This window comes from Gopherus flavomarginatus, chromosome 25 (assembly GCF_025201925.1).
Source record: "Gopherus flavomarginatus isolate rGopFla2 chromosome 25, rGopFla2.mat.asm, whole genome shotgun sequence".
Classification (NCBI taxonomy): Eukaryota; Metazoa; Chordata; order Testudines; family Testudinidae; genus Gopherus; species Gopherus flavomarginatus.
Window position 1 is genome coordinate 3412935 of NC_066641.1, and position 71656 is coordinate 3484590.

General features: G+C 48.1%; 1 protein-coding gene across 1 annotated transcript; it reads left to right on the top strand.

Annotated features, from left to right (window-relative positions):
- Nucleotides 1-723: 723 nt before the first annotated feature.
- LOC127040775 (protein Wnt-9b-like) lies at nt 724-48891 on the top strand. Its single transcript, XM_050935359.1, has 4 exons — nt 724-1064; nt 39571-39827; nt 46600-46865; nt 48415-48891. The coding sequence occupies exons 1-4, from the start codon at nt 724-726 to the stop codon at nt 48889-48891; spliced, it is 1341 nt and encodes a 446-aa protein (XP_050791316.1).
- The last annotated feature ends 22765 nt before the right edge of the window (nt 48892-71656 follow it).

Consider the following 71656-nt stretch of genomic DNA (forward strand, 5'->3'; position numbering starts at 1 on the left):
ATGTCTACACTACAGACATTACAGAGCCACAGCTCTGGGGCTGTAGTGTAGATACTTGCTAGGAGAGGGTTTTCCCTTCCTGTCCTTAATCCACCCCCTCTGGAGGCAGTATCTAAGTTGATGGAAACGTTCTTCCATGCACAGCAAGGTGGCTACACCAGGGCCTAGGTCAGCTGAAGGGCCTTGCAGGGTGGGAGCTGGTCACCGCCCTGAGCCCCGTAGTTAGGCTGACCTGAGGTGTAGGTGGTGGCCCAGGGACCTGTCACTGGCTCCTTCTGCTCACCCCAGGGTCTCCTCTGGCCTGCTCAGAACCCCCCCTCTTGCCAGGTGAAGGGCAGAGCCTCCCCCTCTGCCAGGCAAGGGAAGCAGGCGGGGGCTGTCGGAGCCTTGCCCCAAGCGGGGCTGCGGGGAGCCCCTCTCCTGGGACCCGCTGACCCTCTAGGAGCAGAGCAAGGGGCCCCTGGGGGCAGGCTGAGGAGCTGCTCCCCCGGCTCGGGGCTGCACTGGGCGCTCAGCTGCTGGGAGCCCCGACGGGCCGGGGCCAGGGAGCGGGACATGTCCCGGCGGCTCCCGGCGGGGCGGGGCGCGGGCGGCAGGTAAACAGCCGCCCCCGGGAACACCCGGCTCCCGCCCCGCCCCGCCCCGCCGGTTTAAAGAGCCGCGGGAGTCCCCGCTGCCGGCCGCGCAGCGCAGCGCCATGAAGAGCAGCGCCCGGCCGGCACCATGCGCTCCCGGACCCTGCTGGCCGCCCTGTGCCTCTGGCTGCTGCCCGGCTCCGCCGCCTACTTCGGGTCAGCGCCGCCCGCGGTCCGGTCCGGTCCCGTCCCGCTCCCTGCGCCCGCGGTGGGGTCCGGCTCCCTGGGTGGGGCGGTGCGCTCCGCGGGGCTCCGGCGGGGAGGTGGCATCGCCGCGCAGCCTGGGGCTCCGGAGCGCTTGCGGGGAGGCAGCCGGCGGGGCTCTGGGTGCCCCTGCCCCGGGCTTGTCCGCTCCTTGAGCGGAGCCTGGCCGCCTGCGCCTGCTCAGCGCCGAGCACCGGGCAGCCCCGAGTCCCCCGCGCTGAACTGGTCAGTGAGATCCCTGGGCTGGTGTCGGTCGCTGTGGGAAACCACGAAGCGGTGACAGTTCCTTGGCGTGGGGTTAAATCCAGGAACAGGCGTTCAAGGGCTCTGGGGCTCTGCTCTCCCTTTCCTCGGGGATGGGGAGGCTGTTGGCGGGGCGGGAAGGAATTTGTCTCTGTGGGGAAGGCAAAGGCTGTTGCCCGGGTCTCTAGCAGAGGGGAGAGTGAAAGGGAAATTGTTGTATGTTGTGGTTTTTCTTGGGAAGTCCCTTGTTCAGAGCTGGTGTTTAAAAGGGGTGTGAATCATTGTCGCTGTTGAAACCCAAAAGGCAGCAGCTCAGACCTCTGCCCAGATGGACAAAGTGTCCCCAAAGTAGGGTGACCAGACAGCAAGTGTGAAAAATTGGGGATGGGGGGTGGGGAGTAATAGGAGCCTATATAAGAGAGAGACCCAAAAATCAGGACTGTCCCTATAAAATCGGGACATCTGATCACCCTACCCCAAAGCACAGTCAGGTTCTTAACTAAGGCAGTGGAGGGAAAGTGGAGGGAATCTGGATGCCCTTGACCTCTGACTTTGCTGGTGGGTGACATCCACGGAGGTTTGTCTAGTCTGAGTAGGGTGACCATAGCGGGCGGCTGGCTTTGCAGATCTGCGACAGGGAAATGCAAAGGGAATGGCTGCCTCAGCCCAAGTCGCGCTATCCAGGACAATATCAGAGCTGTATGTGTATGTCAGCCCCCGAACTGAGCACCCTGAATCATCACACACCCCCAAATAAAGACTTTTTTATAGGCTGATTTTTAAAGATGCCTATGTTCGTTTTGGAACGTGCTAGAAAAACAGAATTTCTCCAATAGCAAAAAGTGGGTTTTCTTAGAAATTTGCTCTGCTTGCTTCTGGGAAAACCCTTTACAAATGACTTTGTCAATAAGATATTCCTTTCTATGGCCTTGATCTTGCAAAAACCTATGCCTATTACCTCTGACTGAGCAGCCCTACTGACTTCAGTAGGGCTCCTTCCAGTGTATCTAGTTACTTATGCACATAAGTCTTTGCAACATCTTTTATTTGTGGATAGGAGATTCCAGTGTGCACATGTCTATTGTTTTACAGTACGTAGCGCTCTTAGTGCATGTGGTGCATTATAAATGTTTGAGAGATGCAGGAAGATGAATACACTTGAACACTGCGATAACTGTCCATAAAATCCTGAGCCAGATCCTCAGCTGGTGAAGTCAGGCTAGCTCTATTGACGTCAATGGAGCTACTCTGACTTGCATCACCTGAAGATCTGGTTCACTGTCTGGGCTCTGATCCTGCAAACACAGACACGAATAGTCACAATGAAGAGAATACTTGCATGCATAAAGTTACGCGTGGATTGGGGCCTAGGTCACTTTCATTTAACACTTCTTAAAACACTGATTTGGCTACAATTCTTTCTTTAAAGAGTTTAAAGGATTCCTTAAGTCAGATGGATTTAAGTTTCTATTTATGTTTAAAGATGTGATCTACATGATCGTTTCACTTTGCTTATTTATTGTCGTCAAAGGGAATATCCCATATATACTAGCACTTGGAGACCGAAAATACATCTAAGCACATACCTCGTACAGAGCTAGGAAGTGGTAGGTGCTGTTTGGATTTCTCGTTACAGGAAGTATGTATTGCCGATTATACAAAGCAAAATTAAATATTCTCACATTTCCTTAACACAAAACAAATATTGAATATTACTCTAGGTGGCTTCAGTTGTTTAAGCAACATGAATGATCCCTGATCTCTTAACAATGATCCTTTCCTTAGTGGAATGCCTTTCTAACCTGCCTTGTATTTCCCTGAAATGACAAATCAGGGGCTGATATTAGCCAGTCTCTGTTCCATGGGTTTCAGAGTTTCAGGCTGGAATTTTCCTGCTTTGTTACGTTTTGTCCTTGAGGCATAAGCTTTTTTGCAGTGGCATGTGCAGTGCAAGAGTTCTTGCTCCTTAATTTTCAGCATTTAATTGAAAAGAGAACTTTAAAAGGAGTAAACAAAAATAAACTGAAGGCTCAGTAACAACTGCATTGTTTTGGGCAGTTGAAGAAAGCAATAATTCATAAGAATGGAATGATATTTCCAGGTGCTGGTTGGGGAAATGGATTATTAGGGAACTGTAATATTTTAGTGGTATAGGCAGGAAATGTTAAAATGAGATTGTATCTGTCACAGCTGAATCTAATCTGTGAAGTGGCTAATGGGGTTGGGGGGGGTCTTTAACCATCAGTTTCAGCGTTTTGCTGAATAGGGATGGACTTAAGCAGTGTGGTAGCTGGGTGGGAAATTTGTTTGTGCACTTTTGACCTCACACACTGTATGTGCGAGGTCATGCCTCACGGAGGATGCCATTTTAAACAGAAATGCTCTGTGAGGGGGTCATGGGGGGTGGGTGGAGTACTGGCACTTAAAATCAGGACTACATCTTTGCTTAAATGATTTGTTGAAATGGGGGCTTGGAAAAGGATAATGCAGAGGGAGACCCGATGAGCAGCAAATGAGACGTTTGCATAGTGACGCTTCATTGAAAAGGGCCCTTGTAGCTTTGGACTGCATACCTAGAAGCCCCCAGTCTGAAGGCCGTGTTAGGCTGTGTCTACACTACAAACTTACATCGGCATAACTACATCACTCACCACACCTTGAGCGATGCAGTTCTACCGACCTAACCCCGGTGGAGCCAGCGCTACGTCAGCAGGAGGGCTTCTCCCATCAACCTAGCTACCACCTGTCTCCGAGATGGACTCACTACGCTGAAGGGAGAAGCTCGCCTGGCAGTGCAGGAGAGTCCTCACTAAAGCGCTACAGCGGTGCAGCTGGAGCAGTGTATGTGTAGACAAATACTCTGAGGAGCTCTCTAGTGTTGAGATGACGGCACCTCTAATGCCGTTTCTGGTTCTGGCTCTGTCAATATCAGTGATGGACGGTGTTCTTCAGACAAGCACAAAAATGACTAAGACTAGGGAAAGATGACGATTGTCTACAAGTATTAAGGTGGCCAGGTGCTCTTTGGAAATCACGCAGGTTGGGTCTACTTGTGTGGAGCAGTTTGCAGGGCTGGGGCCAGAGAATAAACTGACTTGCATTTAACAAAGGAAAGAGGAGCGCATATGCATATGCAGCGTGGCTAAGCGAACACTCCTAGTGCATGTTGGAATTTCGTGACTCATTAAATACCTGATCTTGCAACCTTAATTATACATTAGTGCTAGTTTTTTGCAGGAAATTTCCTAGAGTTTGTAGGAAAAGAGAATGAGCTGTGAGGCACAGAATATGTGGCCATCAGAAATGGGTGCAGGGCATCTGTGGGAACATGACTTCTGCAGCAGGGAGCACTGTGTTGAAACTCTCCAAAGGAAACTTATGCTGGGAGGTGGCTCCCCTGTGTCTCTAAGGAAGCTGGCTGCTGCTCTGAGCAGCACTGCTGTGAACCTTCCAGCAGTGATGCTCGGAGAGCTCAGCTGACCCCACTTTCCCGAAGCCTGAATGCTACCCCCTGATCACACTGTCTGGCCACTAATTCTTCCAGCAGCACCTGTTTTCCCCCAATATGTGCAGCATGCACTTGACAGCCCTCTCCTTGTCCTCCATCCACACCCCCTTTCCTCTGTGACAGCTGCCCTCCTCAGGCGCTTCTCACCTTCCCCTGCCTCCTTCCTTCAGCCACTGCTCCTTCCCTTCTCTGCTGTGTCCCTGAAACCCCATCTCCCATGACTGCTGCATTGGTGGGATGCTGGTGCTGAGATACATCTCTTCTGGTCCTGGCTGGTGAGGGCACTCAGCCACCCAGCTCCTCCTCTGGCACACACTCAGCAGCACTAGGGTGCAGGAGGCACTGGGAACCTGGGCTCCCTCCAGGGCTAAGAGGGTGGTGGCAGGGAGGCTCTAAAGGGCCCACTGGAGCCAGGACTTGCTCACCAGGCAGTGGTGTGAGGGGACTGTACTGGGCCAGGGGAAGGAGCCTCAGAATAGCTGGGTTGGAGGAGGGGCTCAGAGATGGTGGATGGGTTGATAATTGGATTTGGGGGGGAGGGGGTGTCTTAGTTCCTTTGGAAGGGGAGGGAGTGGGGTGAGAACTGAACTGAGGCCATGTCCCCATGGGGCGGAGGGGAGTGGTTTGGAATTCTGTTGACTTGGGGGCAGGCTATTGAGGCTTGACTTTTGGAGGGAGCAGAATTGCTACAATGAGTGGCCAGAGCAGGGGAGTACAGATTGAACTGATGGGGAGGACGGGGGGCATAGATCAGAGGTGTAATGGTCTGTGCGTGGTCAGAGATTGGGGGGGGGAGGACTGCAAAAGGGGGCTGGGGAAAGTGATGAGTGGATGCTTAGGAAGCAATTTGCGCTCAGGGGCTTTGAGGGGAAGGAGGAGGATCTGGAGGAAGGGAAGGTAATGGGGGAGTGATAATGAGAAGGAGAGCAATGGGGTGGGCATGTTTGTAGATCTCACTCCCTGGAAGTACAAGCAGGTATTTGGGGCTTGTGTGTGCACTGTGTCGGTAATTCAATATAATTTGCCAGTGGCAAATTACTCTGCTGTGGAATTCCAGAGAAACACCGACTGGAATTGCTGCTTTGAAACACTTCACAATCTCCTGAAATGTGGGAATTGCACCTGGCATTCCAGAATGTCCTGCAGCGCGGGCCCCTGGGCCTCTCCCCTCTCACTCTCCATTTCATGTTTTTGGGTGACTGCAGTTTTCTGAAAGCTCCCCCTTTTTGTCTGGCTTGTTCCAGACGTGGGCAAACTCTGAGCCTGAGTAACTCACAAATAGGAGTAGTTGAGAGAGCTGAAAGCATTGGGGTCTACTTGCCATGCATTATTCAGATGCTGGCTACAATCTCTGCTGTGCAAGGAGCAATTGGCTTTTTAGCCTCCATATTCATCTTGACGATCAAAATTTCCAGTGCCTCTTGGCACCCAGTAATTCTGCAGTGAATGGGCCACTGCAAATGCAGACTATGTGCCCGTTTGTTGATCTTGCCCCTCAAGTATGCGTCAGGAACTGCTTCAGCGCTTCTCTGTAACCTCTCCCAAGATTAAAATCCTGACTTTTGCAGGGAGCACTGAGGCACCCTGGAATTTCTCACTCAGCCTCTGGAGACGTTGGACCTTTTGTATGGCAAAGCTCCAGTCGTGTTCCCCTGAAACTAATGGGACTTATTTCAACAGGAGCAGAATTTGGCCCTTCACTTGGTGTGTGCTTGTCTGTCTTGTTGGAAATGTCTGGATGAGTCACATGATGAAGACTGTCCCCTAGCCCAAGCTGGCCTAAGGCTTTGTGGGGTCTTGTTTGCCTTACAGCACACAGGGACTTGGGAATGTTTGCACATTGGAGGAGGTAGGTCTTGGGGTGGGGGTGAGTGAGAAAAGCAGTCCCCTTTCAAGCTTTGCCTTCCTTATAGATTAAGGCCAGAAAGGACTATCAAGATCATCTGCCCTCCTGCACATCTTAGGCCACAAACTCATCCACCCACTCCTGTAATAGACCCTTAACCTCTGGCTGAGTTACTGAAGTCCTCAAATCATGACTTCAAGTTGCACAGAATCCACCATTTACACTTGTTTAAACCTGCAAGTGACCCATGTCCCATGCTGCCAAGGAAGGTGAAACACCCCCAGGGTCTCTGCCAGTCTGACACGGGAAGGAATTTCCCCCAACTCCAAATATGGTGATTAGTTAGATCCTTACCCTTTTGGCAAGACCCACCAGCCAGACACCTGGGAAAGAATGCACTGTGGTGACTCAGAGCCCTCCCCATCTGGTGTCCCATCTCCGGCCATTGAGGATATTTGCTACTAGCACTTGCAAATCAGCTGCATTACATTGTCAGCAGTCTCATCACATCCTCCCCTCCATAAACTTGCCAAACTCACTCTTGAAGCCAGTTAGATTTTTTTGCCCCCATTGCTCCCCTTAGGTCATTCCAGAACTTCACTCCTCTAATGGTTAGTAACCTTCATCTTTTGCCTCCCTAGTATTTATCCCTCTGATGTATTTAGAATATCAGGGTTGGAAGGGACCTCAGAAGATCTAGTCCAACCCCCTGCTCAAAGCAGGACCAACTCCAACTAAATCATTTATGGAGAGCATTCAGCTCCCCTCAGCCTTCTTTTGGTTAGTCTAAACAAGCCAAGTTCTTTGTCTTGTCTCATAAGGTGGGTTTTCCATTCCTCTGCTCATCCTAGCAGCCCTTCTCTGCACCTGTTCCAGTTTGAATTCATCTTTCTTGAACATGGGAGACCAAAACTGTGTTCCAGATGAGGTCTCATCAGTGTCTTGTCTCATGGTACTAATACTTTTTTTTTCTGTCCTGGGAATACCTCGCCTGATGCATCCTAGGATTGCATTCGCCTCTTTTGTGGCCACATCACACTGGCAGCTCATAGTCATCCCTGTGATCAGCCAAAGTACCCAGGTCTTTCTCCTCCTGGGTCACTTCCAACTAAGTCCCTAGCTTGTAGTAAAAATTCTTGTTGGTCCCTAAGTGCATGACTTTGCACTATTACATTTCATCCCATTTCTATTACTCCAGTTTACAAGGTTGTGCAGATTTTGTATGATATCCTGGTCCTCCTCCTTATTGACAATACCTCCCAACTTTGTCATCTGCAAATTTTATTAGCACATTCCCACTTTTTGTGCCAAGGTCACGAATAAAAATGTTGAATAAGATTGGTCCCATGACCAAACCCAAAGAATCCACTAGTAACCTTCCTCCAGCCTGACAGTTCATCTTTCAGTATGACCTGCTGTAGTCTCCCCTTTTAACCAGTTCCTTAGCCACCTTTCAATTCTCAATTAATCCCCATCTTTTCCAATTTAACTCATAATTTCCTATGTGGAACTGTATCAAATGCCTTACTGAAATCCAGGTAGACTAGATCTACTGCATTTCCTCCATCTTAAAAAACAGTTATCTATTCAAAAGAAGTGCACCAGAGCAACCTGATCTATCTACCTTTTGTAAAACTATATTGTATTTTATCCCAATTGCCATTTATCTCTGTCCTTAACTACTTTTGCTTTCAAAATTTGTTCCAAGACCTTGCATACAATTGAGGTCAAACTAATTGTAGTGTGACCTCAATTGTATGTATGCCTGTAGTTTCCTTGATCACTTCTCCCCCACCCTTTCTTAAAACTAGGTACTATATTAGCAATTATCCAGTCATAGGGTATGCCCCCTGAGTTTATGGATTCATTAAAAATCCTTGCTATTGAGCTTGCAATTTCATGTGACCATTGGGAGCATAAGAATGACCGTACTGGATGAAACCCAAGGTCCATCTAGCCCAGTATCCTGTCTTCCGACAGTGCCCAATGCCAGGTGCCCCAGAGCAAACAAAGAGAACAGGGAATCAAGTGATCCATCACCTGTCGCCCATTCCCAGCCTCTGGCAAACAGAGGCTAGGGACACCATCACTGCCCAGCCTTGCTAACAGTCATTGATAGACTGATCCGCCATGTACTTATCTAGTTCTTTCTAGTTTCTTAATATTTTGGAATGGAGATTTTGCCTCTGCCCCACCCCCTGCATTTAGTCCCATGGAGTTGTCTGAGTTTGACTTCCACCTCCAATGTAGTAATTTCTGCTTCCATGTCCTCACTTCCATTAGCCACCCTGCTACTATCCATAAGCTCCTCATTGCCTTTATTAAAAACTGAAGCAAAGTATTTAAGGTGTTGGGCCAGGCCTAGATTATCTTTAATCTCCACCTCATCCTCAGTGCTTAGCCACTCCATGTTTTCTTTCCTTGATTTCTTTTTATGTATATGGCTAAAAAACCTTTTACTGTTGGCTTTAATTCCCTTTGCAAGGCCCAGCTCTGCTTGGCTTTTGGCAGTTCTCACTTTTCTCTGCACTTTCTGACCTCCAAGAGGTAGCTTTCCTTGCTGATCCATCCCATCTTCCATTCCTTGTAGGCTTTCTGCTTTCTCTTCAGCACCTGTGTGAGATGCTTGCTCATCCACCTTGGTCTGCAGACCTTCCCAGTGAGTTTTTTCCTCTTGCTTGGGATACAGGCTTCAGACAGAATCTGCTACTTTGGCTTAATAATTCCAAGCCGCCTCCACATTCAGATTCTTGAGTTCTTTGATCCAGTCCACTTCCCTAACTAATTCCCTTAAGTTTTTAGAGTTTGCCCTTTTTAAAATCAAGGACCCTCACTACAGATCTCCTTTCTTTCTTTTTTTTTTTATCCGTCCATTTAATTTACACTGAATTAGCTCATGGTCACTCTAACCACGGTTGTCCCCTCAGATCAGCTCTTTTATGAGGTCCTCACTACTCACCAATACCAAATCTACAATCACATCACCCTGTGTTGGCTTGGTAAAGAAATCTGTCAGCGATCACACCTTGGAAAATCTGGGCCCTACCATTATTAGTAGCACTTGTCCTCCAATCTATATTAGCAGATTAGTCTCCCATAATCACACAATTCCCAGTAGTATTTATTTAATTAAAAACATTAAAGGTCTCTATCATATCCAAATCAGATCCTGGGGTCTATAGCACACCTCAAGCACTATCCCAGAGGAGCCTCTGGTAGCTTTCTTCCGCAAAGTGATTTTGACCCAAACAGACTCTGGAATGGATAAATCATTGTTGGACTTTTTTTCTTCTATGTTTATATTGACTATCCACAGCCATTTAGGAGAGTCATGGTGGTTGCTACATAGGTAGTACCCAGATTTTCCTGCTGCAAAAGCTTGGGCCTTTGCTAAATAAGAATCTCCATGAGCAGTGAGGGGTCTAAGACATGTGGTTCTGTGCCCGATGGGTGGCATCAGTGGTACACTACCACAATGGCAGTTCTATATAGCCTGCCCATATAGCGTCCGCTTACTGATTCATGTAAAACATCTGGAAGATCATAATCTGATAGGGTCTAACCAGCACAGATTTTGCAAAGGGAAATTGTATTGCTAATCTCAATTTTTTGTGTCAATATAGTAGTGGGTCAACCAGTTCTCCTTTATCCATCTTATTTAGACTTTCAAATGGTCTTCTGAAAAAGTCCTGTATGAGAGGCAGTAGCAGCCGTCATTGTCATGGATCAAAAATTGGCTGAGAGGTGAGAAACAGTACAATTAAATGGGCAATTTTTATAAGTATCAGAACAGAGGGACACTGGAAATAACTGAAAGATGGCAAGTTCCAAACAGATGAAAGGAAATCTCCACGCAATGTGTAATTAGACTGTGGAACTTCCTGCCACAGGAAGTAATTGAGGCCAAGAATGTAGCAAGATTCAAAAAAGATTAGACACTTATATGGGTAACAAGAATATTCAGAGTTACAATAATTAATACTAACAAGTTTTTGGAGAGCTATTAAACTTAATGGTTTTCCATTCCTGAAGCAATGTCTAACTGTAGGGGTTAGGAGGAGACCTTATATGGGCAGACGGGAGTGGATTATCCCATATCTGCCTAATAAAGATTTCTTGTACTTTCCTCTGAAGCATCTGGTGCTTTCCATCGTCAGAGATGGGATACTGGGCTAGATGGGCCATAAGTCTGAGCCAGGCTGACAATTCCTGTTTTCACTGGCTCCTACAAAGATAGGCTGTCGTAGGTACTGAACTCAACTGGCACTAAGTCTGTGTATAAACTGATGCTACTCAAATTTCCTGTTGCAACATTGACACATGAATACCCTTCATGACATGCTCTCCTTCTATAAAATCTGCAAAATCGTACCTTTTGAAAACTGGACCAGTCTTAATCCAGGTCAGGGAAATGGAGCCAGTAGCTTGACTTTGCATGTAGCTGTGCAGAAGTGGCCCCGGGACTCAAACTCCTCTGCATGCAGAAATCGTCATGAGAAAAAGGGGTCCTAGTGAGAGGTGGGGGTTTTCCCCCTAGAAAACTGAAATTTGGAGACTTCTCTAAAGCTCTCTTTAAGCTTTTTTTTTTTTTTTTGTAGCTGGCCAGACCCTAGGACCTAAGGGTTGGTCCCATAAGTTAATACACATTCTTCCATCCTGCTGATGTGAGCAAGGATGGAGATCACTTGGCATCTCACAAAATCAGGCCCTCATTTTAAAAAAAAACAAAACCTCTTGACTAGCTAGAATGTGCCTGGAAAGAAATTAAAGCAAATTGATGCATTTAGTGAAGTGCTCAGACAGAAAAGCAGAGAAACGGAGTTGAGATCTTTTTTTCAAAATTAATAGGTGTGAATTAATGTTCACATCTTTGCTTTTTGCTGTATAATCTGGTTTTAGACGATAAAAAAATGCTAAGCCATTAAAAAAATTTTGCACAGTAATAGAATACTATTTAAATATTTTTGGATGTTTTCTACATTCTCAAATACGTTGCTTTCAGTTACAATACCGATTACAAGTGTGCAGTGCTTACTGCAAATATTTGTAATAAATATAAACTGTAAAAAACAAAATATAGTATTTTTCAATTCACCTCATAAAAGTACCATAGTGCAATCTCTTTATCATGAAAGTTGAACTTACAAATGTAGAATAATGTACAAAAAAACTGCATTCAAAAATAAAACAATGTAAAACTTTAGAGCCTACAAATCCACTCAGTCCTACTTCTTGCTCAGCTAATTGCTAAGACAAGCAAGTTTTACATTTATAGGAGATAGTGCTGCCCTCTCATTTACAATGTCACCTGAAAGTGAGAATAAGCATTCTCATGGCACTGTTGCAGCTGGTGGTGCAAGATATTTATGTGCCAGATGAGCTCAAGATTTGCATGTCCCTTCATGCTTCAACCACTATTCCAGAGGACATGCGTCCATGCTGATGACCAGTTCTCTTTGATAACCCAAAGCAGTGCGGACCAACATATGTTCATTTTCATTACCTGAGTCAGATGCCACCAGCAGAAGGTTAGTTTTTTTTCCTTTGGTGGTTTTGGGTTCTATTTTTGCATTGGAGTATTTCTCTTCTCTTTAAAGACATCTGAACACATGCTCCACACCTCATCCCTCTCAGATTTTGGAGGCACCTCAGTCTTAAACCTTGGGTCGTGTTCTATAGCTATCTTTAGAAATCTCACATTGGTACCTTCTTTGCGTTTTGTTAAATCTGCAGTGAAAGTTTTCTTAAAATGAACAACGTGCTGGGTCATCATCAGAGATTGCTATAATATGAAATATATAGTAGAATGCAAGTAAAACGGAGCAGGGGAGATACAATTCTCCCTCAAGGAGTTCAATCACAAAGTTAATTAACCCCTTTTTTTAAAATGAGCATCATCAGCATGGAAGCATGTCCTCTACAATGGTGGCCAAAGCATGAAGGGGCATATGAATCTTTACCGCATCTGGCACGTAAATATCTTGCGATACCAGCTACAACAGTGCCATGTGAACACTTGTTCTCACTTTCAGGTGACATTGTAAATAAGTAGAGGGCAGCATTATCTCCTGTAAATGTAAAACTTGCTTGCCTTAGCAATTGGCTGAACAAGAAGTAGGACTGAGTGGACTTGTAAAACTTCAGAGCCTACATTGTTTTGTTTTTGAGTGCAGTTCTGTAGCGCCAAAAAATCCACATTTGTAAATTGCACTTTCACAACAGAGATTGCACAACAGAACTTGTATAAGGTGAACTGAAAAATACTATATCATTTTTACATTTCAAACATTTGTAATAAATATACACTTTGATTTCAATTACAACACAGAATACAATATAAATAAAAATGTAGAAAAACCTCCAATATTTAATAAATCTCAATTGCTATTGTTTAACAGTGTGATTAAAATGACAATCACGGTTTAATTTTTTTGAGTTAATTTTGTGTGAGTTAACTGCAATTAATTGACAGCTCTAATTATAAAACTTCATAGCTAACATGACTCCTGCAGTTTGCCTGGATGCAAATATCTGCGTGTTTTATGTTTGTGTATGAGAATGTGGTTTTATTGTAATCTTGATCTTTCATTTTAGTTTTACCTGATGATGGAATAAAACTATATTTACTACAGGTCAGCTCCTGCAAACTGTTATTCCCATAAGTGGCTGTACTGCTTCCATGAGTTATTTTGTTGAGGCAGTGGATAGAGAGTTAGATTAGGAGTCAGGAGACTGTTCCCTGCTCTGCTCTGGACCAACACTGGGCAAGTCACTACTTCTCTGCCTTTGCATCCGCTCTCAACATTACACTGTAAGATGTCTGGAGCAGGGATTCTCTTGCCATGTGTATGCAAGCACAGGGAGATTCCTGTCTCAGCTGGGGCCTTCTGGTACCCCTGTAACAAAACCAATAGCCTGATGTAAATGGGACTACTTGCATGAAAAAGATTTCTCAGAATAAGGTACCAGTATCAAGTGTCTTTTGATTAGCAAACGAACTGTGTAATCTATTTTTTGTGTCTGTCCCCAATCCTACTTGGTGCAGGCAGGCACTTACATGTATTGCTCACAAAAACTCTTATTAAAACATCAAGGCTGTAACCTTTGAATGTTTGACTTCACGAAATGCAAAGACTAAAGATGCCTGCGCAACCATAAATCAGACCCATTGTGCATCTGCATTATGAGATGGCCTTCAATGATGTGATCACGTTTGGGTTGTTTTTGTTTTTTTTTCCTGCAAGATCCCTGCCTCATTCAGGGCACAGAACGGATGGTGCTCACTGAATGGCCAGCTGCTCAACATGAGGCCCCAGGCCTTTCTTGCTGCACACTATTGAAACCCTGAAGACAGAATTCTTAGTTTTTTCATGGACTCTTCTGTGCCACTCACCACCATCAGGTCTGAGTGTTTGTTTCACAACATCCCTGTGAGGTGAGGAGGGGAGGGTAGGATTGTCCCCATTTTACAGATGGGAGAAATGAGAGGCAGTAATTTCTAGGTCATAAGGCTGGAAGGTACAATTGTGTTCATCTGGTCTGACCTCTTATAGAATAGTGTGACCCAGGAACCTCTTAATGCTAACTGACAAGGAGGTGCATAGGGGTTACAGGAATCTCCCATCTTTAGTATTTATGGTCTTGCTGACCAAAAGAGTCCATGTGAGAACTCTAATAAAAGCTTGTCACATTAGTATCCTTGTGAAATGTATGTATCCGTACTATGGCAGGAGTTATGTATATTTAGTGAAAATAGGTTCTGAAAGTCTGTGTGGCAGGACTGGTCATCAGAACAGGTGGAAGACAGGCTTTCTGCCAGAGGAGATGTTTATCCATCTGTCTGTTTACATGCAAACTGAGTATTGGCTCATTTGCCATGGGTCTCCCATCATCTGTCTGAACTGAATGCAAATGAAGGATTGTGGAGACTTCAGGAAGGGAAAAACAGCACAGGGAGAGAACCCTACCTGGAGGTGTGGAGGAAGTCCTCGATATACTATAATTGGAGGCAAGAAAGACCCCCTACCACCATTTGAGTAAGTAAAAGGACAGTGACGTTCCTTCATGGAAAAAGGGGTCTCAGTCACGCTTGGCTGAAAATGCTGGTGTGGACTTAGGGTGAGATCCTTCTTTAGACAGAAGGATAACATTAGTTAAGTTTAGTCCCTAGAAAGCAAATTATGATTTTGTTTTACATGTAACCATTTGTTTCTAAGATCATTACTCACCATCTTTTGAATCTCTGTTCTTTGATCATCTTTCCTATATTCATAGTGACAATAGGAGTCAGTGCTGTGGCATGAAGCATAGTGGTACTGAATCGACCCTTACAAGCTGGTGTGTACTGTCCTCTCGGGACAGCATGCCTGGGAATTCTGGGAGTGTTCAGTGGCTCTGGGGCTGAACACACAGGGAATGCTCCAGAGCAGGGGTGGGCAAATGTTTACCTTAAAAATAAACCTGCTTGCTTAGAAAGGGCTTTGTGGTAACTTCTAACTGGGGGCAGGTTATTGCCTCTGAGGGGAAGGCAAAGCTGCCTGGTTAAGTCATCTGGTTTAGAACCACAGGGTTAGTGGGACCACAAGGGTCATCTAGTCTAACCCCCAGCCAACTTGCTGGATTTGTGTGACTTGCTGGGAAACTCCGTGCAGGCTGGGAATTGTGCAGTCTTGAAAAACCCTAGTCAGGAAGGAGAGCGATACGGCTCTCTGCCAAGACCTTCTGTTTGCCAGAAGCTGGGACTGGGTGAGACAGGATGGATCACTTGATTACCTGTTCTGTTCATTCCCTCTGAAGAATCTGGCATTTGCCACTGTTGGAAGACCAGATCTTGGTCTAGACAGACCCTTGATATGACCCAGTGTGGCTGTTCTTATGTTTTTGATGAAGGTTGAGGAGCACATGTCCTAGAGTGAGTGCCCTTGCTGCTCCACGGTCCATCCATCCCTGTGCATCTGGATCCCTGCATACCCAGACCTCCCCACACCTGAACCCCTGCGCTGCTGAACCTTACCTCTTGTAGTTGGGGGGGCCTCCCACAAACTCCAACTCTCACCATGACAAGCCCCCTACACCCAGATCCCCACCAACATCTGGACCTGGACTCCCAAGCTAAGCACCCCCCATACCCAGACCCCCCCTGTTAAGCCACATCCCACCTCACCAAGTTTCCTCTACTGAGCCCCAAACAACGGGGGAACTACAGGCCAGTCAGCATCACCTCAGTCCCTGGAAAAATCATGGAGCAGGTCCTTAAGGAATCAATTCTGATCCTCTTAGAGGAGAGGAAAGTAATCAGGAACAGTCAGCATGGATTCACCAAGGGCAAGTCATGCCTGACTAACCTAATTGCCTTCTATGAGGAGATAACTGGGTCTGTGGATGAGGGGAAAGCAGTGGATGTGATATATCTTGACTTTAGCAAAGCTTTTGATATGGTCTCCCACAGTATTCTTGCCAGAAAGTTGAAGTATGGGCTGGATGAATGAACTATAAGGTGGCTAGAAAGCTGGCTAGATTGTCGGGCTCAATGGGTAGTGACCAATGGCTCCATGTCTAGTTGGTAGCTGGTATCAAGCAGAGTGCCCAAAGGTCGATCCTGGGGCTGGTTTTGTTCAATATCTTCATTAATGATCTGCGAGGATGGTGTGGACTGCACCCTCAGCAAGTTTGCAGATGACACTAAACTGGGAGGAGTGGTAGATATGCTGGAGGGTAGGAATAGGATACAGAGGGACCTAGACCAATTAGAGGATTGTGCCAAAAGAAACCTGATGAGGTTCAGCGAGGACAAGTGCAGAGTCCTGCACTTAGGATGGAAGAATCCCATTCACTCTTACAGACTAGGGACCGAATGGCTAGGCAGCAGTTTTGCAGAGAAGGACCTAGGGGTTACAGTGGACGAGAAGCTGGATGTGAGTCAACAGTGTGCCCTTGTTGCCAAGAAGGATAACAGCATTTTGGGCTGTATAAGCTGGAGCATTGCCAGCAGATCGAGGGACATGATCTATTCGACACTGATAAGGCCTCATCTGGAGTACTGTGTCCAGTTTTAGGCCCCACACTACAAGAAGGATGTGGAAAGAGCCCAGTGGAGGGCAAGAAAAATGATTAGGGGGCTGGGGCACATGACTTATGAGGAGAGGCTGAGGGAGCTGGGATTATATAGCTGCTTTCTCTTCTGCAGGCTATCAACCCCCCCCCCTCCCTTAATTCTTCAACTACCTGAAGGGGGGAGGGGTTCCAAAGAGGATGGATCTAGACTGTTCTCAGTGGTAGTAGATGACAGAACAAGGAGTAATGGTCTCAAGTTGAAGTGGAGGAGGTTTAGGTTGAATATTAGGGAAAACTTTTTTTTTCACTAAGATGAATGGAAAGGAGCACAAACACTGCCAAATTAAGTGCAAGAGTGCAATAAGAAAAGCCAAAGAGGAATTTGAAGAACAGCTAGCCAAAAACTCCAAAGGTAATAACAATGTTTAAGTACATCAGAAGCAGGAAGCCTGCTAAACAACCAGTGGGGCCCGTTGACGATAGAGATACGAAAGGGGTGCTTAAAGACAATAAGTCATTGCGGAGAAACTAAATGGATTCTTTGCTTTAGTCTTCACAGCTGAGGATGTTAGGGAGATTCCCAAACTTGAGCTGGCTTTTGTAGGTGACAAATCTGAGGAACTGTCACAGATTGAAGTGTCGGTAGAGGAGGTTTTGGAATTAATTGATAATCTCATCATTAACAAGTCACCGGGACCCGATGGCATTCACCCAAGAGTTCTGAAAGAACTCAAATGTGAAGTTGCAGAACTATTAACTAAGGTTTGTAACCTGTCCTTTAAATTGGCTTTGGTACCAAATGACTGGAAGTTAGCTGATGTAACGCCAATATTTAAAAAGGGCTCTAGAGGTGATTCTGGCAATTACAGACCAGTAAGTCTAACGTCGGTACCGGGCAAATTAGTCGAAATAATAGTTAAGAATAAAATAGAAAAACAAACTGAGCAATAGTCAACATGGTTTCTGTAAAGGGAAATTGTCTCTTACTAATCTATAGAGTTCTTTGAAGGGGTCAACAGACATGTGGACAAGGGGGATCTAGTGGACATAGTGTACTTAGATTTCCAGAAAGCCTTTGACAAGGTCCCTCACCAAAGGCTCTTATGTAAATTAAGCTGTCATGGGATAAAAGGGAAGGTCCTTTCATAGATTGAGAACTGTCAAAAGACAGGGAACAAAGGGTAGGAATTAATGGTAAATTCTCAGAATGGAGAGGGGTAACTAGTAGTGTTCCCCAACGGTCAGTCCTAGGACCAATCTTATTCAATTTATTCATAAATGATCTGGAGAAAGGGGTAAACAGTGAGGTGGCAAAGCTTGTAGATGATACTAAACTGCTCAAGATAGTTAAGACCAAAGCAGACTGTGAAGAACTTCAAAAAGATCTCACAAAACTAAGTGATTGGGCAACAAAATGGCAAACTAAATTTAATGTGGATAAATGTAAAGTAATGCACATTGGAAAAAATAACCCCAACTATACATACAATATGATTAGGGGCTAATTTAGCTACAAATCAGGAAAAAGATCTTGGAGTCATTGTGGACAGTTCTCTGAAGATGTCCATGCAGTGTGCAAAGGCGGTCAAAAAAGCAAACAGGATGTTAGGAATCATTAAAAAGGGGATAGAGAATAAGACTGAGAATATATTATTGCCCTTATATAAATCCATGGTACGCCCACATCTCGAATACTGCGTACAGATGTGGTCTCATCTCAAAAAAGATATACTGACATTAGAAAAGGGTCAGAAAAGGGCAACTAAAATGATTAGGGGTTTGGAGAGGGTCCCATGTGAGGAAAGATTAAAGAGGCTTGGAAAAGAGGAGACTAAGGGGGGATATGATAGAGGTATATAAAATCATGAGTGATGTGGAGAAAGTGGGATAAGGAAAAGTTATTTACTTATTCCTGTAATACAAGATTTAGAGGTCACCAAATGAAATTAATAGGCAGCAGGTTTAAAACAAAGAATTTCTTCACGCAGCACACAGTCAACTTGTGGAACTCCTTACCTGAAGCGGATGTGAAGGCTAGGACTATAACAGGGTTTAAAAGAACTGGATACATTCATGGTGATGAAGTCCGTAAATGGCTATTAGCCAGGATGGTAAGGAATGGTGTCTCTAGCCTCTGTTTGTCAGCAGGTGGAGATCACTTGATCATCACCTGTTAGGTTCGCTCCCTCTGGGGCACCTGGCATTGGCCACTGTTGGTAGACAGATACTGGGCTAGATGGACCTTTGATCTGACCCGGTATGCCGTCCTTATGTAGGATGGCAGTGAAGCACTGGAATGGGTGACCTAGGGAGGTGATGGAATCTCCTTCCTTAGAGGTTTTTAAGGTCAGGCTTGACAAAGCCCTGGCTGGGATGGTTTAGTTGGGGATTGGTCCTGCTTTGAGCAGGGGGTTGGACTAGATACCTCCTGAGGTTCCTTCCAACCCTGATATTCTATGAACTTCTTCTGGACCCTCCATTGCCCCACAACAATCCCCTGGGCATCCAGATTGCCCCACATAGAACCCTCTCACCCTACACCTGGATTCCGCCCCTCACACTTGGATCCTGCTGGGCTGAGCCTGCCTGGCTGTGCCTGGCATGGAGGGGCAGGACCCCGGGGTTTTTCTGGGGCAGGTCAAGCCCTTGTGCTGTGTCAGGGTTGGGTGCAGCCTCACCATCAAGTCTCTGTCCTGGGAGGGGCAGAGAAGAACAGCTGGAGGGTGCTGTCCCACCTCTGTGCAGCCAGTGGCCTGTGCTCCCCACTGCCATGCTGGAGTCTCCACATTTATTGACAAACTTTACAGAATTTTAGACATTCTGCACACAATATTTTAATCTTTTGGCGCTGAATGCCCTCAGGAGTGATAATTTCAGGTGGAAGGGGCTCCAGACAAAGCCCGCACCTGCTGAATAAGAACAACCCTTTGCCAACAAAGCCAAACTCCAGGAAGAGGCAACTCAGAAGATAACCGAATAGATGCCTGTCACTGCCCTGTGTGCTGTTTTTCTTTGTGGTAAAACTCACCAAGAAGTTTGTGTTGATCGTACTCTTCCAGTATCTGGATGCCTCTTGCCAATCTGGTGTTGGTGCAGGTACAGTGCAGAGACTGCTGTGATGGCAGCAGGGCTGGCGCTATCATTTAGGCAGCCTAGGCAATTGCCTAGGGTGCCAGGATTATTTGGGGGGAAGCATTTTGCCATGGGGGAGGCAGGTGGCTCCGGTTGCCCTGCCGCAGGAACCACAGACCAACGGACCCGCCGCAGGAATGACTGCGGCAGCTCCCACCGGAGCCGCGGGATCAGGGCAGGGGGCGGTGAAATGGCCATGCGCCTAGGGCGTGAGAAACCCTAGCACTGGTCCTGGATGGCAGGTGATCTCCTGGCAACAGGCCCAACTATACCAGTAGAGATTCTTGATCTATCAGCTGCCTCTGCAACACCACTGATCATGGCACAAAAGGCACATCTTGGACACCTGCTGATTTCCTACAGACCCCTGCAATAGCTGGTGGTGCTGTTTTTAAGTGGTTTCGCTCTTGTCCTCTGGGATCTCTCGAGATACAAGGATTCTGTAGGATTTTGCCTTGTCCTCCATGTTTTATATAAGGCTATTGCTAAAGGCTGATGAGAGAGCATGGATTGTGGCATCTCCAGTACACTAGTGACCTACATATTTCTACCTCTTCTGAACCAGACACCGAGTCTGAGCGACCTTCCCAGTGTCTGACCGAGACTGGAGCATTGGTAAGAATGACCTTGCGGGAGCTCAACACTGGTAAACCAGATGATGGGCTGGGGAATGCAATTGGAAGATGCAGGTAATGAATTAGGTCTGTCCTTGTAACTGAGGATGCAGCTCAATTACTTCTGTGGGCCATTCACATTATCCTCTCAGGAGTCTGGTAAGATTCCCACCTATCGCTGGGTTAGAGGCCTTAGTCAAGGGGAAAGCATGGCTCCGTGATGCAGGCTATTGTACAAACACATAGGAGGAGAGTCTTCTCCCAAGGAGTTCACAACTTAAATAGAGAAAAATGGGCAAAGGAAGGACTGCTGTTCCCATATCACAGCTGAGGCACAGGGTGCGGAAGGGACTTGCCCAAGGTCACAGAGGGAGTCCATGGCAGAGTCAGGACTTAAACCTAACTCTCAGAACGATTTTGGCCGTAAGGCACAGGTCCTCTCTAAGGGCCTTCTCTTTCTGATGGAGGCCAGCGCCAGGAGCCATGCTTTTGTCATGTCAGGGCAAGGTAACCATAAGGTGCCTGTTTTGGGGGTGGACGAGAGGGGAGGTACATTGGAGCATGCAGAAACTGGAGCTGCTCACTTAAGTGGTATGTCCCATACCTCCTCTGCATATTACACAGGTGCTCCAGTCTGCCTGTGGGTTTCTGGCTGGTTATAGGTGGTGGTGTCAGGGTTGGGTGCAGCATCCTCATCAAGTCCGTGTCCTGGGAGGGGCAGATGGGGACAGCTGTGAAGATGGATGCAAAATTTCATTTAGCTTCTCGGCAATGGCCTTATCATCCTTGAGTGCTCCTTTAGCATCTTGATTGAAATGTGAACTGTCAGGCTGGAAGGAGGTTACTAGTGGAGTTCCTCAGGGATCAGTTTTGGGACCAATCCTATTTAATCTTTTTATTACTGACCTTGGCACAAAAAGCGGGAATGTGATAATAAAGTTTGCGGATGACACAAAGCTGGGAGGTATTGCTAACACAGAGAAGGACCGGGATATCCTACAGGAACTGGATGATCTTGTAAACTGGAGTAATAGTAATAGGATGAAATTTAATAGTGAAAAGTGCAAGGTCATGCATTTAGTGATTAATAACAAGAATTTCAGTTATAAATTGAGGACACATCAGTTGGAAGTAACAGAGGAGGAGAAGGACCTCGGAGTATTGGTTGATCACAGGAGGACTATGAGCTGCCAATGTGATATGGCTGTTAAAAAAGCTAATGCAGTTTTAAGATGCAGCAGGCGAGGTATTTCCAGGAAAGATAAGGAGGTGTTAGTACTGTTGTACAAGGCACTGGAGACCTCATCTGGAATACCGTGTGCAGTTCTGGTCTCCCATGTTTAAGAAGGATGAATTCAAACTGGAACAGGTTCAGAGAAGGGCTACTAGGATGATCCGAGGAATGGAAAACCTGTCATATGAAGGAGACTCAAAGAGCTTGGCTTGTTTAGCCTAACCAAAAGAAGGTTGAGGGGGGATATGATTGCTTTTTATAAATATATCAGAGGGATTAATATCAGGGAGGGAGAGGAATTATTTAAGCTTAGTATCAATGTGGACATAAGAACAAATGGATATAAACTGGACACTAGGAAGTTAGACTTGAAATTAGACAAAGGTTTCTAACCATTAGAGGAGTGAAGTTCTGGAACAGCCTTCCAAGGGGAGTAGTGGGGGCAAAAGACATATCTGGCTTCAAGACTAAGCTTGATAAGTTTATGGAGGGGATAGTATGATAGCCTAATTTTGGCAATTAATTTAGCAATTGGTCTTTGATTATCAGCAGGTAAGTATGCCCAGTGGTCTGTGATGGGATGCTAGATGGGATGGGATCTGAGTTACTGCAGAGAATTCTTTCCTGAGTGCTGGCTAGTGAGTCTTGCCCACATGCTCAGGGTTTAGCTGATCACCATATTTGGGGTCAAGAAGGAATCTTCCTCCAGGGCAGATTGGCAGAGGCTCTGGAGGTTTTTCACCTTCTTCTGCAGCATGGGGCACGGGTCACTTGCTGGAGGATTCTCTGCAGCTTGAAGACTTCAAACCACAATTTGAGGACTTCAATAACTCAGACATAGGTTAGGGGTTTGTTATAGAAGTGGATGGGTGAGATTCTGTGGCCTGCATTGTGCAGGAGGTCAGACTAGATGATCATAATGGTCCCTTCTGACCTTAAAGTCTGAGTCTGATTGTCCAGTGGCCCCGCTGGTGGTTTAGCAGGCTTCCTGCTTCTGATGTACATAGCACATTTTTTATTACTTTTTTGAGTCTTTGGCTAGCTGTTCTTCAAACAAAATTTTGGCCTTTCTAATTCTTTTTACACTTCACTTGTCAGTGTTTATGCTCCTTTATACCTTTCTCCCTAGGATTTAACTTCCACTTTTTAAAGAATGCCTTTTTGTCTCACTGCTTCTTTTACTTTGTTTTTTAGCCAGGGTTTCACGTTTTTGGTTTTTTTAAATTTTTTTTTATTTAAAAGAAAAGTAAATGTGGGGTATGCATTTAAGTTGAGCCTCTATTATGGTGTCTTTAAAAAGTTTTCATGCAGCTTGCAGTGATTTCACTTTTTATGCTGTGCCTTTTTAATTTCTGTTTCACTAACATCGTCATTTTTGTGTAGCTCCCCTTTCTGAAATTAAATGCTACCGTGTTTGACTGCTGTGGTGTTTTCTCTGCCACAGGGATGTTAAATGTAATTATATTATGGCCACTATTACCAAGCGGTCCAGCTATAGTCACCTCTTGGACCTGATCCTGTGCTCCACTTAGGACCAAATCAAGATTTGTCTCCTCTTGTGGGTTCCAGGACTAACTGCTCCAAGAAGCAGTCATTTAAGGTGTCAAAAAACTTATCCTTGCATCCCTTCCTGAGGTGACATGTACCCGGACAACACCAGGATAGCTGGAATCTCCTCATTATTACTGAGTGGGGAATGGGTTTTTGTTTTTAATTGTAATCTCCCTAAGCATTTAACAGTCACTATCACCGTTCTGGTCAGGTGGTTGGTAATATATCCCTACAGCTATAAGCTTATTAGAGCATGGAATTACTATCCATAGAGATTCTGTGGTACTGTTTGGCTCATTTAAGATTTTTACTTCATTTGATTCTATGCTTTCTTTCACATATAGTGCCACTCCCCCACCAGCACGACCTGTTCTGTCCTTCCGGTATATTTTGTACCCTGGTATTACTGTGTCCCATTGGTTATCCTCATTCCGCCAAGTTTCTGTATGTCTGTTATATCAATATCCTCATTTAATACGAGGTGCTCTAGTTTATCCATCTTATTATTTAGACTTCTAGTATTGGCATGTAAGCACTTCAAACTTGTCACTTTTTAGCTGTCTGCCGTTACCTGATGTAATTGAATGGGACTCTTTTTTTTTTTTTTTATTTTGACTGTTTCTCATCAGATCCTACCTGTATCTTATCTTCCATCCTCTCCTCCTTACTAGGACATAGGGGAGGATCTATGAACGGAGATTCTCTAAGTGATGTCGCTGTCTGAACCATGTGCTCCTCCATACTTGTTGACTTTCCCCCAGGCCTTAGTTTAAAAACTGCTCTATGACCTTTATTAATTTTAAGTGCCAGCAATCTGGTTCCATTTTGGTTTAGGTGGAGCCCATCCTTCCTCTATAGGCTCCCACTTTCCCAAAAGTTTCCCCAGTTATAAATAAATCTAAACCCCCTCCTCCCTACCCCATCATCTCATCCACACATGGAGACCCTGCAGTTCTGCTGTTAGGAACTGGAAGGATTTTGGAGAATGCTACCATGGAGGTCCTGGACTTCAATCTCTTACCTAGCAGCCTAACTTTGGCCTCCAGGATCTCTCTTCTACCCTTCCCTATGTCCCATGACCACTGGCTCTTCTCCAGCACTACACATAAGTCTATCTAGATGTCTCAAGACATCTGCAACCTTTACACCAGGCCAGCAAGTCACCACGCGGTTCTCCCGGTTATCGCAAACCAAGCTATCTATGTTTCTAATGATCGAATCACCTGTTACTAATACCAGTCTCTTCCTAATAGCTGGAGTTCCCTCCCCAGAGAGATATCCTCAGAGCAAGAGGATACCATGACATCTGGGAGGAGGGTCCCAACTATGGGATCATTTTCCTCTGCTCCAGTTGGATGTTCTCCTTCCCTGAGGCTTTCATCCTCCTCAACAGCACAGAGGCAGGGGTGGGACTGTTCTACTGTGTCCCAGAAAGTCTCATCTATGTACCTCTCTGTCTCCCTCAGCTCCTCCAGTTCAGCCACTCTGGCCTCCAAAGCCCATATACAGTATCTGAGGGCCAGGTGCTCCTTGCAATGAATTCACACATTTGCCACCTGCCCATAGGGCAGGTAATCATACATGCTGCATTGGGTGCAATAACCTGGGTAGCCCCCATTCTGGTGCTGGACTTCTGCCTGCATTATCTGTTTACTCCTGAAGCTCATTCCTTTGTTTTGTTTTTATGGTGATGTGCTTTTGGCTTTAAATTTAAAGAATCGTAAGTGTATCCAGCCCCCACTCACACTGCCTGTATAATACTTCAGTGGTGGTTGGGTCACAGAGAGAATGAGTGATTTGATGCTATAGTCTGGGGATAGAGCTCTTGCCTGGGAGGTGGAGGCCACCTGGCTTCTGGTCCCTGCTCCAATGAACGTGCTCTGGAGTAGGGATTCAAGCTGAGATCCCTTCTCAGGTAAGTGCTTAAACCATTGTCTAAAGGCTATAAGGGGGGCACCCCATCCTCTTCTGTGAATGGTGCCTAAATCTCCTTGCCAGTTCAGCCTGAATAAGCAAAATGCTTGTTGGCAGTGGTGTTGTAGCTGTGTTTGGTCTGGACAGAAGATCTAGACCCCCTCATAGATTTCCACAACTTCTAGAGTTTCATGGATGGGTGGTGGTTGTTGAACACTTACTAGCATCAACTTCCTGGACACCATGATCAGCTTCAAGAATAGAACCTTACAGACAATTATGTACCTGAAACCCACCGATCACTACACTTACCTCTGCAGATCCAGCAAGTACCCAGAAAAAAAAAAAGTTTGTCTACAGTCAAGCACTCAGATATCCTGGAACTTGCTCCAAAGATAAAGTCCAGGACACACATCTTAACGCACTTAAAACCACCTTCACCAAACAAGGACACTCCACCAGAGAAGTAGATCACATCATGGGAAAGGCTACCCAGCTATCCCTGGAGAACCTGCTTCAATACAGGAAAAAGAAACCCAGTGACCACACACCTCCTGTTGTCACTTGCCACACTGCACTGGATCCCATATAGGGTATCATCAAACAATTCACATCCCATATTTGATGGGGACCACATCCTGAAAGAAATCCTTCCCAACCCCCCTCATCTGCTCCTCAGACAACCTGACCCAAGCTCCCCTTATAACAAGAACCACCAACGCAGGGGCACCAGGCCCTGCCAGAACAACATATGCAAAACCTGCAGACATATCTCTACTGCTACAATGACCAACACTCCCCACAATACACACTTCAAGATTCCTAAGTTCTAGATTTGCTTATCACGTATGGTGTATCTCATCTAGTGCACTAAATGCCCCATAACTATGTGGATGAAACCAGACAATCACTATGCTCTCAAATGAAATTACAGAGAAAAATAAAGCAAGAACTTCATTTTACCAGTGGGCAATCACTCCATATATGATCTTTAATATTTGTCCTCCAGGGAAACCTGCGGAACACCTTCAAAATGAGCTCCACGGGGCTTGCCGCGCTCTGGCCGGAGTCGTGGGGTCGTGAGGCTGCCACGCTCCAGCTGGAGCTCCAGCTGGGGTTGTGGGGCTGCAGGGCTTGCTGCACTCCGGCCGGCACTCTGGCTGGGAAAGCAGGGCTGCTGAAGACCCCAGCGGAGCTGACCGCCCCCAGGATGATTTAAAAAAAAAAAATTAAAAAGGCACCTAAGGTGCAGGGCCTGATTCCGGGGAATCGGGCTAAAGCCGTCGCTGTCACCAGGAATGCTTGTATAGCTGTAAAGTGTACCTACCCACAATGCAATACCCCACTGTGCAACTGCCACCATCCAGTGAAGGATGTCTTGAGTAATTTTTTGCAATACCTTATGGGGCCAAAATGAGTTGCTTAGTGGTGACTGGGCACATCAGGTCAAGTTCCCATAGTGCAGTGTTCTTTAGCTGATAATTTCATCTCCATCAGATAATATTTTGGGCCTTCTTTTCAAAATCCCCTGCAAACCCACATGTCCCACCTCACTGTCCACCATCTCTGATAGTGCAGAGCTGTGCAGGCTCCACGCTTCTGTTGTCACGAGTGTTGCAAGTACAGGGTCCATGATTCTGTTGTGTTTGCTACTCCTGGGGGAATTCTGTGCCAAAAAAAAATTCTGCGCACAATGTTTTAAAATTCTGCAAATATTGTTTGTCAAAATAACACTACATAATCACTCCAATTTAAATTATATTGACTTTTTTTTCAAAATACCTGTCAGCAAGTATGTCTATTTGTAACAATACAGGCAAACACAAATTCCCCCAGGAGTGGAGAGTTAGAGCCCCTATGACAACCAAGTTCCTCCTTCTCTGCCCTGCCCTCTCCCTTGCAGGGCCCAGCCATGGGGCCTCCCCCAGCCAATACACCTGCCCCCTCCCCCTGCCTCAGCCAAGTCCAGTGGCTGGGCCTCCCCTTAGCCCAGACACCTGCCCAACTACCCCTCAGAGTCCAAGGCTCCAAAGGGAGAAACAGCCTGATGCTTGATTCCAGGCTTATGCGGTGTTTCCTACATGTTGCCCTCTCTCTCCCTCCCTCTGGCATGCTGGGAACTCCTGCTCCCTCCTCCTCCTCTCCCAGCAGTGTCTTTTATAGTCTCTGCTGGGTCCAGCAGCCCCTGATGGTGGCCAGCAGCATTGCAGCCCATTTCTGTAGAGGAAAGGAAATTCTGCACACAATTTCTGCAAAATTCTGCATTGCCCAGGGGTAATTTGCAGAACCACAAGAGGAGCTGCAGGGAACACGAAGATTCCTTGAAGTCAGTTTGCTGTGGGAACTAGAAAGATATTCAAGCTTGCTGGTGGCATTGACAGAGCAGCTGGAGGTGGTGAAGCGCCCTTTCTGGAGCAGAGAAATAAACACTGACTGGTGGAATCACATCGTAATGCAGGCTCAGGATGAGCAATGTCTGCAGAAGTTTGGATGCACGAGGCCACATTCCTGGATCCGTGGTCTGAAACTCCCCTCACTCTTGTGGTGCAGGAACACCAAAATGAGAGCCATGCTAACAGTTGAGAAGCACGTGGCAACTGCACTATGAAAACTTGCAATGCCAGATAGCTAGTGGTCAGTCAGGAGTCAATTTGGAGTTGGGAAGTCCACCACGGGGGCTGTTGTGATTAATGGCCATGCACACTTGCTTGACCTCCTGCTATGCAGGACTGTGACTCTGGGCAATGCATGGGACATAGTGGATGGTTTTGCAGCAATGGACTTCCTGAACTGAAATGGGACGATACCTGGCATGCACATCCCTATTGTAACAGCCTTTGCAGAGTACATCAATAGGAAGGGCTACTTTTCTATGGTAATACAAGGCCTTACTCTTTTGCAGCCTGGTATGATCCTTGTAGAGATTGGCAGTGTTCTATTTCTACATACACAGCAATGTACCTATTAATACTGGCTGTGCACAGTGTTATGGGTTCTCTGACAAAACGAAGTAACAGGAAATTTGTGCATGTCAGACCCGTTCAGCGTGAGGCAGCATATGTTGCGAACTAACAATGATGAATCTTGACCCAAAAATAGAATTTTATTCAGTAACATGAACCAGGCCATTAAAAAAAACATTTAAAACTTAATTTATTAAGGGAACAGAATTTATGAAGGGGAAAGAACAAACATTTCTATTTCAGGTACGCGTAAGCTGACCTGTGAAAGATGCTGTTGGTGTATGCAAAGCTGTGATTGTTCTTAATGTTGTCCCTCAGGGCAGAGTCATAGAGGTAGTCCAGTGAGCTCTGATGCCATGTGGAATGTTGAAGGGTAAGGTGTGTGTGTGTGTGTGTGTGTCCCTATATTGACATCTCTGTGTGCTGCAGAGAGAGGCAAGTACATGATGATTGAACCTGCAGGTCTACCAGAGTCTACAGCATCTGTCTGAAGCCCCATTATGTCCTGGTGCATCTCCCTGTCCTTTTTTCTTGCTTGGACTCCTGGGTCTTTCTCCTCTCCGCTCTTTCCTTCTCCATGCTGTCTGCCAGGATGATCCTCCAGCTGTGGTCTCATCCCCTGATGCGGCATAGGTTTGCAGGATCTCCTGGAACAGGTCATCCTGCTTCCTCTTTTCTCCTCATATTTAAGTTCAGGCATTCCATGGGTGTGGCAGGGGGAGACCCTGAAGACCACAATGGCAGCAGCCATAGATACAACACAGAGGTACCATTGTCAGCGTAGTCTTGATGGAAATAGAAAATTAGGATTCTGAACTCACTCCTTTTGATCCCCAAAAGTTGTAGGCACTACATTCTGACTTTTCCTTAGGATTAATACAGCACCAGCCATTGTTTTCACCATGAGGAGTCCTTGTGGCACCTTAGACTAACAAATTTATTTGGGCATAAGACTTTGTGGGCTAGAACCCACTTCATCAGATGCATGGGGTGGAAAATATGGTAGAGTGTGTGTGTGTGTGTGTGTGTGTGTGTGTGTGTGTGTATGTATATACTTGCTACTGTATTTTCCACTCCATGCATCTGATAAAGTGGGTTCTAGCCCATGAAAGCTTATGCTCAAATAAATTTGTTAGTCTGTATCAGCAAAAACAATGAGGAGTCCTTTTGGCACCTTAAAGACTAACATGGCTACCACTCTGAAACCTGTCAGCCATGGTGAGTTTGGCCCTCGGGTGGATGGGGGGACGTGTGTGGAGAGGACATGTGGGGGGAGTGGCACTGAATGCTAGCACCATTTCCCACAGACAGTGGTGACTTTAGCTGATACCCCCAGGAGTGAGAACAGGCAGAGAGCACAGCTGCGCCTGGTGTCCTGATGCTGTGCTGGCCCATATGCTGCTAGCCTGCTGAAATAAATAAGCACTGAGTTGTGTGAGAGTGCCCTCCTGCGGCAGAAGAAATAAGGCAATCTGTGATGCTGTGAGATTGAATATGTCCATCTAAATTGTTGATATTGCCACTGTTATACAATTGCAACAAATCTTCTACAGAGCATGTCATGGACATAAACTAGGGAAATGCATCCTAGGGTACGTCCACACTACCTGCCGGATCGGTGGGTAGCAATCAATCTATTGGGGATAGATTTATCGTGTCTAGACGAGACACGATAAATCGATCCCTGAACACATTCCCATCGACTCGAACTCCACCAGAGTGAGGACAGGAGGTAAGTTGATACATAACTTCAGCTATGAGAATAGCGTAGCTGAAGTTGACATATCTTAGATCGATTTTTTTTTTTCTGCCCTCCCTCCCCACCGCCCCACTGTAGACCAGGCCCTAGATGGAACTTCTATAAGGTGGGTGCAAAACTGGTTGGAAAACTGTTCCAAGAGAGTAGCTATCAGTGGTTCACAGTCATGCTGGAAGGGCATAAGTAGTGTCCTGAAGGGATCAGTTCTGGATCTGGTTCTGTTCAATATCTTCAACAATGATTTAGATAATGGCATAGAGAGTACACTTATAAAGTTTGTGGATGATACCAAGCTGGGAGGGGTTGCAAGTGCTTTGGAGGACGGGATTAAAATTCAAAATGATCTGGACAAACTAGAGAAATGGTCTGAAGTAAATGGGATGAAATTCAATAAGGACAAATGCAAAGTACTCCACTTAGGAAGGAACAATCGGTGGCACCCATATAAAATGGGAAATGACTGCAAAGGAAGGAGTACGGCAGAAAAGAATCTGGGGTCATAGTGGACCACAAGCTAAATATGAGTCAACAGTGTAACACTGTTGCAAAAGAAGCAAACATAATTCTGGGATGTATTAGCAGGAGTGTTGTGAGCAAGACATGAGAAGTAATTATTCTGCTCTACTCCATATTGATTAGGCCTCAACTGGAGTATTGGGTGCCACATATCCGGAAGGATGTGGACAAATTGGAGAGAGTCAGAGTGACAAATGATTAAAGGTCTAGAAAACATGACCTCTGAGGGAAAATTTTAAATGGAGTTTCTTTAGTCTGGAAAAGAGAAGACTGAGAGGGGACAGAACAGTTTTCAAGTACATAAAAGGTTGTTACAAGGAGAAGGGAGAAAAATTATTATTGTTAACCTCTGAGGATAAGACAAGAAGCAATGGGCTTAAATTGCAGCAAGGGAGGTTTAGGTTGGACATTGGGAAAAACTTCCTGTCAGGGTGGTTAAGCACTGGAATAAATTGCCTAGAGAGGTTGTGGAATGTCCATCATTGGAGATTTTTAAGAGCAGGTTGGACAAACAAACACCTTTCAGGAATGGTCTAGATAATCCTTAATCCTGCCATGAGTGCAGGGGACTGGCCTAGATGACCCCTCAAGGTCCTTTCCAGTTCCGTGATTCTATTAAAGGTGCAAATGGAAAAGTTATGATTTATTAAGTATGATTATCCAGTTTATATGCCTATATCATCTTTGTATCTGAAGTTTATGAATATTGGCTATGTACTGGCATCATACCTGGGTTATATTCCTGGCTAACGCCCACCAAGTAAAACTTACATTAAGACTCGACAGCTGTGTGTTGATGGACCATCCAGGACGCTTAGTTCTCACAATGGGCCATAGAAGAAACTCATTCTGCCCAGATAGCTCTTCCTGTGAACACCTCAGCAAGAACATGGGTAATGGCTGCCCATGTGAGTCAAACTGTGTAAGAACACGTGCTATGATCATGTGACCTAAGGCTCCATCTTGAGCCAGTAACTTTCTACAGGCTGAACCGTGAGCTTTGTTAGAAACAGTAAATTTCCAGGAACATGGCACAGGATATAAAAGACACCCGAGATCACCATTTTGCCTCTTTCCTGCCCTGAGATCTGGTCTGTGGATTTACAACCAAAAAGAGCATTTTGAACAATGGACTGAGGCGCTTCCAATCTTTTGGAAACAACCACAGAGACTTTACGGTCCAGCAATCTATACCATCACTGCTACAAACCTGAAATAAGGACTTTGCAATTATTTGTATGTATATGATCTATTAACTGTTAACTTTTTTCTTTCTTAAATCTTAAGAAAAACTACATGATTGGAAACAATGTGATTATTGGATAAGATCTGAATTCTATATTGACCTGACTAAGTGATTGATCTCTTGGGATTAGAAGAACTCTGATTTACATTGGCTTTCAGTAACAACTCATCAGAGAGTCCAGGGTCATAGAAGATTAGAGCTGGAAGGGACCTCAGAAGGTCATCTAGTCCAACCCCCTGCTCAAAGCAGGACCAATCCCCAGACAGATTTTTTCCCCCAGTACCCTAAATGGCACCCTCAAGGATTGAACTCACAATCCTGGGTTTAGCAGGCCAATGCTCAAACCACTGAGCTATCCCTCCTCTTCCCCCCTTAGTGGTGAAACAGGCTGGAAAACCTAAGGAGGCTGCTGCATCTTTGGCTGCCTGTTAACTTCTGTCTTACCACACTGGGTAACTTTTGTTGGTGGTTTGGTATAATCTAATGAGAGAATAGCCCCCCCCCCTGCCATTTGGGGTGAGCTTGTCCTATTTTTCAGCAGCTTGTCCTGAATTTGGCATCTTCAGCTGTGATCCACTGAGGCACAGCCCTTCTCAGAAACCTTCAGCAGAGGATTGCAGAGCACCTCCGTGAAAGTTTCATCAAGATCTCCATCGTAGATTCACAGGACATTCTGCTGAACTAACTCTAGTGTGGAATGAAAAGCCGATAGCAACTCCACCTCGTGTTCATTTCACTACCTCTTCTAACACAAGTCTAAAAGAGTAAATCAACAGATGTCCTGCTACTTTGTGAGTTCTAACCCTGTAACATCAAAGCAAACTGCATACTCACCAGAAGCACCTTCCCCTGCATCAGACTTGCTAGGCTCGACTGGCCAAAAACATGGAATCAAAAACATGTCCTGGCTTGCTGCACTACTGGATCCCTGCTTATTTGTCCCCCATACTCCACATCCTCCCTCCTCCTTCTCCTCGCTGTTCGCAGCACGGGGCTGTGACTCTAATTCCTCTGAAGTATTCACAGGGCTTTTGGGGGTGATGGTGGGGTCTCTCCAAAGATGGCTTGCAACTCTTTTGTAAAACCAGTAGGATTGTGGCTCTGCACCCAGGAGCGGTGCCAGGGTTTCTGATGCCCTAGGCAGACGGCCATTTCGCCGCGGCCCCGGCGGACCTACCGCAGTCATGCCAGTGGATGGTCCGCTGATGGAAAGGCTCTGGTGGAGCTGCCACAGTGATGCTGGCGGGTGGTCCGCTGGTCTAAAAGCTCCGGTGGATCTGCCGCAGGCATGAATGCGGTAGGTCCGCCGGAGCCTTTAGACCAGCGCACCGTCCGCCGAAATGACTGCGGCAGCTCCACCGCAGCCTTTCCAGCAGCGGACCGTCCGCCGGCATGACTGCGGTAGGTCCACCGGACCCATGTGCCACACCCTCCCCCGGCAAAATAGCACCTCCCAAAAATTCTGGTGCCCTAGGCCATTGCCTAGGTTGCCTAAATGGTAGTGTTGGCTCTGTCTGCACCCAATTGGTTGTTAGCCTCCCTGGCTTTCTGGTCCACCTACTACAGCTCATTGACTTTCACGTGGCACTGCTGCTCCTCCCTGGGGGAGCCTTTCTCCAGCATCCCCTGAGCAATCTGCTCATAGATGTCCACGTTTCTACAGCTGGGTCTGCACAACCTCTTCTCCCCACAGCCCGGGAGATCCAATACCTCCTGTGTACTCCAGGTAGGAGCATGTCTGCAGCGTGTAGTTGGCATGGTCAGCTGGGCAGTTACACACACAAAAAATGAAGAGATGCTAGGTGTGCTCACCAAGCCAGGCAACCAAGAAAAGGAATTTCAAAAATTCTCAGCTCTAAAGGGGCAGAGCAGTTCCTGTCCACATGACTCCTAGGCAGTGGAGTTCACAACAGTGACCAGAACCATCAGGGTGGGACATGAGGGACATTTCCCAAAGGCTAGTAACAGTCGACATAAGTAATGCCATGTCTATGCTATCACTGTCATTTTAACTACATTGACCATGACACTCTGCCGCATGGGGAGGTGGTGGCGGTATGCCCGTGTAGTGGGGCATTGATACTGGCAGGAGTGAAATTTTAAGTGTAGACACATCCACAGCTCGGTTGATGTAAACTGCCTTGCATTAACCTAACCGTGTAGTGTAAACCAGGCCCTAGATAGCCTTCCACTGCCAGAAGTAGCGTCTACTCTGAAGCATTATAGCAGTTTTGCTGCACCAGTGTAGTGTTTGTAGTGTAGACAAGCCCTCCATTTCTTTCCCCAGACCTGGAGAAAAGTGTGTGTGTCCCTTCCACCAGCAGAAATTGGTCCAGTAAAAGAGATTACCTGACCCACCTTATCTCTAATCAAAATGTGCCTGTTTGATAATGTTGTAAACTTCCTTCTTCCTTTTTTTCCAAATTAAAAAAAGATCATTTTGGCTGCAACAACTTGGCAAAATTAACCCAAATCATCATTTTTAGGCAAAAAGTTTACACTGAGAGATGTCACCAGCTGTGTTAATGGTTTGGTTTAGTTCTCTCTATAAGGCCTGTATTTGCCCTGATAACCCTGGCTGTGAAGTCCATAGGACCATGTTGTAGGATTGTAATAAACTCCTTTCATGTGGCTGGTCCACTGCATAGAAACAGCTGGGGCCTAGCCAGGATCTGGGGAGATCTAGGGTCAGTTTCCTACTCTCACAGGCTTCCTGTGTGACTTTTGAAAAGGAGGGGCTTGGGAACTGTAGACCAGTCAGCCTGACCTTAATACCTGGGAAGCTCCTAGAGCAATGTCTAAAAAGTTCAGTTTACAAATAACTGGTTGAGAGAGTCCTCATGTATTTACTGAGAACAAATCATGCTAAAACACCTTGATTTCTTTCTTTACAAGGTAACTGGTTTGGTGGATGGGGGAATGCGGTAGACATAATATACCTGGACGTTAACAAGGCTTTTGATGCAGTCCCACATGATTCTCATAAGAAAGCTGGAGAAATTCGAGCTTGGTAGAACTATCATTAATGGGATATATAATTGGTTAAACAAACACAGAATAACTATTAATGGAATGATGTCAGATTGGAGGGAGGTCTCAAGTGGGGTTCCACAGGGTTTGGTTCTGGGTCTGGTGTTGTTGAACATCTTTTTATTAATTACCTGGATGTGGAAATAGAGAACATACTGATCAAATTCGCAGATGACACAAAGCTAGGGGGAGTTGCCAACACTTTGGAGAATAGAGCGAAAATTCAAAAGTATCTTGATAAATTGGTGAACTGAGCTATAGATGACGACAAAATGAAATTCAACAAAGATAAATGTAAGGTCCTACATTTAAGGAAGAGAAACCCAATGCACAAAGACAGACTGGGGGATAACTGGCTTGGCAGCAGCACTGCTGAGAAGTATCTGGCAGTTTTGGTGGATCACAACCTCAACATAAGTCAACAATGCGATGCTGTTGCCAAAAAAGTAAATGCATGTTCTGCCTCTGTTAATGCAGGCTAAAATTGTACGTACTATCCCCTCCCAGGACTGCTCTGCTTTGTGCTGGTTAGGCCTCAGCTGAGCACAGCGTCCAATTTTGGTTATAAACGTATAAAAAGGATGTAGAGAAACTGGAAAGGATCCAGAGGTGAATGACAATGATCAGAGGAATGGAATGCAGCCATATGAGCAAAGGCTGAAGGATCTGGGTATGTGTTTTAGTCTGGAAACAAGGAGGTTAGAGGGGACATGATAGCCATCTTCAGATATTAGGCTGCCATAAAAAGATGAAGAAAAGTTGTTCTCTGTTGCCACAGAGGCAGGACAAGAGGTTCAAACTCCAGCACAGCAGATTTAGATTGAATCTCAGGAAAAACTTTCTTCCTGTAAGAACTACAGGACAATGGACCAGGCTGCCTAGGGAGGCCATGGAAGTTCCTTCACTGGAGCTTTTCAGAAGGAGGCTGAAGCCATCTGCTTTGGATGATTTAGACATAACCCCTAGGCGGTGAGTTCCATACCCACATGGTGCTCGGGCACCAGCAATAGTCAGAGCCTAGGGGCCCAGCTCCAGCAATATGTGGGGGTGGGTGCCCCCCCACACCTGTCCCACAGCCCTGACTTGCTGCCCCCGCCCCCCCTTTCCCAGGCCCGGAGCAGAGAGTCACTGACTGTCTCTTCCCTGTGCAGCTCCATGTTGCCTCCCTGCAGCAACTGCTGCCGCAGGATCCTAGGGCCCCCCCCATCTCCACTGCCAAGGCAGACTGACTGAGCCTGCCCTTCCCCCTCAAACCCTTCCCTTTTCTGGCAGGACCCTCCAGCAGTACAGCCCCCCCCCCCACCTGCAGTCACTGCTCCTGCCCGATGCAAGGAGGCAGCCCCATTCCTCACCCCCAGTGAGGCTACAGTGACTGTGTTGCTGGGGGGGCAGGAAAGGGGGGTCCTCCCCTAGAGCTTGCTGCTGTCAGCACGGAAAGGGCTGGGGGGGGTCCTCCTCTCTGGCCCCTGTCCCGGAGCAGCCTGCCTGCATCCCAAACTCATCCCCCAGCCCTGCCCCACCCCAGAGCCCACACCCCCAGTCAGAACTTTCACCTCCCACCACACCCTCAAACCTCTGCCCGAGCCCCTCCAGCACCCCAAACACCTTATCCCCAGTCCCAGCCAGAGCCCTCACCCCCCACACTCCTACTCTCCCCCGAGCCCCTCCCACACTCCAAACCCCCCATTGCCAGCCCCAGACAGAGCTCTCACCCCCTACACCCCTACTCTCCCCTGAGCCCCTCCCACACTTCAAACCCCTCATTTGCAGCCACACCCCCACAGCCCTCACCCCTGCACCCCATCCCGCTCCCATCCCCAAACTCCCTCCCAGAACCTGAACCCTGCCCTGGCCTAGGGCCTGCACCCCAGACCACCTCCCTCACACAAACTCCCTTCCAGAGCCTTGGGCAGGTGGAGGGTGGAGTTTGGACAAGGGCGGGTTCTGGGCACCACCAAAATTTCTACAAACATGCCACCCCTGACGCAACAAATCCTGCATCTTGGCAGGGGTTAGACTAGAAGACCCTTGTGGTCCCTTCTAACCCTGTGGTTTTATGCCCTTGAGCAAGTTGCTTAGCCTCTCTGCCTCCATTTCCCATATGAAAATGGTGAGAACAGCACTGCCTTGCCTCACAGGGGGTTGGGCGAACAAATCCATTAACGCATGGGCTATGTGTACAACTTAAGTCTGTCTGGCTCCATTGCTCAGGGCTGTGGGAAATGTCAGGCCCTGTGTGATGTGGTTAGGTCTACTTAGCCCACATCATAGACGCTGCTAGGTCAGGGGTGGATTTACAGTGGAGAGCCCCTTTCTGTCGCTTTTATGTGTACAGTGGTGTAGCTGATGTACCCAGAGGCTCTGAAGCACACAGGTCCTATGGGAATAGGGGCCGGGTAAGCACCATAGTCAGTCACACCAATGGTCCTTGTAGCCTCTCAGATGCTTCAGAGGAAGATGTAAAAGCTGAACTAATGGATAACGATGCAGTAACATGTCCATGGGGGAAGATTGATCTGAACCCCTGGCTTGTGCCCTAAATCATGAAGGTTTCTGTCCGTCTACTATATCCATCCTAACTATGATCATTCAGGAAGATATTCCTATAGATCTAATCATTTTTTAAAAAGCAGCAAAGAATCCTGTGGCACCTTATAGACTAACAGACGTTTTGGAGCATCTTTGACTTGACGTTGTGGCAATGAGTTCCACAGGTTAACACAGCTCTCTGTGCTTATGCTTGAGCCAGAATTTGATGATGGGGGTGTGGGGTGGATACCCATAGTGCTCACTGTTCTGGAATTTCCAGTTTGTGTCAGTAATCGGAGAGTATATGCAGGCTCTCCTCTGTCAGAAAATGGGTGCACCTGGCCCAATAGTCTGCCTGGCAAAGGCACGGCTTGCTGAAGGACCCCACTGCAGGAAGAAGTACCATGGGTGACCGTGTAAAGATGAGAGCGTTCTCCCCAGGCTGCTGCTGTGAAAAGAGCTTTGGGTTTGATAGACTGGAAACTTACCAGTTTCCCAGCCCAGTTTAATGATTAACTGGTGTCTCCCTCTGGCTGCAGGGGAGAGCTCTGGGCCATGTTGAGAAGGAGTGTTCCATGCTTACTCCTGAAACTCCTCATCCATGAACAGATGCTATCATTCCCCCCGCCTGAGTCCCAGCTGCTGAGGCTGCCGCACGGCTTGCTAGTTTCTGTGGACACACCTCATGGATCACAGATCTGCTGTGCAGCCGCCAAGGGTGAGCCCAGCAGCTGGTCGCTTGGCGGAGGTTGAGTAACCTTGCCAAGGCTTGGTCCGGGGTTGGTGAGATATGGCAGGGTGTGCGCTCTGGAGGCGGAGAGGGACGCTCAGGCTGACGGGCTGTGGATTTTGGAATCTCCAAGGATTAATGTGGGCTGGGGATGCTTGTTGGGACTCTAGTTATTTATAAAGCACTCGCTGCCCTTATTGGCAGACTCTGTGTGAGTCTGGAACTCGTTCCTGAGATCATTAGCAGGGTCCAGACTGCCCATAGCTATTAGTGTCTCTTCTTTCGTGCTGGCCGTATCCTATAGCAGCACTGGAGAGGTTTACGAATGGCCTCGGTCAATGTGATCACTATACCTATGAGTAAATTCAGTCACATGAATTGTGACGTGTAGCAACCTGCCGTATCCTCATGCAGTAACTGGTCTACGAGCATGGAGACAAACAGCGTGTGATTGTGAAAATGCTGGCAATGCCAAACATGGGTACTTGAGCTAGGGTTGCCAACCCTCTAGGATTGTCCTGGAGTATCCAGGAATTAAAGATTAATCTTTAAAGATGTGTGATGAAATCTCCAGGAATACGTCCAACCAAAATTGGCAACTCTAACTTGAGATTCAGGCTTGATGCACAACCTGCTCGGTTAGAAGCCTGCGAGGAAGTTTCCCTGTTGGTGCTCTGCAGTGGGTGATGGTGGGTGTGTTATGGGGGGGAGTATCTTCTGTTTACTTTGCAGCATCAGGCCATTGGCCCATCAGGCTCTGTACCTGGCCTTAGTCAGTTTAGGAGATGGCAGACCAGATCTGATGGGCCAGTGGCTTGAGCTGCAGTGGCCTGTGGAGCTGGGTGAATCATTTATTACCTGAAAAATGAACTTTCAGTGGACTCAGAACAATTTGTGAATGTGACATGTTTGCCAAAAAGTGTTGGTGGAAAATGTCAGGGAAGTGGGCCCCATTCCCAAACTGGAGAAGGAAGTGGGTGCTGCCACCTAACTTACAACCCGTACCCTAGTGCTGGGGCACTCACCCGGGATGGAAAAGACCTAGATTCAATTTGCCTCCTGCCTGATGCGGAGATGGCATCCGAACTTGTTTCCCACATTGCAGGAAAGTGCCCAAGCCCCTGGGCTGTCGGCTGTTCTGGGGCAGGTTCTCTGTCTCTCCTGCTGACGCTGTATAAAATACTTGACTGGCCTCTGGGCCAGAGTGGAGCTGACTCTTTGGTTAGGGCACACGCCTGGGAGTGGGGAGACCCATGTTCATATCCCTGCTCCAATGGCCCTTGCGTTATTTGTCTGCAGTGGAACTGCTTCAACAGGAGTGTGTGAGATGTACACACCAATGTGCTTCTTAGCCCCGTAGATAGGGCACTTTCATGCAACGTGAGAGACCTAAGTCCAAATTCCTCCTCCATGCCAGACATGGAGGGAATTGAACCTAGGTCTTCCCTGGTCTAGGTGAGTGCTTAAACCATTGGGCTCAAGACTGTCACTTCCTCCTCCTGGCTGTTTTGTGACTCTAGTTCTTTGTTTTTATGTGAATACGTGCCCAGAAATTAAATGCAACTGTTGAATTTTTGGTTGAACAAAACGTTTTGTTCAACCCAAATGAAATCTTTGTCAACCATTTTGATTTGCCAGGGTTGCATTCGGTTCCATCCAATCAATTATTTTTAATTATTATTTTTAGTTTTTGGAACTGCCAGCAAACCAAAAAATCCGTTCTTCACCAGCTCTACTGGCCAGTCCTCGAGCTGGTAACTGGGCCATGTTCTAACTAGCACTTTTCTGAAGCTCCCTCCCATCAGCCCTTTGGCCACGGTGTCTCTCTGGACTCATCTCTCTCCCTGCTCTCTCCCCTCTCAGCCTGACTGGGAAGGAAGGTCTGACCCATCTTCCCTCACTGGGCCCCTCTGCGAACCCTGCCCAAGGGAAGGCACACCTGAAGCAGTGTGACTTGCTCAAGCTGTCCCATAAGCAGAAGAGGCTCTGCCAGCGGGAGCCGGGGCTGGCGGAGACCCTGCGGGATGCCATCCGGCTCAGCGTCATGGAGTGCCAGTACCAGTTCCGCAACGAGCGCTGGAACTGCAGCCTGGATGGACGGACTAGCCTGCTGAAGAGAGGTACGCAGCAGCCGCTGGCCTGTGGTACAGTAGGTGGGCCTCACCAGAGCAGGGAACGAGGCTTGATTTTGGAGAACGTGAGTCTTTCCTTGGAGGACTCATGCTCTTTGCTCACAGAACAGGCAGGGACCAGGCCGGTGCTCTGCCCTCGCCACCGGGTTTCAGCCTACTCTCTAGGCCCATTTCATCATTGGCCTCTCTGCTGAGGACAGCTATTGTAATGTAGATTTCTGGCCCCTGGGAGCAGGACTGAGACTAGACTCCTTTCATGCAACTGAACACACCACCTGAGAGGAGCCATCAAGAGTGGCTACTCACCTGGCTGGCTTTGAATCAGTCACCAAAGGGTGAAAGGTCCCTTAAATTCTGAGATCTGGCCCTGAATCTTTACCTTAAGAAAGGGGGGTGGGTGTGGGTGTGCGCATGCACATGTGCGTTGCCTACACAAATGGTGACTTGATCATACACCACAGGTACCTACATGAGAAGATTCCTGACAGCCAAAGGGCAGAACAAAATCCAGCGTCTGAAAGCTAAAGCTGGGAAAATTCAGACTAGCACTAAGGTGCCAGTTGTTACAGGGGGAGGAATTAACCACTGGATTTGTGTACCTGGAGATGTGGTGGTTTCGGTCGCTTGGAGTCTTTAAATCAGGCCTGGATGCCTTTTTCAGAAAGATCTGCTTGAGCTCAACCAGAAACGGAGCATGCTGTGGGAATTAGTGGGGCAGGTCTCCGGCCTGTGTTCTGCAGAAGGTCCGACTAGGTGATCATAATGGCCGTTGCTGGCCTTAGAACTGAAGAGGGATTCTCCTTCCTGCTGTGGCAGCATAATGGATTTCTGTCCTCCCACCCCCCAGAATGCAAGAACCGAGTAACACCAGCGCATGCTGTCATGTGATGCCCTCTCTGAAAGGGGAGTGTGCCCACCTGAGACGGGGGCGGGGCCTTAGCAGATGCCTTGACAGTAATTCTATCTAGTGCTGCTTCCCGCAGGTCACTTGGCTTGGGTTGCCTAGCTTCCCCAGGATCACGTAGACCTAGAATTGGAAAACCGCAACTGTGGCTTAAAATCACATTGGCCCCCCCATCCCTGGGCTCTGAGGGCTGAGCCGCTGCTCTAAGACAGAATGTCAGCTCAATCGATGAACATACAGGACCAAACCTGGCCTTGGCGTAAGTGGGTGCAAGCAGTGACAGTTTGTCTGCTTGCTCTAGCCCAGAGCTTGCTGCCTGGTTTGTAAATGTGCATAATGTGGCATATGGGATGTTTAATCATGCCAAGCTGGATTGCTGGGCGCGCACACATCCTTGATTATAGATCATTTTATTTCTTGAAAAAGTTTTAATCACAGAAGCATTCTACAAACACACATCAACTTGATCATTGCTGAAATGCAACCAACTCTGGGGCAAAGCATGGCAGAAATGTAACAGCTGCACAGTCATGCTATGGAATAATTTAGGATTCTCCCACCCTTCCAGTCCTATCTCCAAGTGAAACTACCAGGGGCCTTTAGGAGGCACTATAATTAAGGGAAATGGTAATTGGACACCAGGGTGAGCACTCAAACTCACTGCAAGTGCCATGCAAGCATTAGTGATCCTGAATAGTTAGGACTGTGGGTAAATTTAATCTGCAAAGTAACACTTCTGGCAACGCCGTCCCCTTGAGCACCCTCTGAGGCACTGTGCACGATTCATAGAGTCTTAGTGCCAGAAGGAAGCACTGGGATCATCTAGGTTGACCTCCCACCCAACACAGGCCAGAAAATGTAAGCCTGGGATTCCTGCCTCAAACCCGTCGCTGCTGGTCAAGCTAAAGCATCCTTTAGAAAGACGTGCAGTCTTGATGTAAGACCCCAAGCCAATGGAAAGCCACCACATCCCAAGGCAAGTTGCTACAATAATTTTATTCTCATTTACAAATTAGAGCCTTATTTATAGTTAGAATGGTTTCATCTTCCAACCATACGACCTTGTTCTGCCTTTGTCTGCTAGGAGGGTTGCCAACTTTCCAGTGGCACAGAACCGAACTCGCCCCCACCCCTTCTCCAAGGCTCCACACCTGCTCGCTCCATCCCCTCTCCCTCTGTTGCTTGCTCTCCCCCACCCTCATTTTCACTGGGCTGGGGCAGTGGTTGGTGTGTGGGAGGGGGGTGAGGGCTCTGACTGGGGGTGTGGGCTCCAGATGGGGCCAGGGATGAGGGATTTGGGGTATGGGAGGGGGCTCCGGGCTAGGGCAAGGGGTTGGGTTGGGGGTGGTGGCTAGGGGTGCAGGCTCTGGGGTAGGGCTTGGGATGAGGGGTTTGGGGTGTAGGAGGGGACTATGGTCTGGGCCAGGGGTGGGTGGGTGCAGGCTTAGGGAGGGAGTTTGGGTGTGGGAGAGGACTCTGGGCTGGGTCAGGAGGTTGGGGCATGGGGTCCCCGGTGGTGCTTACTGCAGCTCCCAGGAATCAGTCATGCGCATGGGCAGCCAGGGGGGCTCCACGCACTGCCCCCATGCCTACAGGCACAGCCCCTGCAGCTCCCATTGTTCACGGTTCCTGGCTAATGGGAACTGCAGAGCCGATACCAGGCCTAGGGACCCTTTTCGACTGGACGTTGCGGTCAAAAACTGGACGTCTGGCAACCCTACCTGCTAGATTAAAGAGCCTTCTGCTATCCAAAATCTTTTCCCAGGTAGGTAAATGACTGCAATCAAATTATTGCTTTACCTTCTCTTGGCTATACTGAATACAGCAGTACTGGGGCTTGGGCGCGGGGCTCTCTTAGGGCTGGGGCCCGATTCAGGGGAATTGGTTGAATTGGCCTAAAGCCGGCCCAAGCTGTTTTAGTCTAGAAGGCAGGTTCTTCAGACTTTGAATCATTCGTGTAGCTATTTTCTGATCCCATTCCAGTTCGTTAACATTGTTTTTGCAGCATGGACACCAGAACAGGACAGACTATTCCAGTAACAGTCTCATTAATGCCGTAAGCCATAGTGGTAAATTCTTCCTCCTATTCAGCATTCCCACGCCTATGTTAAACATCCAAAGTTTGCATTCTCCCTAAGTCACAGCTTGTATTAGGTGGGCTATCCACAATGACCCCCTCATCCTCTTCAGAGTTGCCTCTTCTCAGGATCTCATGAGGGTGACTTACATTCTTGGATCCAAGATGCCTGACCTTGCATTTTGGCTGTATTAGAACACGTTGCTAACAAAAAAAGGGTGCACTCTCTGAGACAGTGAATATATTGTGGCTTTGTTTTCTGTCTTACTGTCTATCCCTTTGCTAATGGTTCCTAACATTCTATTAGCTTTTTTGACCACTGCTTCACATGGATAGATCTTTTCAGGGAATGATCAGTGATGACCCCAAGACCATTCTTGAGTGGTAACAGCTAATTTAGACCGTATCATTTTGTGTGCATAACTTGGATTATGTTTTTTCCAATGTGCATTGCTTTGCACTTATCAACACTGAATTTCACCTGCCATTTTGTTGTCCAGTCACCCAGTTTTTAGAATTTCCTTTGTAATTCTTTGTAGTTCGCTTGGAATTTATCTTGAGTAACTTTATATTGTCTGCAGGGTTTGCCACCTCACTGGTCACCCTGTTTTCCAGGTCATTAATGAATATGTTGAAAACCAGAGGTCCCAGTACAGATCCTTGGGGGACCCTGCTATTTAGCTCTCTCCACTGTGAAAATTGACCATTTATTCCTACCTTTTGTTTCCTATCTTTTAACCAGTTAGTGATCCATGATAACGTTCCCTCTTATCCCATGACAGCTAACCTTGCTTGAGAACCTTTGGTGTGGGATCTTAGCAAAGGTTTTCTGAGAATCTAAAGGCACTTATCAGTTCAATCATTACTGTCCACGTGCTTGTTGACCCCCCTGCTATAATTCTAATAGATTGCTGAGGCATGATTTTTCTTTACAAAAGTTGACCCTTTCCCAATAAATCGTATTCATCTGTGTGTCTGATAATTCTGTCCTTTACTGTAGTTTCAACCAGTTTGCCTAGTACTGAAGTTAGGCTTACCAGCCTGGAGCCATTTTATTAAAAATAATGTTGCATTAGCTATCCTCCACCCATCCGCTACAGAAACTGGTTACATGATACCACAGTTAATAGTTCTGCAATTTCACATTTGAGTTCCTTCAGAACTCTTGGGTGACACCATCTGGTCCTGGTGATTTATTACTATTTAATGTATCAATTTGTTCTAAAACCTCCTCTAACACTTCAATCTAGGACAAAGTCTCAGATTTGTCACCTAAAAGGAATGGCTCAGGTTTGGGAATCTCCTCCCTCATCTTCTGAAATGCAAACTGATGCAAACAATTAATTAAATTTCTCTAACTGTCTTGTCAGCCTTCAGAGCTCTTTTAGCGCCTTAATTGTCCGGTGGCCCCACTGATTGGCAGACTTCCTGCTTTTGATATACTTTTGCTGTTTTGTTCTTGTGTCTTTTGCTATTGGCTTTTCAAATACTGTTTTGGTCTGCCTAATTATCCTTGACTAGCTCAAGTTTATGGTCCTGTCTATTTTTCTCACTGGGATTTGGCTTCTAATTTTTAAAGGATTCCTTTTTACCTCTAACTGCCTTGTTTACTCTGTTTAGCCATGGTAGCAGTTAATTTTGGGGTGGGGAGGTCCTACTTCTTTGTTTTTTATACTTGGGGAGATACATTTAGCATATTAATAGTAAGATATAGAAGTGACTATATCACTATTATGGAAGTTTTTAAAGTTTCCATGCAGCTTGCAGGCATTTCACTCTTGTGACTGTTTCTCTTAATTTCTATTTAACTAATCTCATTTCTGTGTAGTTCCCCTTTTTGAAGTTCATTGCTACTATGGTGGATTTCTTTGGTGTTTTACCCCCTAGAAGGATATTTAAATTTAATTGCATTAAGGTCACTATTATTGAGCAGTTGAGCTATATTCACGTCTTGGACCAGATCCTGTGTGCCGCTTAGAACTAAATCAAGAATTGACTCTCCCCTTGTGGGCTCTAGGACTAGTTGCTCCAAGAAGCAGTTGTTAATAGTTTCTAGAAATTTTCTCTCTGCATCCCGTCCAGAGGTGACACACATCCAGTCCATATTGAGATAGTTGAAATCCCCATTATTATTTGGTTTTTGCTTTTGTAATCTACCTGAACACTTCAGAATCACCTGGTCAGGTGGTTGGTAGTATATTTCTATTGCTGTACTCTTATTATTCAAGCATGGAATTTCTGGCCTTAGAGATTCTCTGGTACAGTTTGATTCATTTAAGATTTATACTGTATTTCACTCTGTGTTCTTGCATATACCGTGCCACTTCCCCGACAGCGCAACCTACTAAATCATTCCTGTATATTTTGCATCCTGGAATTACCGTATCCCAATCATCATCTCACCAAATTTCTGAGGCCTATTATATCAATATCCTTATTTAATACCAGGCACTCAAGTCCACCGATCTTAGTATTTAAACTTCTAGCATTTGTACAGAGACACTTATAAAATTTGTCAGTATTTAGTTGTCTGTCTTCACATGATATAATTGAATTTGACTTTTTGGCTGAATGTTTCTCCAGTTCCTACGTGTGCTTTATCAACTTCTATGCTATCCTCTTTACTTGAATATAAGGCATCCCTTCTAATAAATCCTCCACTAATGGATATGTCTGTCTGTCTGAACTGTGTGTTCGTCAGCATCTGCGGCTTTCTCTGAGCCCTTCAGTGTAAAAACTTCTCTTTGACCTTTTTAATTTTACATACCAGCAATCTGGTTCTGTACTGGTTGAGGAAACAGGAATCTGGAGTAGGGAGCAGAGGTTCTCTTTGTACCTTGCTCTAATGTGACTGCAGCCAGTATATTGCGTGCAGTTCTGGTGTCCACAATTAAAGAAGGAATTTGATACATTGGAGATGGCTCAGAGAAGAGCCACGAGAATGATTAAAGGATTAGAAAACCTGCCTCCTAGTGATTGAGCTCTTTGAGACTATCTATTGAGCTTAACAAAGAAGGTTAAAGGGTGACTAAATTACAATCAGTACCTACACAGGGAACAATGATTAAATAAATGGGCTGTTCAGTCTAGCAGAGAAAGGTCTAAACTGATCCAATAGCTGGAAGTTAACGCTAGCCAAATTCAGATGGGGAATTTTAATAGAGTAATTTACAGAGGATCACAGTGGATTTTCTATCACTGACCATTTATAAATCAAGATTGGATGATTTTCCTAAATATCTGCTCTGGAGAACTTCGCCAGCTGGGGTTACACAGGGGGGCAGACTAGATGATCACAGTGGTCCCTTCTGGCCTTGGATTCTGTGCATCTTCTAACCCAGCGTGTCCAGTGACTAACATTTCACTCAGGTTTCAGGAATACCAGTGATGTCTAACTTCCTTTTTATAAATGGGTGTCTGGGATTTCTCATATCCCCCAGGTTCTAGAATCCCTGTCCAGGCAATTGAGAAACCTCTTTCCTTTCTGACCCTTGACACCTTGGTTCTTTACATTTGTGATACCCAGTGTCAGAGTTATGATTGTGCTGTTCACCCCATTAGCTCAACGACCAACAGGAAGGGAGGGTGCTAGATTAGTCAGGAGCATGATGGTCTGTCACCCAGAAGATTGAGATGTAGTTCATCCAAACCGTACCATCCCTTCTCCCCATAGACTAAGGCCCAGTATTTCTTTGTGTGGATACAGCAGAGAGCCCAGTTATGTGGGTGAATGCCTGTTCCTCATTCCTAGCCTCTCTTAACCTCTCTATCTTGTTCAGGTTTTAAGGAAACTGCCTTCCTGTATGCAGTGTCCTCTGCGGCGCTTACCCACTCCCTGGCCCGGGCGTGCAGCGCTGGACGCATGGAGCGCTGCACCTGCGATGACTCTCCGGACCTGGAGAATCGTAAGGCCTGGCAGTGGGGAGTATGTGGTGACAACCTCAAATACAGCACCAAGTTCCTTAAAAACTTCCTGGGCCAGAAGAAGATCGGCAAAGACCTGAGGGCTAAGGTGGATATCCACAACACTAACGTGGGCATCAAGGTGAGGCGGCAGGACACCAGGCCCAGAAGGGGTTCAGGGATCAGATGCAAACATCTTGACTTCTCCTCTGCCATCATGTCTTCTACAGGGGAACTGGTGCGGTGAGGGAGAGAGGCCACTGCCCCTCTACTGACTAGTCAAAACTGCTTACCTGTGGCATAGGCCTTGTGCTACTGAGAACTAACCAAAAATTCTCCTTTCGCTTGGGTAGCAGGGGCCTGGGCTGATCGAGAGGAGTGATTTTCTATATGCCCAGTGCTGTGAAACTGAGTGCCCGCTGTCAGCAGCATAGTGACGCTATGAAGTCTGCGTATGGCTATGCGCTCGGTAATTCCTTCCGTGTTCACCTGGCCATTCGGGTTTTGAGTATGGCTAGAGATGCAGGGCTGGCAGGTGGTTAGCGAAAGGGGCTGGGAGCCAGGACTCCTGGGTTCAACCCAGTTGCAGATTGAGAGTTAGTGGGGCCGTGTGCAGCTTCATTTTCAGGACCCTGTCAAGAAAAAGAAAATTCTCTCTTCTCTCCCCTCTGTTTTTCATTCTTTTTTTTTCTTCCTCTTCCTCCTATATTATAAGTAATAGGAAGAAAATGAAAATAAAGTGAGGTACCTTGATTGGGGCGGGAGGGGGTGCAGGGGTCAGGCTCTGGGAGGGAGTTTGGGTGCTGGGTGTGGGCTCTGGGCTGGGGCAGGCCACAGTTCCCTGCCAATGGGAGCTGCAGGGTTGGCCCTTGGGGTAGATGCAGTGCGCAGAGCCACCTCCCCCTCTGCCCTGCCAGGGGCACACAGAGATGTGCCAGCAGCCAGCTGCTTCAGGGAACGGTCTGGGGCTACCGGCCAGCAAATGCAGGCAGCCTGTCTGAGCCCTGCTGCACCGCTGGCCGGCACTCAGGGGCAGGTTGTCCGGTGAGATTTGTCCTGCATTTTGGGGGCCGCCCCTGTCATTGGGGGTGCTATGCCACTGCACTGTTTGTTTCATAGTAAATCAACCTCTGCTGCCTTGTGACCTTGGGCAAGGCTTGTCATAGATTCATAATTTAAGGCCAGATGAGACCATTAGATCATCCAGCTATCGCAGGCCCTTAAATGTCACCCCTGTGCTGAGCCCTCCCCGACCACTCCCCTTGGTAGTTCATTCCAGTGTTAATCACGCTCCCCGTTCAGTTGGGGCTTAACTTCTCGTTTGGATTTGTCTGGTTTCAGCCTCCAGCCACTGGTTCTTGTTCTGCTTTTCTCCGCTGGATTCCAGTTTCCTTTAATACCCTGTGTTTTCTCCCTGTGAAGATCCCTAGCTGTTGAATCGAGCCACCTCTCCCTCTTCTTTCTGATTGAGCTCTGTCTGTTTCTCACTGTAAGGCACTTTTCCACCCTTTGAACTATTTTTATGATGACTCCTCTTGGCGTGCCTTCGTTTCCCTATCTGTAACGCAGGCCTGGCATCCCGCATGGAAATGCTTTGAGATGCTCTCTGGAGGTGCGCGTGCAGTGTTGTCTATACCGAGAGCTAGGCCCATGATCCTTGCAAATACTAACTGGCGTTTCTTCCTCCTCAGGCCGTGAAGAATGGTCTCAAAACCACGTGCAAGTGCCATGGTGTCTCGGGCTCCTGTGCCGTGAGGACCTGCTGGAAACAGCTCTCCCCTTTCCATGAGACTGGCAAGATCCTCAAGCTGCGCTTTGACGATGCTGTCAAGATCTTCAGCGCCACGAACGACGCTGTGGGGCACTCTGAGCTGGTGGGCACGCAGAGACGCAGCCACTCCCCCAAAAGCCCAGCTACTCCACGCTCCACGGATCTGGTGTACGTGGAGGACTCTCCCAGCTTCTGCCGGCCCAGCAAATACTCGCTGGGCACTGCCGGAAGGACATGCTCCCGGGAGGCCAGCTGTGACAGCCTGTGCTGTGGGCGTGGCTACAATACGCAGAGCCGGATGGTCACCTTCTCTTGCCACTGCCAAGTGCAGTGGTGCTGCTATGTGGAATGCCAGCAGTGCATGCAGGAGGAGGTGATCTACAGCTGCAAGCAGTAGGGCTCGTGTCAGGAAAGGAATCCATGCAAGGTGCAGGAGTGAGCCGGGGCCCCTTTCTGGGGTGAGGTAGAGGCAGGCACTGCTTGCTGCAGGGCGCTCAGCTCCTTCTCCCTCTGCTTGCAGAGGGGCCATGGCACAGGATACACTGGATAGTCCCATGAAAGAGGGGTGCAAACAATGTGCATTTTAATATGGCTAAGTGTTTGTCTATAGCTAGGAACAAAGAATATAGGCCATGAATACAGCCTGGGGGACTGTGTCCTGTGACTCTGAAAAAGAGTTGGGGCTCATGGTGGATAATCAGCTGAACATGAGCTTCCAGAGTGATTCTGTGGCCAAAAGAGCTCATGCAATTCTTGAGTAGGAATAGTTTATTTTTCCTCTGTATTTAGCACTTGTGTGTCCACTGCTGCAATACTGTGTCCACTTCTGGTAGCAACACTTCAAGAAAGGTGTTGATAGATTGGAGCGGGTTCAGCGAAGAGCCACGAAAATGATTCACGGATTAGAAAACATGATAGACTCAAGGAGCGCAATCTGCTTAACTTAACAGAGAAGGTTAAGGGGTGACTTGATCTTTCAATCCAGCAGTGAAAGATGCAACACGATCCAGTGGCTGGAAGTTGAAGCTGGCCCAATTCAGGCTGGAAATAAAGCATACGTTTTTAACAGTGAGTAATTAGTGGAACAATTTACCTAGGGTTATGGTGGAGTCTCTATCATTGACCATTTTAAAATCCAGACTGGATGTTTCTCTAAAATCTGCTCTAGGTCTCTGGCCTGTGTTAGTCTAGTCTGATCTCCTGTCTATCTCAGTGGTCCCTCCTGGCCTTGGAATCTATGCAGAACCAGAGGCTGGGTCAGGGACAGATCCCACACAAAGGGCAGAGAGAAGTTGGGGAGAGGGAAAGATGCAGAAACACGAATGCAAAAGGAGCTTCTTTCTTGAGTGAAACCTCGTTCTTGATGGGAGTAAAAACAACTAGCTGCAGAGAAATGTGTTAGGGAGGGAACACAAACCCTGAGGGCCTCTGTCCCAGATTCCACAGGGAAGAAGAGGAAAGGATAATGGGGTTACCTTGTGCTGGAGACTGTAGATGGATTGAGTAAAACTTTAAACAGTATCTAAGTCACTTAAGCAATTTCAAAATGTTAACCACAGCAAGACACAACATCCCTGCCCTGAAGCGCTCAGACCCTGATGCACCAAGGCAGGCCAAGGAGGGGTGGGAACACAGGTTTAGAGAAGGGAAGGGACTTGCTCACCCAGCAGAGCTGAGACTAGAACCCGGTCTCTTCACTCCTAGTCCACGGCTCTACCCCTCAGTTCTGCTGGGTGACTCTTAGGGGTTAGCAAGATGCTGCTGTGGGGAGCTCCCCAGGCTGCAGGTGTTTAAATCTTCCACTTGAGAGAAGTCAAAACTGCGGCCTCAAATCCAAATCCCTGAGAACTTGGAGGGTCGGGGGAGAAAGAAAGTGGGTTTGAATTCTCCAATCTGAACTGGCCCCTGTGCACTGGGGCTGCAGGTGAGCTTTCCAGGACAGAGTTTGGGTGCAGCTGAATTCTCCCAAGAGGCTGGCACCATTCTGGTGCTGTTCAGTAGGCATGCGAGCCAGGGATAGACCTCGAGCCCAACCATCTAGTTTCTAACCTTGGTGGGCATCCAAGTTGTAACACATTCGTGCTGTGACATGTGAGGACACTCAAAGAGCTTGGCTTGTTTAGCCTAACCAAGCGAAGGCTGAGGGGAGATCTGATCACTCTCTGGAAATACATCAGAGGGATAAATACCAGGGAGGGAGAGAAGTTATTTAAGTGCCAATGTGCGCACAAGAACAAAGGCCTGTAAACTGGCCATCAACAAGTTTAGGCTTGAAACTAGGTGAAAGTTTCTACCCAGCAAAGGATGAAGTTCTGGAGCAGCCTCCCAAGGGGAGCCAGCGGGGTAAAAAACCTAACTGGTTTCAGGACGGAGCTTGGTAAGGTTATGGAGGGGATGGTCTGATAGGGGACTGCCAATAATGGCATATAGCCACTGTGACTGCTAGCAGCAAATATCTCATATGGCCAGTTGTGGGGGACACGATGCAGAGAGCACGGAGTTGTTACTACAGAGAATTCTCTCCCAGGTGTCTGGCTGGTCGGTCTTGTGCACATGCTCAGGGTCTAACTGATCACCATATTTGAGGTTGGGAAGGAATTTTTCCCTGGCTCAGCTTGGCGGAGAACCTGGGGGGAGGTTGCCTTCCACTGTAGTGTGGATTCTCTATAACTTGAAGTCTTTAAAGCATGGTTTGAGAACTTCAGTAACCCAGCCAGAGGTTAGGGATCTGATACTGGAAGGGGAAGGTGAGGGTCTGTGTCCTGTGCTGTGCAGAAGGGCTGACTAGACGATCATGAGGGTCCCTTCTGACCTTTAAAGTTTGAGTCTCAGACACAGATTCATTAGCACCCTTCCACACAGTATTAAAAAATGGCTTTGAGACTGTAAATTAATGCCTGTGCCTCTATTCATGTTTGATCTTGTGACCATTCAGTTTAAACCAAACCAGCATGTTCTCTTTTCTGAAAGAGGCTGAAGTTGACTAGCTCAGAGCAAAGCAACTTCTTAACTGAGAGTTGGAGGCCACTAAAATGGTCCTTTGGCTAGCAGTGAGTTTATCCCTTACTCTAAGTCAACATTAGCCAGAGCAGGGAAAGTCCTGCCAAAGTGCTTATCTGTCCATTAGTGCCAATGGGGATAATCTACCTTCATTTTTTACCACCCTAAATATCTTAGGAATTAATAACGAACAGATCGTTATTTACCTGTTCCTGCTAATCCTTAGCAGTTTTCCATGAAGGGCTAAAATCCCTGGGGATGGGACTGGGGCCTGGCAGAGAGGGGGGGGTTGTGAACTGCCCTCTGTGCTATGATCTACCTCCCCCCTGCCACCAGAGCCTGGATCGGACCCAGGCACTTGGGGCAGAGGTTCAGGGTTGTTCTAGGAGGGACCAGGCCACTGCCATTTTGCCAGCTTCCCTGCATTGATCATGAGTCCTGTGATTCCCCACCCCAGCAGGCAGTTTGGGGATAGTGACAAGCTGCAACTTTTGGGAAGTAAAACCACAGGGGGAGGCCCCCTAGTAGGAGGTGCAGTAACCTGAGTGACCAGGAGCTCCAGGCCCAGCTCTTCCACAGCCTGCTGTCTAATATTTCTGTGCCCTTCGTGACCCTTGGCTACCCCCAAGGTAGGAGACCTTGGCTTGAAATAGGATTCACCCATTTCACAGATCAACATCACTGCAGGCAGAGCTGGGCACAGACCCCAGTTGTTAATAGAAATAAAGCCTAGTCTCTTCCATTTTGCCACAAAGCCTTCCAGAAGGAAAACTTGCTTCTGTAACCCACCACAACATATTGTGCCTCTGGTATCCTCCAGCTAGCAGCTGGACCACGGAGAGAGTGTGACAACTCTGCTACTATTGCCATGCCAAGAGCTGGCTCTTACTCTCCTGTCTGGTCACCACGAGAGAAGAGGTCAGGCTGGGGAGTCTGGCCCATAGAGGACAGTGGGGACATGACGAACCACCCCTGCATTTCTGAATGGGAAGATCTGGGGGGTTGACTTTTGCCACAAAGTTGAAATTTTCCAAGAGAATCCCATTTTCCGATGAGCTCTCAGCAGGGTCTCAGGTGCCCTGCCAGCGGGTCATGCTAAAGGAGGCTTAGTCTGATTATCAGTACTGAAGCAAGAACTGGAGCAGAGGCACCAAGGGCTGTTTCCTTAGTGTCTGCAGAAGCACCTGCCCATAGTCAAGATTCAGTTTGCTCAGGAAGAGGTTCCTTGGCCAACCCAAGGAACTAAAAACTGTCCTGCTGTTTGCATTGCAGTAGCTCCTGGATGCTCTAGCGAGGAATCCATGGCCCATTGCACTAGGCATTGTGCACACGATGAAAAGATGGTCCCTGCCCTGACATTCCATTAGACAGGTGACAAGGCCAGCACAGGCTGAGGGGGAGACTCTTATGAGAAAGGTAATAAGTGGCAACCTTGTTCTGACTAATCACCTGAGGTCTCGTTCACATCACAAGCAGAGGGGAGGAGTTTGGAACTATGAGTGTAATGAACTAATGGTGCAAAATGAAATCTTGCTTTGTGCTCTATGGGAAATAAAGTAGTTCTCTACCTCAAAATGTACAGCATTTAGGGCAAGGAAAGAGATTTCTTATTTATATTCTTTGTCGAGCTCCCTGAAAGAAATAAGCTTGTGTGTTTTTTTTTAAATTGCATTCCAGTCCTTGTACATTTTCCCAAGTTGTACAGAAGTCTCTTAAACTTTTAATTTATATATTTTGTATGGCTGTCGGTTTCTGAGAAGTGTTGCACTAATGTCCAGTCTGCTTTAGTGGTCCATAAATATCAATTATTTCTAAAAACACACACATCTTGCTGCTTTTTATTGGGAATATTTTCAAAATTTCAAATATTTTTCGCAAACTCTATGGTAGAAACTTCACCAATATCACATCCAACTATTTCCTGATCCCACCCTTTCCTCCCCCCTGAAACAAAGGGAAGTTGCAGCTATTTTGACATTCAGAAGCTGGTGAACAGTGCCGTTGGCCAGACTCTGCTCTTACCGTATGTCTGCAGGGTAGCTGGGGGCAGGCTTCCCCCGAGCAGGTCGGCAGATACACACTAGTTCTGCAACTGCAGCGTGGCTGCTGCATACAATCCTGCCTGACCGCTGGTGCTACCGGGGCAGCTAGCTCAAGCTGCCACCCTGGCAACACCCCTAGTTCTAGGGTGCAAGCTCATGCAGAGATCACTTAGATCTGTCTACCTGCACTTAGCCACAGGCTCCCCCTTGCAGTGCTAAAGGCTGCATCTGCACTGGAGCTACGGGGTTGACTCCCAGCTGCTGTACATGTGCTCCAGCTATTCTCATTGAACTAACATGACTAGAAATAGCAGCAGAGTCCAGCCACCTACATCCCCACTGGTTTCAGGGGCAGCTGATCCTCAGAGGTGCCGCCACTCCCTTCCCATGCTCCTAGAGCTCTGCTGCCAAGAGTCCTGCTGGGTCCCTGAGTGCCAGGTGAGTGTGGGTACCTGAGCAGGGGAGTCCTACCCCAGCTTGCCGTCTAGACAGAGCCCCCTCTTACTGCAGAGGCAGGAGTAATGGAGTGAGTGATCCTGGGTCACCCCAGGGGTCAGGTTCGGAGGGAGAGGTTTGGGAACTCCACCCTCAAGTATGGTGAAAAGCCCAGGTGCCAGGAGATGATCAAGAACTTCAAGGAAGCCAGTGTGTGTGTGTTCTAAGTTACAGAGCACCCTGATCCATGGCACAGGATCAAGCTGCCTTCAGCAAGCAGCTGGGGCTCCTGGTGGAGCTATTCTGGGCAGTCGGAAAGTGTCTCCCTGCACCAGTGGAGACGAGGCTGGGTTCAGTTCCCCCTTCCTCAGGGATTAGACTAACGGTGGCAGGGATGCATGTTATCATGGGCGATCCGGGATGGAGGAGACTGGGCTCTTTACTTGCTCCGGGAGAAGGGAGAATTCTGCTGCCCAGCCAGAGGGGGGTCTAGGGCAAGGGGAGAAGCTACCTTTTGATTACGGGGGAGAGGGGTGTGGAGGGGAGGGGAGGGGAGGGGGGCGATGCTGTTCCAGATGTTAAAATAGAGCTAATGTACAGTTCAGCAACAGATGGTACAGTTGATTGCAGAGAACTTGTAATTATCCCCAACCAAGCATTACAAACCCAGGAAATTCAGCAGTAAGGTTAAACTTAAAAAGAAATCCAGGCATGGTAAGGTGTGGAAATGAACAGCTAAGGCTCCCTTACAACCCTTAACTCTGCCCTGTAATGACACCAAGCAATACAGCAGGTTAAGGACCAGGTTAAGCAGACACCAAGCAGGTGAAGGACTATTTAGAAACGCTGGACATGCACAAGTCTAGATCAAATGCATCTGAGGGTGCTGAGGGAATTGGCTGGTTTGATTGCAGAGCCATTGGCCATTATCTTTGAAAACTCGTGGCGACTGGGGGAGGTCCCAGACGATTGGAAAAAGGCAAATATAGTCCCCATCTTTAAAAAAGGGAAGAAGGAGAACCTGGGGAAGTACAGACCGGTCAGACTCACCTCAGTCCCTGGAAAAATCATGGAGCAGGTCCTCAAGGAATCCATTTTGAAGAACTTGGAGGAGAGGAAGGTGATCAGAAACAGTCAACATGGATCCACCAAGGGCAAGACATGCCTGACCAACCTGATTGCCTTCTATGATGAGATAACTGGCTCTGTGGATATGGGGGAAGCAGTGGACATGATATATCTTGACTTTAACAAAGCTTTTGATACCGTCTCCACAGTATTCTTGCCAGCAAGTTTAAAAAGTATGGATTGGATGATTGGCTATAAGGTGGATAGAAAGCTGGGTAGATCGTTGGACTCAACGAGTAGTGATCAACAGCTCGATGTCTAGTTGGCAGTCGGTATCAAGCGGAGTGCCCCATGGGTTTGTCCTAGGGATGGTTTTGTTCAACATCTTTACTAATGATTTGGATGATGGGATGGATTGCACCCTCAGCAAGTTTGCAGAAGACACTAAGCTGAGGGGTGTGGTAGATACACTGCAAGGTAGGGATAGGATACACAGGGACCTAGACAAATTAGAGGATTGGGCCAAAAGAAATCTGATGAGGTTCAATAAGGAAAAGTGCAGAGTTCTGCACTTAGGAAGGAAGAATCCCATGCACGGCCACAGGCTGGGGGCCGACTGGCTAAGCCTCAGTTCTGCAGAAAAGGACCTGGGGATTACAGTGGATGAGAAGCTGGATACGAGTCAGCAGTGTGCCCTTGTTACCAACAAGGGTAACGGGCATATTGGGTTGTATTAGTAGGAGCACTGCCAGCAAATCGAGGGAAGTGATTATTACCCTCTATTCAGCACTGGTGAGGTCACATCTGGAGTATTGTGTCCAGTTTTGGGCCCCCTACTGCAGAAAGGATGTGGACAAATTGGAGAGAGTCGCAGGGCAACGGAAATGATTAGGGGTCTGAGGTACATGATTTACGAGGAGAGGCTGAGGGAACTGGGCTTGCTTAGTCTGCAGAAGAGAAGAATGAAGGGGGATTTGATAGCAGCCTTCAACTACCTGAAAGGGGGGTTCCAAAGTGGATGGATCTAGACTGTTCTCAGTGGTAATAGATGACAGAACAAGGAGTAATGGTCTCTAGTTGCAGTGGGGGAGGTCTAGGTTGGATATTAGGAAACACTATTTCACTAGGAGGGTGGTGAAGCACTGGAATGGGTTCCCTAGGGAGGTGGTGGAATCTTATAATCCCAAATCATAAAAATCACAGAAAATCATAGAAATGTAGAACTGGAAGGGACCTCAGTAGATCACTTATTCCAGTAGCCCACTCTGAAGCAGGACTAAGTATTATCTAGACCATCTCTGACAGGTGTTTGTCTAACCTACTCTTAAAAATCTCCAGTGATGGAGATTCCACAACTTTCCTGAGTAATTTGTTCCAGTGCTTAACCACCCTGACAGTTAGGAAGTTTTTCCTAATGTTTAACTTAAATCTTCCTTTCTGTGATCTAAGCCCATTACTTGTTGTCCTGTCTTCAGTGGTTAAGAAGAACTATTTTTTCCCTTTTTATAACCTTTCACATATTTGAAGCCCATTATCATGTCCCCTCTCAGTCCTCTCTTCCCTAGACTAAACAAACCAATTTTTTTCAATCTTCCCTCATTGCTCATGCTTTCTAGACCTTTAATCATTTGTGTTGCTCTTCTCTGCACTTTCTCCAATTTGTCTCTCTCTCTCCTGAAATGTGGTGCCCAGAACTGGACTCCAGTTGAGGCCGAATCTGTGCTGAGTAGACCAGAAGAATTACTTCTCACCTCTTGCTTACAGCACTCCTGCTAATACATCCTAGAGTGATATTTGCTTTTTTTGCAGCACTGTTGTGCTGTTGACTCATATCTAAGTTTGTGACCCACTATTACGCCCAGATCCCTTTCCTCAGTGCTCCTTCCTAGGCAGTTGTTTCCCATTTTGTGTGTGTGCAGCTGGTTGTTCCTTCCTAAGTGGAGAACTTTGCATTTGTGCTTATCGAATGTCATCTTGTGTTGCTATTTCAATATTCCATCCCAACTTGAAACAGAGACTCATTTTTAAATGTCAACATTTCCAGTGGGATATAAATGTTACATTCCAAACCTCTTTTCTGCTGCGTGATTTCAACCTTAACTCCAGCACCGTGGGCTTCTGGGCAAACTTTCAGAAAGTGCTTAAGTGACATAGGAGCTGCCATCTCAAGTGAGCTTCAAAAGTCACAAGAGGGACTCAGTCCAATTTTTAGGTGCTGCTGCCATTCACAAAACCCCTGCCCAGCTGCCATCTAACATTAGAGGTGCCCCACAGTGCCTCAGCTTCCACCGTTAAAGTCCCCACAGCTGGGCTAAGTGCTGGTTCCTCTGAGTGCCAGTGAGAGTCACAAAGAAAGTGATTCCCTGCCTTTCTTGGCTTCAGGGCCCAATCGGTGCGTGCCTGCGTGGAGGAGACAGGGTGCCTTCGCTTATAACCTTTAGCCCAGTAGTTTGAGCACTCCCCAAGGACATGGGTGATCAAGGTTCAGTTTCCCCCTCTGTCGGATGTGGAGCAGGGATGTGAATGTGGCCCTGCCCACTCCAGGAGCCCTCCCCACCCCTACATGTTGTAGGGTGGCGCCACAACCTCCTCCTTTCTTTGTGAAAAACCCATTAAGTTCCAAGGCTGGGTTCACAGCTGTGAATCCAGAACACAAGGAGGCGCCTCCCATTGGCCTGGAATTAAGGGCCTAACTCGTTTTGAGGGGTGAGGGGTAGGCCACACCGCTCTCCCTAGCATGTCCTAGTGGCTAGCCAAGGTGGCTTCCCCCTTAGGCTCTGCACTGCTGAGCACCCTGCCACCTAGTGGAACCCACAGCCCCGAGGTAGGCGCTGGAAGGGAGCAGAAAGGAGTTTTTGCCCATCTTGCAATTGGGAGTGAGGGGAATCCCATGCCTGTGAAGGACAAGCTACTGTGGGGCCGGATACGTTCTTTGCAGCTGACCCAGTGTGAGATGCAGGATCAGTGTATGATGCAGGATGCCACTTAGTGGCATGTAAGTGCTCGAGTGCTGTAAACCATGGGCTTACAGCCCATTCATGTTGTTATCAGGCTCCAGGTGGGGAGGCAGTGTGGTCTAGTGGGTAGCAGATTGGGCTAGGACACAGACGACTTGGGTGCTATGTTCAGCTCTGCCACTGACCTCCAGTGTGACTGCGGACAAATCACTTTCCTTTTCTGTGCCTCAGTTTCCCTTCCTCCTCTTTGTCTGTGTAGCTGGTGAGCTCTTTGCGGAAGTCTCTCAGAGTCTGTGCAGTGCCCTGGCCCAGATGGCAGATGAAGCCTCTGGGTGCTACCGGACTGCAAATAACAGTTAGCAGATTTAATGCTGCTGAAGGCGGCAGAGGAGCAGAATTCACTGGCTCAAGGGACTGGGAGTTGGTGCCTGGGTTTCGCAGGGGTGCTTGGGGTGGACCCTGCTGCCCAGCTCAGGGGAGAAGAGACACAGGACAGACAAGCAGCAGCCTGGTGGTCAGCTATGACAAGGAGCATTTTCCCAGTTTCGGAGTGGGCCCAGAGCCCCGGTTGGCCTCGCTCTGTCCACGCAGGGAGGGGGATTTTCAGCATGGCTGCCCAGATAAGCAGGCATCCTGCGCACCTCACTTGCCAGAAGCCATGTCCCATGACGTCAATCCCACTGTGCCTGGCTCAGGTGGCACAAGGGAGGGTCAGTGCAGCTCCCCCCTCTGCCCCCGTGCACATCCTTAGGGTGAGCGAGCAGGTGCCCCAGCTAGGGGAAGACATCACTCCAGCCAAGGCTGGCCAGGGCACAGGGTTTGTGTGAAAACAGGAGGCCCCACAAAGAGCTTGGTTTGCTCATCTTCTGGGCAGATCCTTGAGCTAAAAAACACCGTGGGCTGTTGGACAAACAGCTTGACCGACAGCTGGCTCCCACCCACCCATGCTCTCGTGCCCTCGTTGCTCCTCCCCCCTTTGCTCTTCCTTCTGGGCTCCTGGGTTAGATCCGGGAGCTACTTTGCTCGCTCTCATGCTCTCTCGCCTGGCTGCAGCCCTGCTCACGCTCACGACAGGTCTTGGCCCCTGCTTGGTGCCCATCCCACCCCATTCCCCAAGGCCCTGAGTGCACGAGGCAGCTGACTGACAAAACAGCCGCTAAAGGCGTGTTCGGGCTCAGGCAGCTCCAAATGGGCTGAGGCAAAGCTTGCCCCACCCACGCCCTGAAGCCCCACTGCTGCCCAAAGGCCAGGCCTGGCTTCTTCTGCAGCCCTGGCAAGCTCGAGAAATGACTCTCCGCCCCCTCCCGCCCCCCGCCACATTTGTCCAGCCCTAGAGCAGTGCCAAAACACGCAGGTTACAAGGGGATCATTGTCTAGCCACAGTACAGAGAGGGAGGCAATGCTTTGCCACAGGTTCCCTCTCAGGGTGGCCAGTTGGGGTTGGGCGTATTCCTGGAGGTTTCATCATGTGGCATCGTCCCAGGGCAAGCCTGGAGGGCCGGCTGCGCCGTCCCCTCTCCCCATGCCCTGGGAGCTATGGCCAAAGTGCCCTGGCAGCATTTCCCTGACACACTCCAGGCCTGGGTGCGGATCCTTTAGGGAAGGGTGGAATGGGTTCTCTGACTCACTGAGGCACGGCCAGTGGCTCCCTGGGTCAGAGGCTCTGGGCAGCCAGCTAGGGTGACCAGGTGTCCGTTTTTGAGTGGAACACCTAGTCAAAAAGGGATCCTGGTGGCTCCGGTCAGCACCATTGGCCGGGCCGTTGACTGGCTGGCTGGCAGTGCCACACAGAGGAACTCAGAGCAGCCAAGTCTAGGGCGTTTTGAGCTGGTCTTTAAATTAACTTATTGTTAATTTCTGCCTTAACAAAGCCAAATCTTAAGCAAGGGGGTGAAGCTGAAGGCCACGCTGTGCACACCTGCTGGCAGCCTTCCTAGCTGACACTGAAGATTGCAGCAGGGCTTGAGCTAGAATGCCAGCTCTGCATTAGGCTCCCACACGCTCTGGTTCGGGCATGGAGCGGGACGCTCACCACACACTGACCCAGAGATTACAGGTTCCCTCCTGACACACAAAGCTCATCCTGAGCATCTGTGAGCCAAAGGCCAGATCTGTGCCGGTTTCTGGGATTACCCCCAGGCTGGATGACAGCAGGCATTTCCCATGTGAACTGCACGTCTCTAGTCTAGACTTCAGCTACTGAGCCAGCTTTGTCACAGGGGTGGACTGGGCACTGGGCAGGGGGCATGTGACAACATGGGAAGGTTTATTCGCCCCTGATGAAATATGGGGCCCCTTCATTCCCATGGCCAGCTCTGTTTATTATAAATTCAGTGCAAGCCCCACATGTGGAACCGCTCCTCTGCAGTGAAGAACATGTCATTTCTGGGTGGAATATGGCAGAGGTCACGACTGATGGGTGTAAATAACTAGCTCACCACTGAAAATACTCTGCTTGTGAAACCGAGAAATGGGGAAACATTGTTCGGGCTAAAGTTTTTTTACTTCACTGGGCCAGGGGAGATTTGAGTGAGCTGCTCATGAGGTCTGGTGGCTGGGACCCTGGATTAGGGCTCAGGACATATGGGTTCTGTTCCTGCCTGGAGCCAATGGCTTCCAGTCTCGCTATCTCCGTTTCCCTCTCTATAAAATGGAGCTAGTGCTTGTAAAAAGGTTTAGAAATCTGTGACTGAGAAACGATTGGGTTTTAGTGCAATTCCTTCACCACACTCTTCTTTGTATCCCTCGTTTTGTTTCTTTTCCTGCCATGCTCACGTCCCATGTTTGAGCGCCAGCAAGCCCAGGGCACATGACCCCGTCGCTTCCGTTCTTCCAGCCAGCCGGCTTGAGTCTGCAGAGGCACGTGGCTCCCTGCAATGTACAGCCTGAGGCTGAAGAGCCCCAGCAGTATCGCCTGTTCAGGTCCCACCAAAAGCAGTGCACACACACTGCTGACAGGGAGAGCAGGGCCCCAAACACTGCACTCCCAGCATGCCCCACCAATGCAGCTCACTGACTTCTCCTCCAGCCGCTGGGGCTAGACCCTGCTTTGAGGCCGACATGCAAATTCAGCTCAGGTTCTTCTCCGCTCAGCTACTGGGCCTCCCATCCACTTGAGGCCTGGCCATTCAGTTTGGCTCTTCCACTTCCAAGTGCTGAACCCAGAGCCTGTTACTGGTGGCTGTAGACGCCCAGTTTAAATCCTGTATAACAATGAACACCTTCCCCAGCAGCTTTCCTTTGAAGGTCTCCAAGTACTTGAAAAACATGAAGGAATTTGCCCACCCAACAAGGTGCAGATGGGGAACAAAGGCAGCAGGCATTTAAGTGACATGCTCGAGGTCACGGAGGGAGTCAGTGGCGGCGCTGGGGAACGAAGCCAGGCCTGTTGATTCCACATCCTGCACGCAAGCCACAAGGCCACATTGCTAATGTCTGAGGAAGTCCTTTGGCTGCCTGACATGCTATGTCCGTGTTTTGGCTGGAGCAGCCCATCTCTGCTGGCAATGCCCAGGGAGAGTCTTTGCGACAACCTGCTAGCGGCTCGTAGACCCAGCTCAGCATGGCTCGTGCTAGACCACATGTTGGTTAGACCCAGGTGCAGCCACGGAGGTACGTGTGTTTCACGCTGTTCTCATGTTTCAGTACGTCCCACTCTAATAGACCCCTGGCTACACGGCAGCTGCTGAAGCCCTTTCCAAAGCATTACCTAACAAAGCTGCTGCATTCCACCCTGCTCATAATTACCTGGCTCAGGACTCTGCACCTCCCAGCACTCACACGTGTGTGGCCTTGGGAGTTTTCCGGGACGCCTCTCGTGGCTCTAGAAATGGCAGGCGATTATAACACTATGTGCAGAGGCTGCCCGTGCAACGTGCTATGCAGCTGGCCCTTCATGGGTTAAATTCTCACCTGTTCAACACACTTAGCATTGCCCAGGCCATTGGGTGCTCCCAAGAGGGGCTGGTGTAATGGCAACAGACCCCCGCAGCTGTCGGGATTGAACCTGGGACCTCTAGAGCTTAATGCACGAGCCTCTACTGCACGAGCTAAAGGCCACATGGCCCTTAACTTAGGTTGTAGCAGACTCATAAATCGCTCTTGCTAAGTGGTCTCAGTACCACTAGATGGGACAGAGCCCCACCCCCAGGAGGTGTGTGGGTTACCCTGGCAGCCTGGCTTCTTCTGCTGTGGGTCAGGGAGCCGTGAGCTCGTGGATTGCGATAGCCTCCATGCCACATCCCTGATAATTGTCACCTTCCTTTCTCTTCCTCAGCTCTTCCCCTTCCCCTAACTCACACCCGCCCTCCCTTCCCTCTGCCTCGGTCTATCCCCCGACCTTTCCTCTCTGGCCCTTGCTCTGGGTTTCATCCTGGCCTCTTTGTGCTGCTCTGGCCTAGAGATCAGCCAGCTCATCCGACTGCAGCTTTCCCCTGAATTCAGGACATTTGGGTGGCCGAGTCCTGAAACTGGCATGGTGCATACTGAAGGCATGGCTGGGGGAGGTGGGGTTAGAAGCTGCACCAGAGGCAGGCATGGGTGGGTGGGCTCAGGGCCGCTCAGAGGATTCAGGGGACCTGGGGCGCTTGTACTCACCCGGCGGCACTCTGGGTCTTTGGCAGCGGGGGGGCCCTTCAGTCGCTCCGCGTTGTCGGCAGCACTGAAGGGCCCCCCACTGCCAACATGCTGCCAAAGACCCAGATTGCTGCCGAGCCAGGGCTCGCGGGGCCCCTGCAGGGCCTGAGGCCTGGGGCAAATTGCCCCACTTGCCTCCCCCTCTGGGCGGCCCTGGGTGGGCTCCGCTGGAGTGCTGCAACCAGCGTGTGAGCTTGAGTAGCCGCTGCGACTGCTCCTGTTTATGCCGGGGACTGAACTAGCGGCTGCATCCAGGAGGTGCAGAAATGGCCCAGGCCCTGTAGTGTGCCACAGCCAGGTCATTTGTTCGCCCTCTCCCCCTTTCTTCAGTGGGAGCTTATTTCTTCCCTTACACCCCTTGCAAGCTCACTGAAACCAGCAGGGTTACATGGGTGTTGGGTGGGAGGAGGGTGGATTTTGCTCCCTCCCTGAAGACAAGTATAAAGAGCATTTCTGACAGTCAGGGGTTTGGCCAGACTAACAGGGAAGCCAGAAAGCAAGGAGATGGGCAGAGAAATAACATTCCCCTGGACATCATTTGCCAGCAAATTCCTGCCCGTTTGCCTGGACAGGCCCAGGGGCACTGGAGATGGATAGTTCATAGCACCAGCTTGCTTCATTCCAGCTTCCTGGGGCTCAACTTTGCAACTGACATTCTCTAATCTTGGAGTGAGAATAAGAAAACCTCAGGGTCACCTGAAAGTAACATTTTTATTTCAATTCTTTCCTTAAACTCTTTTTCACCTTCTCTGGGCTGTGTGGTTTCCAGCCTCGCTTTGCCAGAGGCACCAAAGGCAGCAGCCTGTGCAGGTGTTGCAGGGGCCAGAGCGAGTCTCTCCCACCCTCACTGCGGAGAGGAGAGGCTCAGGGAATTGCTGAAGGGGGAGGGTGACACATTAGCAGCCAGAGTTGCCAGCTTTAGTTCTCACATTTCCTCCCGCTCAGGCTGGAGAAAAGCTGGGTCAGGTTTGAACATGAGGCTAAGAATCCTTCAAGACGAACGGTGGCACATCATAGCAGCACCAGCCATCTGCTCTCGGCTCCATGTTTGCAGGGGGAGGTTTTCACCGGCGCACAGGGGATCTGGCCACCTGCCTCTCTGGGGCAGTGTAATCTTGCGGATGAGGCACTGGGGTGGGATTCAGGAGACTTGAGTTCTTCACTTGGCTCTGCCATTGACCTATTATGTGATTCTGGGCCAGTCACTTCCTTTCCCCCTTTGTCTATCTCACCTAGACTGTGAGCGCTTGGGAGCAGGCCCTGTCTCTCATTGTGTATGTGCAGCACCTGGCACGATGGGGCCCAATTTCAGCTGAGGCCTCTGTATGCTACTGTAATGCCAATAATCCTATTCATTGTAATAGGGCTTGGGCAGCCAAATCCCTTAGGTGGTTTCGAAAATCTCAGCCTCCGTGTCAGAAGATGCTCTGGCCCCATGAAAGGCTGGCAATTGGGGGCATAAGTTTGTGCAGAATTCCCATTCGGTAGCTCCTGTTAAGAACCTCGAGCTGCTGCAGTCAGACGCACTCGTCATTGGCTAAATTGTGCTCTGACTGGGGTTTACCATCGACTTCAACCAGAACAAATTAGGCCAGTGCTGAGAGCCCACCCAAGTGCCACCCAAACTGTCTCCACAGAGCAGAAGTGTTTGCCTCAAGCCCTTGTCTCTTAACATCAGCCTGCTTCTCCCACAGGCCAGGGAAGCTATTCATTAGTCATAGTATTGCCATAGCACCGAGGTGTGACTGGGCTTACATGACATGTAGTGAACAGACCCTGCCCCTCAACGCTCACAATCTAAGTTGACCAGCCGTAGGGTGGGACGGGAAACAGAGGCACAGGGAGGGTAAATGACTTATCTAAGATCATGGAGCAGGCCTCCTAACACCCTGTGGGGAGCATTAGCCACTAGACCGCCTTGAGCCAGAGTGCAGTGAGCCTTCCTGTCAGGGAATGCCTACACCTCCGCTGGACAGGGTAGCGAGCTAGCCACAGCAGTGCAAGCCAGCCCACATACAGTCCCACCTGAGACCCTGCCTGTGTACTCAGGACGCCTAGCCCATCCCAGTGCAGCTACAATTCTATTTTTAGTGCATTAGCTTGATCAGAGCTTGTGTGTGTACATACACCCAAGCTGGAATTACACCTCACTTATCCTTGGAGTGCCTACCCGAAAAACTGCTCAGTTCAGGGCCTGAGAAGCAGCCCATTCTTGATGGGAGCTGGGGCTCTCGTCTCTATGACAGCAGCACACTGCTGAGCGATACCTTGTGCATAATGTGGCAGGGCTCATGCTTGCCTGGCAGGTCACTGTAGTGGGGTGACCACCGGCTCCAGCCTAGAGAGATTGGAAAAGCCCTGCAGAGGGCTGGGGTTGGGCAAGGTAAAACCCTGGCTGATTGGGGAAAGTGGCTGCAGCTGGGGCCACGCCCCAAACTGAGCAACAGGGCCTTATAAGAAGGCCAGGGAAGCCAGAAGCACCAGTCTCCCTCTGCCTATAGAGGGAGAAGGACCTGGTTGCAAGGTGCTAGAGACAGGGTACCTGAGTGAAGCAGGGCTGGGGAAAGGCAGAGGAGCTGGGGAGCTCCAGCCTGGATAGTGGGTTGGGGGTTCCCCAGGGAGGGGAGACCCAGATCAGTGGGGGCAACACCCAGTTAAAGGGGCACTGGGGTCCTGTGAGGGACATGGGGGCCAGAGGACAGGTGGATCACTGGCCTGCAGAGGGCGCTCCTGGGTCGAAGAGCTAATTCCCAAGGACGACCAGCAGGAGGCGCTGCAGGGGTGAGTCTGCACATCTACAGTCACTCAGCGCAGTATGTTCAGGGCCATGTATAGATTCTGCAGACTGCCCCTTGAGCAGATCCAGTCTGCCTCAACCTGCCAAACATTCATTGGTCAAATCACAATGGGCCAAATTTGTACCCCTTGTCATAGCACTGTCCCCCAGAGAGGAATTTTATGCTTTGAGTTTAAAACATGTTGAGAAGAAGAATGGCTTAGCACCTAAAACCTAGGACATAGGGGTAAGACTCTTTGGAGTCTATGCCCACCTGTTGCTTCCCTCCTCCTCCACCCCTCCTGGGCTACCAGGGCAGTGTCCCCCTATTTGTGTGATGAAGTAATAAAGAATGCAGGCATAAGAAACACTGACTTTTTAGTGAGATAAAACAAGGGGGAGGCAGCCTCCAGCTGCTATGATAGTCCAGGCTGGACAGAATCTCCAGCAGACAAAGCTTAAAGAAGGAAATGACCTGGACTCATTCCCATTTTTGCCCACGCGCACCCAGCCAACCTCGCTGTGGCCAGCCAGGAGCACTCATGGGATGATGACAATGGTTTATCAGTCCTATTGCACCATCTGCCATCAGAGAGGGAAGGGGAGAGGATGCTACTGTTCAGTGCCACAGCACCACGTCTACTAGCAGCATCTAGTAGACATATGATGACACTGAAAAAAGGCAAGAAACAATTTTTTTCCGTTTTCTTTCATGGGCGGGGAGGGAGGGGAAATTGACGACATATACCCTGAGCCCCCCGTGACAATCTTTTTGACCCTTCAGGCATTGGGAGCTCAGCCAAGAATGCAAATATTTTTTTGGAGACTGAGGGAACTGTGGGATAGCTGGAGTCCTCAGTCCCCCCTCCATGAGCGTCCATTTGATTCTTTGGCTTTCCATTATGCTTGTCACGCAGCACTGTGTTGAGTCCCTGCTGTGGCCTCTGTCTATCATAGCCTTGGAGATTTTTTCAAATGCTTTGGCATTTCGTCTTCTGGAACAGAGCTTTGATAGAACAGATTTGTCTCCCCATACAGCAATCAGATCCAGTATCTCCCGTTCGGTCCATGCTGGAGCTCTTTTTGGATTTGGGACTGCATGGTAACCCGTGCTGATCGTTGCTCCATGTTGGGCAAACAGGAAACGAAATTAAAAAGTTCGCAGGGCTTTTCCTGTCTACCTGGCCAGTGCATCCAAGTTCATATTGCTGTCCAGGGCGGTCACAATGGTGCACTGTGGGATAGCGCCTGGAGGCAATACCATCGAATTGCGGCCACACTAACCCTAATCCGACATGGCAATACCGATTTCAGCGCTACTCCCCTCATCGGGGAGGATTACAGATACTGGTGTTAAGAGCCCTTTATATCGATATAAAGGGCTTCGTTGTGTGGATGGGGGCAGGGTTAATTTGGTTTAACACTGCTAAATTCAGTATAAACGTAGTGTAGATCAGGGCTTAGTTTCTCACTATACGGTTTTCCAGCCCTCAAATTATTCATTAGACTTAGCACTGCAAGACATTCTGACTAAAAATTAGCATTATTGAAACTCAATGTCATCATTGTGACAGCAAATCCCAGTGGAATGCAGCCGGTTTGCGGTCGCATTTCATCCAGTTCCATCTTTAGCTAGGTCCTTAAGGCCGTGTATTCAGTCTGTGTCCATCCCGGGGGATCTTTTAGCACCACTGACGCTTTTGGTACCTACGTGGTCACTGACCATGTAGCTGCATTCCTTGGTAAAACCAGTGCAGCCCATATTTAACTGATTAAAAGCTGGCTATTTGTAGCTACAAAAAGTAATTGAAAATGAGAATCCTTATCCCAGGGGAGGAGGGGTGTTTCTAGTGGAGTCCCACAGGGATCGGTTCTTGGCACAATACTAATCAATATCTTTATCAATGATCTGGCAGAAAACATGAAATCATTGCAGTAAAATTTGCAGATGATTTAAAAATTGGTGGCGTTGCAAATACTTATAAGGCCAGAGTGACCTGGATTGCTCAGTAATTGGGGTCTTTGGGACATACATCTCAACGCAAAGAATGTAAGTCGCCCTTACAGAATGCGGGATTGGCTTATGGAAAGCAGCGAGTTTGACTGGGAATGGCAGATAAACAGCTGATTATGAGATTCCCATGCAACGCTGTAGCTAGAAAGGCCAAAACTATCTTTGGATGCATAAGCAAGGAAATACCAGGGAGGAATAGAGAGGTGATATTACCTTCATATACTGCTGTGACACAGAGTCTGTGTCCAGCATTCATAGAGAAGATCAAAAATGCATAGGGAGTTTAACAAGAGGTCTGTCTAAAACCAGACAGGGTGGCCTGTGGAAAGCCATAGGTAAAGTTGGTTGTTAAAAACCTTTTAAAAAGCTGGTTTTAATCTTCATTAAAGAGTCTGTGTATCCCTGATGGTCCATGTCTTAGAGAATTCAAGGTGTTCCCAAACTCTACTCTGTGCATGTATAGAGATGGAGTACTGTGGTTTGGAAACTGGGTGCAGTTGGTTTGGATTGGTGGGACTTTAATAGAAGGACCAGGGAAGGAGTCAGATCTCTGTCTAGACAGCAAGTGATGCGGACAGAGGCTGTGTCTACACTAGAGAGGTTACAGTGGTGCAGCAACGTTGGCTTTCTTTCCTCTGTAACTCAGCTGAGAATGTTGTATCTACTTTACTTTCAGAGAAGTATAAATCTAGAAATGTGCAGCAAACTGATTCTTTTGTTTGCCTCCATTTTCTGTTTTTAATACTTTTTTTTTGGTAAAGATTGCTGCTGTCCAGGTGATTTCATGTACACATCCTCAAGAGGTCCCCATGACCTGCTAGGAGACATGTCAAAGGAAAGGTAGAGAGTTTCTGAAACCTGTAGCCCACACAGACAAAAGGATTGAACAAAGGTATTCACTTCCTGTAATTTGTGTTGTCGTCATGCCATGGTTGGAAAATATAAGGAGAGAGACCAAGGCCAACCAAAAGACAACAGTTGGTGTTGGTACTGGTCACAATGGCATTGGTGAGACCATTCCTCGGTATTGTGTCCAGTTCTGGTGTCCATATTTCAAAAAGGAGGTTGGCGAAGTGTTCAGAAAAAAACTATAGGAATTATCTGAGGACTGAAAACCTGCCTTATAGTTAAGAAGCTCAATCTGTTAAGCTTAACAGTAAGAAAGTTGTGAGGAGACTTGACCCTGGCCTACAAGTACCTACATATGAAGATGATTTTTGATATTCTTTAAACTAGCAGGAAATGGTGTAACAAGAGCTAATGTCTGGAAGTTAAAGCTAGACACATTCAGACTGGAAATAATGCACAATATTTTAACAGGGAGGGTAATTGAAAAAACTTCACTGGCATGGACGTGGCAGATTCTCCATCACATGAAGCTTCTAAGTTAAGATTAGCTGTCTTTTTTAAAACACGCTCTTACACAGCCAGAAGTTGTGGGGTTGAGGCAGGAATCCCTGAGGGAAGCTCTATGGCCTGTGCTGTGCAGAAGGTCTGGCTAGACGATCATAATTGTCTCTTCTGGCCTTAAAATCTATGAATATACAATCCGTTCCTCTAGGGAAGCATTGCACCTACATGATGCTACCAAACCCAAGCTAAAGAGTAAGATGGAAGTTGGCTGACACCTGAATTTAACCACTGTGATGGTCATGGTGCTTAGAGCTGTAATGTTCCTTTGTGGTACAGAAGAATCTAGTTTTGGCTCTAATGACCACAGAAGGTACGTCCACGCTACCGGTGGGTAGCAATCAATCTATCAGGGATCGATTTATCGCGTCTCGTCTTGCCCCAGCCCCAAATTTTGGTGAAAGTGGGCCCCTGGCTCTGAATATTGCTGGTGTCCTAGCACCACGTGGGTATGGAACTCGCCACCTATGGGCAAAGGATGTTGAAATTACAATGTTTTATATGAGCTGGTGGCACGGGTCAATTCAGGAGGAACTTTAACTCAGAGAGGCAGTGTTGTCTAGTGGCTGGAGCACTCAGATGGGAACCATAAGAGCTAAGGTGTATTCCTGGCTCTGTCAATGACCTGCTGTGTGACCGTGGGCAAGTCAGGTCTCGTCTCTGTTTTGCCTCGGACGGTTTATCTATTTGGCTAAAGGCAGGAACTGTCTCCCATCATCTGCCCGTTCAGCTCCTAGCCCCTGATTTCACTGGGCCTTCTAGGTGTCTGTGATACAGATAATAACAACAATTCCAGGTGGAGCAAAAGGGAATGAACGCTCCTTCGGACTTACATAATTTCCCTACCTAGTACCCTGTTTGTCATCTGAGCTGGATGGATGGGAGACTTAGTGAGTTGATTGTAACTCCTTCTGCCAGATGCCATCAGTAGCCACAAGGGCCAGGTTCAAGTGCCTATGGGTCCTGCTGAAAACTAACACACACCATCAGCACAAGTTCACCCATCCCCACACCCAGAATTCCTGGGATCACTCAATACATTTCCTGAGCGCTTTTAAGGGCAATTCTGCCCCGCTTGCAAGCACCGAGTCTCTGTATGAAATAAGGAAAACTCTTAGGGGGCGAGGGAACACAGCACGAGGGTGGGAAAACACAGCACCAAAATATCAGAATGAATAAGGGCAGCTCTACGCTTAAATGCTACACCAGAGCAGCTGCTCCACTGTAGCGCTTCAGTGGGGCCGCTGAGGGCTTCTTCCAACAGCGTAGGGACTCCACCTCCCCAAGAGGCAGTAGCTATGTTGACAGGAGAAGCGCTCCCCCCCACGTCGACTTAGCGCTGTTCTCCACCAGGAGCTAGGGCGATATCACTGCGTCACTTGGGGGTGGGGTCGATTTGTTATACCCTGAGCAATGTAGCTACGTGGACTTAATTTGCTAGTGTTGACCTAGCCAAGGTAAAACTCTGCCCCACAGTAACATTGGCAGTACTCTGTTTGCTCCGTTCCCCACCCACGTTCGGGGTGAACGTCCAGTAGACAATCTCCCTTTAACACATCCCAACTCCATCTGCTAAATCCCACTCACAGCTTAGGCCACAGGTCTTATACTGTATATCAGGGGTGATGATGTTCGTCTGTCGTTGTCGATGAAGACCTCAATAACTCACTCGTTTGATGACTGGGCTCTGTGCGTCCGAAGATGACTGACGGGCATGGAACGTCCTGTCACATGTCGAGCAGAGATGTGATAGCACTGTCGATGATGTGCGGGTAGCTCTGGACTTGTGCAGCTCACGCTTTCTTTCAGGCTCAGCAGTACGCCTTGCCTCAGAGGTATTACTGCCTGTGTGAATGAGGCTGTGCCATGCTGGATGGTTCAGTGCGAGGGTTTCCCATGTGGCGGTGTTGATCTCGAGAGACTTCAGAGAGGTCTTCAGTGTGTCCTTGAACTGCTTCTTTTAGAAGAGCTGTTTTAGGAATGCGCTCGTCTGACATTCTCACAACATGTCCGGCCCATCTCGTCTGGACTCTTATCAGCAGTGTGTGAACTGACGGCAGACTGGCTCTGGTAAGGACTTCAGTATCGGGCACTTTGTCCTGCCATCTGATTTTTAGAAGATTTCGCAGACAGGAAATGTGGAAGTGATTGAGCCTTCGTGCATGACTCCGATAGACAGTCCATGTCTTGCGGGCGTACAGCAGAGTTGGAAGCACCACTGCTCGGTAGACCTTCAGCTTCGTTGGTAGGCTGATCCCTCGACGTTCCCAGACGTTGGAGTGCAATCGGCCAAATGCAGAGCTGGCTTTAGAGGTGCACGATGGATGTGCCTCTAAATTCCTGTGGAATGGATCCCTGCTCCCAGAAGGACTGAAACAGCTCAGTGAGTTTCCGTAGTAGCACAGGTCCACTGACTTTGTACACCTCTGCTGGTATGGCATCTGACCCTGCGGCTTTGCCACTTGACAGCCAGTTGATGGCTTTCTTCACTTCGTCCTCTTCTGGTGAAGCATCCATGGAGTCATTGACTGCAACCTGGGGCATCTTATCAACGGCCTCATCATTGATGACTGAGGGGCAGTTGAGAACTGCTTTAAAATGTTCAGCCCATCTCTGCAGAATCTGCGTCTTCTCTGTAAGGAGCACAGTGCCATCAGAGTTCAGGAAGGGAAAACTTCCAGAAGACTGTGGACCATAGTGTGTTGAGGGCTTCATAGAACTGCTTGAAGATAAAACAAGTGAATTTATGAACGTAATGACACTAATCCTGGGACAAATGATTCATACAATAGACACACAAGCAAAACAAGAAACATAACCAGAGC

What these genes read in the sequence shown, in the direction of transcription:
- LOC127040775 (XM_050935359.1), top strand. Translation starts at nt 724, where the DNA reads ATGCGCTCCCGGACCCTGCTGGCCGCCCTGTGCCTCTGGCTGCTGCCC. An exon ending in GAGTCCCCCGCGCTGAACTG is followed by an intron (nt 1,065 to 39,570) that starts GTCAGTGAGATC and finishes CTCCCCTCTCAG; the next exon opens with CCTGACTGGGAAGGAAGGTC. An exon ending in ACACTAACGTGGGCATCAAG is followed by an intron (nt 46,866 to 48,414) that starts GTGAGGCGGCAG and finishes CTTCCTCCTCAG; the next exon opens with GCCGTGAAGAATGGTCTCAA.